Source organism: Heloderma suspectum, chromosome 9 (genome assembly GCF_057233095.1).
Source record: "Heloderma suspectum isolate Gila_16-S chromosome 9, 16-S_ref, whole genome shotgun sequence".
Lineage (NCBI taxonomy): Eukaryota > Metazoa > Chordata > Lepidosauria > Squamata > Helodermatidae > Heloderma > Heloderma suspectum.
The window spans coordinates 42,456,492-42,528,580 of NC_139466.1; the positions used below are offsets into that span (position 1 = coordinate 42,456,492).

General features: G+C 46.9%; 1 protein-coding gene across 1 annotated transcript; it reads left to right on the forward strand.

Moving 5' to 3' along the window:
- Window positions 1–40,599: 40,599 nt before the first annotated feature.
- Window positions 40,600–49,225, forward strand: LOC146338662 (G-protein coupled receptor 83-like). The gene is made up of 4 exons (XM_084813285.1): window positions 40,600–40,974; window positions 44,433–44,558; window positions 45,684–45,817; window positions 48,589–49,225. The coding sequence occupies exons 1-4, from the start codon at window positions 40,600–40,602 to the stop codon at window positions 49,223–49,225; spliced, it is 1,272 nt and encodes a 423-aa protein (XP_084669411.1).
- The last annotated feature ends 22,864 nt before the right edge of the window (window positions 49,226–72,089 follow it).

Here is a 72,089-nt window from a genome sequence, read left to right on the forward strand (position 1 = left end):
TGCAGACACCCATACTTTCTTTAGTCCTAACCTGACTTTATCTGAGTTTAATTTTATAAGTCTTTCTCTGCACCACTCCCAAAAAAGACTCAACTTTTTGTCATGATCTCACTTGTGGGGCAGGGCTAATGCCCATTGGTATTCGTAGCCAATGATATCTTCCCAAAGGATTTGCAAAAGTGGTCACTTAGCTTGAAGTTGACTCCATGTCCAGTTCTATGTGCCAGAATCCATTTTTTACATCAAACACTGAGAAAAACTTAGCTCAGGATAGGTCGCATACCACATCACTGACAGCTGGTAGTTGGTAGTGGATTAAGGCTGTGTTGCTGTGCTCTGTTCAGAGGTTTAGGATCAGTACAAATGTGCAACTTCCCTGAAGGTTTTTGCATGATAACCAGCTGCTGTTCCATTCTGTACTACTATCTACTGGGGCAATTATACCTTTGGCTTGTAGCCTAGCCAGTTCTTGCTTCAATAGTCCTGCCAATTCTATAGGAACCCTCCTTTTGAGCAGGGCTGGCCTTAGGGGTGGGTGAGCTGGATTGTTGTCTGGGGTGCTGAGCTGAGAGGGGAGCCAAGCTGAGCTCATTGGCTGTGTTTTTTCAGTGTACTGTCTGTAGTGAGCTAGGGTGGCGAAAATGGTGTCTGTAACCTTTCTTTCAAAGTTCTACAGGTTGTTTGGTACTATCTACAAAAATGGTCTTCCTTCAATTAGCTTTAAAGTACGTGTCATGCTCCTTTGTCCTCCCCGTTCGCAATCGACACACTCCGAGATACCAGGCTTCAGTCTCACTATTTTATTAGTTAATGACCAGATTCCTTACAGATGCAAATTCTAGGAGACTCTCAGGCTAGCAAGGAAATAGCTACTCCACGCAATTACGAATACCAATAGAGGAGCCAAATTGGAAGTTAGAGAAGTTGCCAGCAGTTTGAGCAAGAACTTCCCGGCCAGACTAGCTTAAGGGGGATGCCCCTCCCTTACAGTTGCTCCCTCCTACGTAGGCTGTCACGCATAGCCAACCTGGAGGAGAGTCTGAGCTCCAACTCTAGCTGTTCCCGCTTTGCTCTGCGACGGACCCTAGCATCCCTCAAGTCACGCCCCTCGCTCTCCTCCTCCCCCGAAACCTGGGTTCTCATGGAGGAGGAAAGGGTGGGCCCTTCAGGCTGAACCATCTGTGACTCAAGGTCTTGGGAAGAAGGCTTTGCCATGTCTGAGCTCACTAGGGAGGGAGCCTCCCCCTGTTCCGGCCGTTCCCATTCTGAATCTGAGCTGCTAGATATCTCCACACACTCGGATTCATTCCTGGCAGTATGTTTCTTTTTCAGTTTCCACTTGGATGCCATTTGCACTAGGTAAAAATCAGTGGAACATAGCTTTACTTTCTTTGAGGCAATGTTCTGAGCACTTAGCACTTCAAATACTGTAAACACTATAAGCACTATGTAATTAATAATAAAATAAAGTCATAAGCTGTAAGAGGTCAGTTGGATACCTTTTTTATTTATAACTTTCCTTTATTATTTTTGAAGGTAAAAATAATGGATATTCTAAAATACAGAATGCTTTCCAGAAGATAGGAACGGCTACAAAACAAAAAAAATGTAAGTGAAACCAGTGATAGTTTTGATATATTGCATAGTGCATTGACACTGCTCAGAATGTGGTTTTTCAAACTTCAGCTTGTGCAAACTAGCACAGTGGCTGAGAGATCACAGTTTTGAGCAATGTCATTCTTGACGGACATCACACCCGCACCAGCCCCCAGAAACCCTCTGGGTGGCCCTGCAAAACTGACTACTGGGGTGGGGGGACAAAACGCGCTCCTCACCCAGGCCGCTACTTACCGTAGGGCTGGCCCTGCTTTGGGGGATCCTCACTAGTTCTGTACTAGAGTCTATCTCAAGTTTCAGCTTCCCTGCCAGATTTCCTTTTCTGTGAAAAACATCTCCAAACACTTTTAGTATCATTTCCATCAGCCAGGCAGCAAGATGGCTCTGCTCCCTGGTCTGCACTGCACACAAGTTATTCTGATGTTGTCCCTGGACCAGTTGCATGGCTTGCACTCCTTTGCTCCCAGAAGATGTCTATGGTCCTCCTCAGTCACAATAACAAATTCTAAGTGATCAAGCTTATCGTTCTTTGGGTTGCAAATCTTAAGTCTGCACTTGCAACAGGTTTCAGGATACTCTTGTTATACATAGTAAGCACCTGGCCACATGGTTCAATGCCTCTCTTTTCCTTAACCAGTGTCACTGGAAGCACATTGCAGCTACCCCCACAATCCAGCTGAAAGGAAATTGTTCTTTTGTTCAACAGCATATAGGCAAACTGCATAGTAGGGTATGTGTTGTTCCCCCCAGTATGTCTCACTATGTGGACATCATGGCCTGGTGATCCCAAAGTCAGGCTTAGGACATCCTCTCAGAGTTCAGACTTATCACTGTCCTCTTCCCGCACTGCTCTTACTGTCAGTTTCTGAGGTTTCTTCATACTCCTGCATTGGCTTTGGAAGTGGTTTGATTTGCTGTATCATTTGCACTTCTGTCTGTAGGCTGGGTATTTTTCTTTCCTTTTTCACGTTGTTTCCTACAATATAGGCATCGTCGCCTGGGTGCCCCTTCACTGGACTGCATGTCCTGCCCATAGTGGCACCCTGACTGTCGGGCCCCTGCACCTCCGGTGGGCCTGCTAACATTCTGATTCTCTCTTTAGAAACTTCTGCTGCTCTGCCAGTTCCCAGGCACTGGTTCATTATTCTTGCAACAGTTGCTCATGGCGATGCTGATCCCTTGTCCCACATACAATTCTGTCTCTGATAAGAGAGTCTGTTACCAGCCCAAAATTGCAGGTTGCTGCTGAAGTCCGTAATACAGCAACATAAGCATCCAGCCCCTCTTCAGCACCCTGCTGCCTCATAAAAAACCAATAGTGTTCCACTGTTTCATTTTATTTGGGCATACAGTATTCATCTAGCTCCTTGAATAACTCCTCCAGGGTACAGCCAGCACCCTTGACAAGAGACTTGCATACTTCTCGCCCCCTTTCTCCTATAAGGTAGCATCACAGCTTAACTTTTCGCTTTTCTTCCTCCCCCTCCAAAAGAAGGTCTAGATACAGTTCAAATTCTTCTCTCCAGTTGTAAGACATTTAGAAGGCCTTGTAAGACACCTTGGGCATCTCTACACCAGCCTAAAATCCTGCATTTAAAACGGGGCTTTCTGCTTCCGTTTTAAATGCAGGATCACAATGACTCCCCTTTTCACCCGCTTCCTTTTCCCCTGTTACAAAAATTGTGTTCTTTTCCCTGGTAGACTTTCCAATTAGTTTACCAAGAATGAGAGGAGGCAGAGATCTGGTCTAACACGATTTTATTCTGCAGAATAAGGCAACCCTTGGGGCTAACGCTCCAACAAAGGTTACAATCAAGTGATGTGATTCAAAAGTTTATATAGGCAAGACCTTTGGGGCTGTCTTATGCTTGCGCTGTACTAATCTCTTTGTCTAGCTGAGAGGGAAACAGAAGACAGGCAGCACCTTTGACATATCTAGGCATGCGCAGAGAGGTAGCCTTGTACTCTAGTGAACACATTCTTGGTATTCCTGAGTCTCTGATAAGGCGCTGTGTCTTTGTTTAGCATGGCAGTCTCACACTGAGGTAAAACAGACATAGCCTAGCTTATACAATCATGGGATAACAGACATACTACAACTGAAATTTCTATAATACTCCCCCCTCAAAAGGCTTTTCTTAAATCTCATACCTCTCTTTGGTCCAGCAGTGGACTACACACTTAAAGGCACAAACCAGCATCAATAGTATCATAACAAACAAGACTGACTTGATTACAAGTTGTTTTAACCATGCAAAATCAGGGAGCCAGGAAGTCAACTATAACCAAGGATCACTTGCTCCTGAATAATTCTGTCCAATCATATCTTGTAGTTTGGCAATTTCATTTTCTATGGTTTTGTTTAAATTATGGAACTTTACTCTACACCCTTGCTTCACTAGGGTGCAGAAGCCACTTTGGCGTGCTAAGAGATAATCTAAAACAAACTGATACTGGGCCACTAGCTGGCTGAGATCTTCAATTTCAGATTGCATGGCCCTTACCATTATGGCTGTGGCACTGATGGTCTCTTCTAAACGGCAAGTGAGGCCTAGGATGCTTTTTCTGCAATAATTTCTGGGTATAAACCCAGGGTCAGCAATCCTGTAACTAGTTAACCCCCTACCTTGTTTGGTTCTGAATCTGACAGTTGTTTTCCAATTATTACAGTGTCATCACAGTTTTTACTCATTTGTTTTATAAGTTGCCCTATTTTTCTAGTGGTTTGCTACTTTAACGGTGGCCTTTAGGTGGGTCAGCTTCCGGTGTGACCCTCTCTGGTGCAGGTGATGCTTTTATGCGGGTGTGATGGATGCACTTCTTTCTTCTAGCAACTTTTATAGCCGTGTGAGTGGTGAGTAGAACCTGGAATGGACCCTTTCATTTCTCAGTAAGTGGTTCATCTTTCCAGGACTGGATCAGCACCTAATTACCAGGACTGAAATTATGCACTGGAGCATCTAAAGGCAAGGATTGGTATGGTGCTGCGAACCTGTGAAGACAAGACAAAACAGACTGCAAGGCAGTAACATATTCATGGATCTTTAAAGCCCTTACTTTAAAGTTTATATTTAAGCTATCAGCCATAGGTAACATCTGAGGTGGGCGCCCATATAACATTTTAAACGGTGTCAATTTAATACTTCCCCTGGGGGTGCACTGTATTCGAGTTAAGGAGATTGGCAAGGCCTGTGGCCATTTTAATTTAGGGGCTACACTGTGTCTCACGAGTAGATCTTCTATTGCAATTTTTCTTAGATGTGTAGCCTGGTGCAAGTCTCTCACTATAAAGCTCAGAAGAGGCCTGGATATGAACACTTTGCCTCTTGGGACTATCTACCATCCATCTTTAGTTTGCTTTGCCTTGTATTCAAGAGCTCTCTCATGCTAGGGGTGGACGAAAGTCACTTACCTTTCGTCGAAGCTTGTTCACGGTGGGGGGGAGGCGCTTCGCTGCTCCCCCCGCGAAGTTCAGGCCGGGGGGGAGGCTTCCTGCCTCGCCCCGGCCGAAATTCAGGCCGGGGGGGAGGCTTCCTGCCTCGCCCGGCCGAAATTCAGGCCGGGGAGGAGGCTTCCCGCCTCGCCCGGCCGCGAACTCTAAAGCTTAAAAAAAAAAAAAAAACGCCCCCGTGATAGGCTACGTGACGATTAACGTAGCCTATCACGGCTAGATCTGCAAAGTCAGCCGTGATAGGCTACGTTAATCGTCACGTAGCCTATCACGGGTGACTTAAAAAAAAAAAAAAAAGCGCGTACGCTAATGGCGGCCCCCATAGGGAGCTGCCATTCGCATTCCTTATTTGGTCGCTGTAGTCTACGTAAATCTTTACGTAGACTACAGCGACCAAATAAGGAATGCGAATGGCGGCTCCCTATGGGGGCCGCCATTATCCGTACGCGCTTTTTTTTTTTTTTAAGTCACCCGTGATAGGCTACGTGATGATTTACTTAACCTATCACAGCTGACTTTGCAAATCTAGCCGTGATAGGCTACGTTAATCGTCACGTAGCCTATCACGGGGGCGTTTTTGTTTTTTTTTCTTTTATTGGAATGGCGGCGGCGGCAGCCAGTCGAAAGACCGGCTGCCGCTCCCGTCCCGCACGAACACCCGCCAAACCGCCGGCCAGTCCCGCCGCCGGGAGGGACATTCGGCGAAGGTAAGTCCCGTCCCGGGGGGGGGTGCGGGGTGCAGGGGGGTGCGGAGGATTTCTCCCCGAAACTTGTTTGGGGGGCCGAACACGTTGGCACTCGGCCCCCCGAAGTTTCGGGGAGAAATTCTCCGCCATCCCTATCTCATGCTCAGCTGGAGAGTAGATTGGAACCAAATCTGTACTCAAATATGGGATTAGGGCTCTTTCATAATGCACCTCCTCACTTCTCATTTGTGCGGCTTCTTTTGCAGTCTTATCTGCCAAAGCATTGCCTCTTATTTTTTTCGGGATTGGCACTCTTTCCATGCGCTTTTTCGAGAGTAACTACTGCACATCTTGTGAATCTACAAACACCGTAAGGTTTGGCTTTGGTAACAAGGAATCAGTGAGGTCAGGCCTGATCAGAGTCACCTGACTCAAAATTTTTAAACAGTCATAACATTTGAGATCTGGCTTAGGGAGCAAGGTGGCAGGATGAGGCCTGGGCTTGAAAGCAGGGAAGATCTCATAGCGTGACTGGCGTGACGGATAAAAGCACAGTTGCTGCCACGGCCCTTAAGCAAGCAGGCCATCTCTTTGCGGTTGGATCCAGAGTCTTTTGAGTAGTATCCTACAGGTCTCCAGGAAGGACCTGTCCTTTGGGTCAAAACCCCTGATGTCACTCCTTTATTTTCATGTACATAGAGCCGGTACGGTTTGTCGGGATCTGGTAAGGCCAGAGCGGGTGGCGACACCAAGGCTTGCTTCAGCTTAAGAAAAGCCTTTTCAATTTTATTTGTCCATTTTCAGTGGATGATATTTTTTTTTGTCAAAGCTTCATACAGGGGCTTCGCTTTCCCTCCATAATCAGGTATCCACATTGTACAAAACCCGGTGAGCCCAAGGAAGGCTCGCAACTCTCGAGGGTCTTTAGGCCTCTGTGTCTTCTGTATGACGTCCAACCGAGCAGTGCTCAGGTCTCTGGTTCCCTTTCGAATCAGGTAGCCCAAGAAGGTGACATGGGTCTGGCAAATCTGAGCCTTTTCTCTTGACACTTTATAGCCTTTCAAGTTTAATTCTTGCAAGAGGGAGATAGTAGCTTTAGCACATGAGTCCTCTGTCTGGGTGGCCAGAAGAAGGTCATTTGAATATTGAAGCAAGGACACCCACGGCTGGTCCTCTTTCCCTTTTATGGCCACCATCGTCCCCCTCTTCTTCCCCTTTCGCTTTGGGCAGTCTTTTTGCCAATGTCCTTTCTCTTTTTTTTTTCCTGCCTTTTCTGCTTTACAGCATTGAAATCTAACAGCATGACTGAAAAACATTTTTTTCATTGCAGGGCATGGTGGAGCAGATCTGGCAATCATACTGTTCTTCTGGCTGCACAGCCAGGGCCCATTAAGATCAAGGGAAGGGCATTTTTATATATGCAAAAAGTTTTAAGCCACCATTTTTGCATTGGCAACTTCACACTTTATGAATTTTGACAGAGTGACAAGCTTGCCTCTGAGCATTTAGAGTGTCCAGACAGTTCAGATTTTGAGAAAGAGCTGGAACACGTGGGGCAGGAACTTTCTCAGGCTTTAGAAGCACAGCTGGGCTTAGAGATGCCACAGGAGAAGGGGAGGGGGAATTTTCCTCTCTCACTTTTTAATACAATTTATTGGCCCCCTTTTTTTCTAAACGGAAACTAACTTTCGTAGTTTCTCTTTGAACTTTTTGAAGGCTGTTTCCTTTGTAGTCTGTGAATCCCTCAAAGCCTTGGAAATACAGCTTTTTATCTGAGTGTTGAAGTTACAAATCAAACTGTGCACTGAGCTGATCACAAACAAACACACAATCTACAACAACCGGAGTTTATGGCTATGACAAGCCTCACAGTACTGTTCATGGCAAATCTCTAACAGTCTAAAGTTCTAATCCATGTGCAGAGTGCCTCTCAAAAATCCAAACAATAATGGATCCAAACAAAAAGCTTTGGGCAATAAAAATGGGATGTTAGCAAAGGCTGTCTGTCTTTTCCTTAGTTTAAGAGTGGAAGGTGTAACCTTACACCTCTTTTAGATTCTTCGACAGATAAGAGCAAGGTCTGCTCAGCTTTCTAGCTGTGATGCTTTAACTTGGGCAATTCTTTTGCAAATCTTACTGTTTCTATTAGGTCATTACAGACATCTTCTGGTGGGGCCGGGCAACCCCCCCTTAGCTCTGCTCTCAATAGACTGGCAGAGATAAGCTTACACAGACCCAGACATTGCTCTGTCTTTGTTCCTTTAATTTTGCCACAGTCTTTAAGACTTCAAACAAATCTCTTTCTTCAGAGTTTACAACTTTTTTGTTGTTGTTGTAGCTGTTCTTGCTTCCTCTAACAAACTTGAATACACTGGAAGATGTTTCAACTTAGAAGGAGCTAGACAGAGCGAGACTTGGGGATGTAACAGGTGGGTTCTCCGTGGGGGAGGGGTTTCTCTCCCTCCTCCCCCCAGAAACCTCTCCTCCCAACCTAACAGGCCGAATAGGGCAGGGGAAACCCAGGGAGCCTTGGGCAGGATCTCTTAATCTCCAAGCTCTTTCCGTGGGGCTTGAGTCAGGGAGAACAGGGGCTTTGGGCTTCATCTCGGAGCATACCATCATGACTTTACAATATTGACCTTTATGTTTTCTTATTCTGTCAGGATTTTTCAATATCCACATTTGCCAAGCATCAGTATAAGGCAGCTGATCCCCATGGTTATCAACAATCACTTTATTATATACCTTGGACCCAACATTTTTTTCAGCTTCCCCCAGTTGGCCAGCCAACACTAAATGTCACCCATTCCCCATTACAAAACTTTATGAGCTCATCTTTTGTCATTAAACAACTTAAAATTCTTAAGCATGCATCCCAGTGGGTCTTGGCTATTTTCTCCTACGAAAGTTTTGATCCTATCCTGTCGGCCAATTGTTTTTATTTTTTCTTTCCCAACTGCTGCTTAAGCAAGGCTCAGTTAGACAAGAATGGGAGATTTGCACTCCCCAGACGGCCCAGACAGTGCGATCCAACTTACCTCGTAGGTCAGCCTCCAAACGACCCCAGAGTCGGACAGCGTTTCGTCCTGTCCTCCAAAGACCGCCACTCGCCTCGTCTCTTCAGGAGTCCTTTGCTAGCTGGGTTGCCAGGCAACAGCTGCCTCAAACCTCACGGTGAACCAAACAAGGTCCAGGGCGCCCTCCGCTTGGGTTGATCCAGCGTTTGCCTAGCTCCCAGGTCACACAGGGCGTCCTGCCGTGGTCGCCAAATTTGTTACAAAAATTGTGTTCTTTTCCCTGGTAGACTTTCCAATTAGTTTACCAAGAATGAGAGGAGGCAGAGATCTGGTCCAACACGATTTTATTCTGCAGAATAAGGCAACCCTTGGGGCTAACGCTCCAACAAAGGTTACAATCAAGTGATGTGATTCAAAAGTTTATATAGGCAAGACCTTTGGGGCTGTCTTACGCTTGCGCTGTACTAATCTCTTTGTCTAGCTGAGAGGGAAACAGAAGACAGGCAGCACCTTTGACATATCTAGGCATGCGCAGAGTGGTAGCCTTGTACTCTAGTGAACACATTCTTGGCATTCCTGAGTCTCTGATAAGGCGCTGTGTCTTTGTTTAGCATGGCAGTCTCACACTGAGGTAAAACAGACATAGCCTAGCTTATACAATCATGGGATAACAGACATACTACAACTGAAATTTCTATAACACCCCCACCCCCTTCCCCCTCCTTCTCCCCATATCTGAGTCTTCCATTATCTTTCATTGACCTCGCTCCTCTTCTTGCTGCTTTAACTCTTTTCACAGAGGAAACTGCAGCGGTACACAACGGGGTAATTTGATAGCTCATTATCTGTGATCTATTTAAAAACAGAACAAAGGGCATTTAGTGCAGGAGGCGCCTGGGATGATCGCTGCGTCATGTAAGGGCCCGCAAACCTCCGAGAGAGAGCCATCTCCATCACAGGATGAAAGCTCCATGTGGAGAAGCCCTTGGTGTTGCTTGATCCTGCTAATTGCTTCAGTAGTGAGAGAATACTTGTGTAATTTTCTGCAAACACATGGATACTCCTGTATTTCTGAGTTCATCATGTTTCACATAGCATTGGTATGTTGGGTATTAGATGTCGTCTTTGGATGCTCTCACAGATATTTTTTATGATGGCTTGAATTGTGCCTGTTGTATTATGCGCATCACTTGCACTGTTCAGATCATTCACAGTGAGATTAAGTCTATGGGATGAGCAGTGGACAAAGGTTGCCTGAGGATAGATTGCCCTGATTTGGGCTTGAACCCCACCTGCTTTTCCTGCCATTTGAACAAGCATTGTATCCTTGTCTAACAAACATTGAGATCTAGTCCAAAACCAACAAGCAAATAAGAATGTGTTGCCTACTGCAGTTTGGTCTGAGATTGAAATGAACCCAAGGAGTTCCTCATGTACAGATGCATTCCCGTCACTTTCTTCCACAAATCTTACACCTAGAGGTAATTGTTCTATGCCAGAAATATCTGCTGTTTCATCTGCTAAACTGAGAATCTCATGTAAGTGTTAGCCTTCTCAGCAATATTTCCCCTCAAAATTTGGCCACACAACTTTATTAACTCATTCTGTGTACTTGCAGATGTGTACTTAGCATTGCCTGCCTCAATTTCCAAATGTTTTTTTAAGATTTCATCTCCTGCCTCAACACAAAACTGTAAAAGGTCTATCATGTTACCTGTGGTACTATTCGTACTATGAACAGCAAGGTCATGTGTCCCACAATACACAGCGATTGTTATAGAGTACAGCTTCTGCTTATCTTCCTCTATAGCTCTTGCATAGGACTTATTCAGTTGCTGTTCAATTAACAACTTTATCCTGTTCATGAGAGAAAGGAAGTTAGAAGCATCTTCATGTGAAATTGTGAACTGCTGTGCTATCTACATTTTGAGTGCTCTCTTGCAGTTTCATTGAGGTCTTTATATCTGTTACAAACTTTGGTAATGAATGTGCCCTGTACCCCTATCCCCAGAGCAATGGGAAAGCTGAATCAGCCATCACACCGGCTAGAAGAATTTTGACCAGAGCCAGGAAAGCCGGCACTGATCCATATCTAGCCACCCTGGACCACCGTAACACTTCCTCACAGGGTTTGGATGGGACTCCACACAGGGGCTGATGGGTCGAAGGACAAAGAGTTTGCTACCAATGCAGTGCAACTTGCTGCAGCCAGAGGGCCACAACAGACAAACTGAATTGATAGCAGAACAGAAATTAAGACAGGCTCATTACTAGAAGAAGTCCGCTAAGGACCTACTCAGCCAACATGCAGGTGAGCAAGTTTGGATACAGCCAACAGAGCAACAGAATAAGAAGTGCGGAATAGTGGAGGTCCAAAGGCAAGTGAACACACACTCACTTGAAGTGGTGACCCCAGAGGGCCAAGTCTTGAGAAGGAATCGAAGGCACTTTCGGAGCAGCCGCCGACCGGTAGCAGACTCAGAACCAGCAGATCAGGATGAAGAGAGGCAACTCCAGGAGGCAGAAGATGTCACTCCAGTATTTAGATCTCAGACTGGGGAGACCTCAGATCCTCCTGCCCCAGTGAATGAGAGACTGATCAGCTCACACTCACCTCAACCCCCTTTAGATGCCGCAGATACCAGATATCACCAGGAAAGAATGACTTCTGCTGTAGCAAAGCAGGTTAAGATTTGGGCAGGTCAACTGGTACAAACACCCTGACACACCCTAAAAACCTCAAGGGGGCATATGGGGTTTTTGAAACTGTAATGTTAGTTGTAAAAAAAGTTTCCTTTGTTAAAGTTATAAAAGGAAAGATATATGTGGAACTAGGTAGGAGAGTTGCAATAGCAGACAGGAAGAATAACTCAGTGACACAGAGGGAAGGCTTGAGGGAACAGCTATCAGGAAGTGACACAGCTTTAACAGTACAGAGACAGTGCAGGAGGGACACAGAGAGTGAGGAGTGAGAAGCATAACTGTAAATAAAGCAGTTTATTTTACATAACTCCTGCCTGATTCTTAAATGGTTGCAAACACGACTTGAAACACTCCCCACAGAACAACAGAAACTGAGGTTGGGGCAATTAAAAGGAGCTATTCAAGTTGCAAGTAATAGGGAAGCAGGAAGCAATAAAATACACTTGGAAAAAGTGTTTAATTTAAGGTCCCCCAAAAGCCTTAATAGTGCTTTGTCTGTCTATACTAGACAGGCACAGGTTGATGTTGCAATGGCATTATATTGCCAAAATATACCACAAATTGGGTCTGAAGACAGATGCAAGGACAAGACATTCTTACCATGGTGTTGTTTTCTGGGTGCTCCAGAAAAGGTGAGTGAACAAAGGGTCTCCCAAGTCTCACTCCAACACTCTAACCACTATACCATACTGGCACACTGGAAGAGAGCTGTGTTCTAGTGTTCTGCCTGCCAGTCAAGCAAGTGGTGGCAGTGGTGAGAAAGAGGCGGAGGAAGAGCCGCTGGTGACAGTGGTGACGAGAACGTGGACCCACTGAGGGGGGGGGGCAATGAGGATACCTTGCCCAAGGGCCCTCCGAAACTAGAACTGGCATTGCACAAGACTCCACGAAGTAGCATGGTTAATATGAAATTAGTCTAGAGAACTGATTGAACACAGGTTGATAGGTAACAACTGAGTAGTCAGGAAGATGGCATAGCTGGGAAGAGTGAGGATTTTGTTGTCACAGTGACAGGCAAGAAATACATCTAAGGCTTAGGCTGATAAACATGAATTCCTTGAAGACAGAAAGTCTGAGAGCTGCTGCACAAACACAAGTGCATCGATCAGTCTCCTCAGCAGGCAGTCTGTAGTTTGCATCTGAGCAAAACATCCTGAGATCAGTGGCTCTCGATATGGAAGCCAGCAGGTGCTGATGTTCAGAACAAGTCTAGCTGGTGGCCCAGCAGACCAGTTTTTGGACGGTAAGTTCCAGGTGATGTATAGTATAGTTGGGCTCCTTATCTCTAGATGCCTGGCCACTTGGCAGCACCACCAAGCCCCCTCGGTTCGTAAGCTGTGTGCGGTACCTTCCTCCAGCTTTACTTTCTTGGCAGCCTCTTTACTTTGTGCCAGCTGCTTCTCTGAGGTCTCTTGCTTCTCAAGAAGGAAGGAAGGGACTCAAGTGCACACACAGATTTGTCTACAAAAAAGAAAAGAAGGAACAAAACATTGAGAAAACGAATAGAGGCAAGTTCCTATTCTTTGCTCCCACTCAGGGTTACCTTTGTCAGGGTTCAGCCCAGGAATCGAAATATTTTCCCTCCACAAAACAAACAAATCCATTCCAGGTTTACTGTCTCCTTCCCAGCCATCTATCTCTCTTCCTACCACCACCCATTACAATGTAAGATACTGTTATTTTGAGGTTATTAGTTATGGCAAGGACACGAGTACTGCTTCTTCCAGAAAGCAGAGGGCAGAGGAGGCAATGCAGTTTTTCTTCCAAGGGAAAAGCTTCAGCAATTGTTGCCAAAGTTGGCAAATTTATCTCAAAGGCCTAAACAAGATGGGACACTAGAGCTCAACTCTCTCTCTCTCTCATTAGAAAGACAGTATGCTAATGTGAGTGTAGGAGGGAAAGGAAGGGAGAGGCTCTTTAACCTTCCTCCAGTCATTTTTCAGCGTAAGTCACCCTCCCCAAACTGCTTTTCTCCTCACAGTGGAGGAGAAGATGCAAGGAACCCATCTCTTGTCCCCCACGGTGGGAAAGCAGCTCTGAGAGATGCATTTTGAGTGGACAAAAAGCAAGAGGAGAAAGGGTTAAGCAGCCCCCCTCCCACCTGTCTTCTGCTCTCAAATGCCAAGGCTGCTTTTTAGTACAAACAAAACACAGGGAGGCAACAGTCAGGGAAAAGAGATGCCAAACCCAATGTCACATCTAGTTTGGTCCATACCAAAGCTATGATTAATTCCCTTGTGATGTTCCATTCGTGCATCTATTTATATCCGGTGGTTGTTGAGGCAACGTTCTAATGCATATCTGGTGGTTATTCAAGCATCCTTTTCATAAATACCTATGACAATCAGTGGAGAGTAGAACATAAAATCCAGGAACTGCCACTGAATCAAGGGTATGTTTCTAGAGAACCTGCACAAATGTTCCCGTTTTAGTTTAATGGAAGGATCACCCTGTGTTAGGGCTCAGCCAAATTTCTGTACGTTGTGCCAAATTTTGCATTGGTAATAAGGGAGGATCTTTCAGTGAACCGCTATTCAGAGTACACTATAATTAAAAGTTTTCCTCTTGTTTTCGACTTGAAAAGAGCTATACAAACGGAATGGTGGTCTATAATTGTCTGTAAACTCCCCCTCTCGCCCGCTACCACCCAGGGCACTCTGACTGCATCTGTTCCAGGTTTTCCCTGCCAACTGAGGAACGGTGGGTGATTCAAGTAGGGATACATGGATTTTGTTAAATCGGTTCTGTCTGTGTTTTGTGGATTGTCAGACATCTTTTGTTCCATCGTCCACTCGTTGATGGAATCCGATTATTTTTAACCAGAATTTCATTCTACTTAAACTAATGTTTGCTAGCCAAATGTGTATTCATTAATGCACGTTACTGCTAATGAATGTTCTCTTAGAGTACTTAAAAACCTCCTAGTAGCTTGATATGAGGCTTAAGCATGACATGGGCACCAACATTAGAGGCAAGATGAACTATTAAACAAATTAATTTTTAAAGGGATATTTTGTACATAAGGGAACACTAATATTTACTTTGGGGGTTTCAAAAGAATGTTTGCTGACACTTCTTAAAGACTTCTTAGGGACCTGTTGCTAATACAAGCCTCTTAGGGGGCAATCCAATGGAGACAGTCAGCAGCCTCTGAAGTATCCAGTTCAGGGTGGCCAGAGCACGGAGGCAATCCTCACCGCTGTGCTCCAGCCACCCTGTATTTTCGCTAGATAGGCAATTTTGCCTGTCTAGCTACGGCGCTTCCAAGCAGAAGGGAAGGCGGCTGGGGTGCACATAGGAAGCTGTGTAACACAGCTTCCCCGGTCTCCTCCCCCTTGCCCTTGGGAACAACCCCTTCACACCATTTCCTTGCTCCTTTTCCAAGCACGGAGACATAGCCGACATGGAACCATGCCAGCTATGAGAGGGAGGGGGCGGGGAGCACAGTTTCTGGGCTCCAAGGTCGGAGCCCTGGTTCTGACCTCGGATGCCAGAAACTGCACAATCCTATGTCCCCCCAGACACTGTCTAGGGGCGTAGGATTGCTCTCTCCATGTCTTCTTTTACCTCAGGCCAAGTTCCCTAAATCTCCACCCCAGCCAAACACCCTTACAACCAGGTGCAGTTTCAACACAGAGTCTTCCTCTGACGCCCAAGGTCCTCCTGTTGTGTTCCTGGCTGCTTGGGCAGTTTATCTGGGTTTTTACTGCCTGTGTGTATAACCTTCCTCTGGCAAGATCTTAGGGCAGCCTCTTGGCATATCACAGCCTCCTGCTCCCTCTTCCCGATCTTCACCAGCCACCCAGGGTTATTCCACAGAGAAAGAATAGTGCAATATCCAAAATCTATTCATTTTCTCTTCAGTTTTCTTTGAGGCTGCCTTTACATTACAGAAAAAACCCACAGTCCTCCCTTTGTGGAGCCTTTCTGCATTTACAGCAGGCGAACACATGATTGCGGAGAGGGGAAGCTTTTCATTTTCAAGGTTCCATAGAACTCAATGAAACAGTGCCATCTAGTGGCTGTTTTAATCACGCAACAGTCTGAGATTTTTTGACACCTCATTTTTTCAGGAACTTTTTAATGTGGAATAACCAGGCAATACCTCTGGATGTGCCTTGGAGGTTGACGACGTCATGAAAGGGACCCGCAAACTTCTGTGAGTGAGCAATCCCAATAGCTGGATAAAAGGTCCATGTGAAGAAGCCCCTAGTCCTTCTATCACACTACCCACCAACCAGCAGAACTTCTCCCTGATGCCCCACAGACAGACTCTACTAATCCCTAACGGTCCTCTCCTTAACTCTCATTTCCCATCCACTCTTTTCCACCTAGGTAGAATCCCCAGCCAATCAAAACTGAATTTATATGATCCAGGCCCCATCTAACCATATTAAAAGCAATCGTCTTTCTCTCCCCCTTCAGAACGCCACCAAGCAGCTACTACTCAAACAGGCCTTCAAGACAGGCCTGCCCAGATAGATTATCATCTCTCGGAGGCCGCACAGAGTATTGACAGAACAACAGCAGTTACACACATGACATTTCTTCACATTCTGCGGACAGTTTTATTTTTACTGTTGTTTGTTTTTACTTAGCGAAGCATTTGTTGATCTTATAGTTGCTTTTGTATTCTGGCAGCATTATTTGTATTTGTGATTTCATGGTGATCCGCTTTTTAGTTCTAGAAAGAAAAGCAGAATCCCACAGTTTAAAATAATATTAACATTGGTGCAGGGCTGGACCTTGGGGCCATAGTTTAAAATACACAACTGCACATGCTCAGGGTATTCTTATTTTTTAAATCGTGGTTGGCAAGCAGTTTTCTAACATATCAGATATGTAGAAACAATTTTAAAGCATTGAATGACAGTGGGAAGATGTAAGAAGCATGTTGTGTCATTCATGACTGAATAATACACATGGCCATCTAAAGGGGGTCCCCATAAGACCATTTAGTACAGAGTCTAAGATTACCCAGTTGCACCGCTGAATATAAAAAAAATAAAAGCATCCCACCATGTCAACACTGGATCTCCTGGCAATAAGTACAGTGCTGGCATGGGAAGAACTGCATTGTGGACTCTTCCCATGTGCTCTGGGGTTTCTGATGCTAACTTTTCAATGCTGGAAGGAGTCATGCAGCAATGGAGTCATGCAGCACCTCTTGACATGAGGTGACCAATACAGCCTCTGGGGCCCAATCTACACCAAGGCGTCTTCCGACGCTGATGCAGTTTAAAAACACATTTTCTTGATTTTTATTTTATTTTATTTATTTATTTATTTATTTATTTATATACCACCCAATAGCCGAAGCTCTCTGGGCGGTTCACAAAAATTAAAACCAAACACACAATAAAACAATGTAAAATATATAGAACATATATCTTGAATTTGCATCTACTCCTCCCGTGGTACACATAGCCAATTAATGCAGTATAGACTTGGTATAAATCTCACTTTTGTGAGGAAAATATATAATCTTAAACCTCATTAATTTGGCTATGTAGGTGGAGTCTTGGGTCATCAACAAGTTTCCTTCCTTCCTTTTTTAATTTTTTCCATCCATTAAGCTTTTGCGCAGATGCGATCCTGTGAAGGAGTGGAGGTGTGTGTTTTTTTAAAGTCATCCCAAAAGCAATGTGCTGACTTTCTCAGAAGCAAGCCTCATTGACGAGAATGTGATTTACTTCTGAGCAGACATGTGTATCGGCTGTTTTCAACTAGTTGTTCCTTGAGGCAAAGAAATAAAAAGGACAAAGAAGAGAATTGGGAAGGCTTGAAAAGACATTCCAAACCTTATTTTTTTCAAAGGCAGGTGAAGGGGAGAGGAGAAGCAGCATTTCATTCACTCTTTAATTTACTGGGCAGGGTGGAGAGAGAGAGAGAGAGAAGCCAGGTGAAATATGTGTGCGTTATTCACAGATTCACCCCTTCGCAGGTACGCATTAGCAAACACTATTAAACCCCCTCTGATCCTGGTCAGTGGAAGTGAAGCTGAAAGGAATGGGTTAATTTAAATCCAGGACTCATACAGATTGGGGGTAACACCATGTGTCGTGCCTGCATGTGAGGTGCAGTAGCACCACAGTAAATTCCACATGTAGATTGGTCCCAGGTCTAGAAATATACCCATATTTGCACCAGTTATTTGCTATGCAGGCAAAACTTCCCTTGCAAAAATTAAAATAAAGTAAATGGAAAGCTAACTTGGGTCTATTGAGCCTAAGAGAAATGCATAATGAAAGAAGCGGTTCGTCAAAATGAAGAATGTACCATGTGTACTTGTGTTTGGATGCTGAAGATCAAAATCTGTGGAACACGTGCTGTGGTGTTAAATAAGAGGCGGCAGGGGTGGGTGGGGGGTCTCTGCCAAATTGATTACCAGCTTTTGATCTCACTGAAGTGACTGGAATTACTGCAGATTAACACTGAGCAGAGATCCGAGGGCTGGATAGTATCAGCCAAAGTGTAAAGATTAGATACGGCAGAGCAGGCTGCTTTCTGCAACCTGACACACACACACACACACACACACACACTGGTGAACACCAGGAAATTGAATGTTAGTGATTGGTAGCCAATGTGGTAGAAAGTGGGACACGAGGCTGGGTGGTCAAGTGCCCTTGTTCAAATCCAGCCAGAGGCACTGAACTCACCAAGTAGCCTGGGTAAACCATATAAAAGGTTTTAAAATGAATTTTACATTCTCACTTTATTGATCTGTAAGCTGCTCAGGGAGCCCTTCCAGTTGAAGGGCAGAGTATAAATGCTTTGAATTAAATACATGAAACAAGAATGGTAAAACAGTTTATTTTTATAGTAAAGTGAGATCTAGGGGGTGTCTTCATGAGCGATTTACTCCGAGCTGGCTGTATTTGGAGGCCGTTAGGGATATTTGACGTTGCGGCCATCCAGCAGCACCCCGGAGCTTATCAGGTAAAAACTGGATTTCCTGAGACTGCTTAAAGTCCGATTCTTTTCCTTAAGTCAGGTTCTCCCCGGTATAGTTGCTGTGTGTCCCAACCCCCACATTGATCTCAGGTATGCTGGCCCTGCCCAGGGGTCTGCCTTTCACCGTGACCCTGGTCAAGGGGTGTTTCCTGTGTGTTTCCCGTCCCTGCACAAACCAATCAGTGTCTACTCAGAAGTAATTCCCATTGTGCTCAGTAAGGCTTGTTTCCTGAATGCCCACATCAGAATTTACAGAGATCCCTCTCAATTGAAATGGCACAGTTTAAAGCACAAATTCCCTAAGGCCTGTAAAGTGCTTTCCCCACAGCTGCAATTCTCTGTAGAAGAGAACTGTTTATTGCCGTTCAGAAGTAACTACTTCCACCTTCCATCAGTGGATCCTACGCAGGAACGGGTTAGAAAGGGGCCAGTTTCCCAATCCTTTGTTTCCTCTGTCTTTCCCAGCACAAGCATATGTGTGTCTACTCAGAAGTAACTCCCATTGTAGTCAGTGAAGCTTATCCCCGAAATGCACACTCCCAGATCCCCATGAATCGAAATAACACATTTAGGAGCCTTAATGTTGAAGCTTCGAAGCTTCGCTTGATTGCATCATTGGCTGATCAGGGCAGAAAGAACAATTGTGTTCTTTTAGTGATTGTTCTTTAAGGGGGGGAAGGGGAGGAGGAGATTGTTCCCAGCATCATCAGTTTCAGGGGAAGGAGCACACTGTGTTCTTTTAGTGATTGTTCTTTAATAGAGTAAATAATGCTGGGGGGAGGGGGGACAGAGCAAGACATAGAGAAGGGGAGTGATTTATGTAGTGACATAGGAGGAAACCTCCTAGGATTTTATCAAAGGTGAAAGGAGAGGAGAGCCCGGAAGGGGGGAGCCTCTGCCCATCAGATGATGTTAACTCCACTCCCACCCCCCACCCTATCCAGAAGTATGTTCTGTGAAGTGACTTTTACTGGTGGGATACACTCGCTCATGGAGCCCTGCGTGGAGCAAAGCTGGCTCCTTGAAGAATTTGGGTAAGCCACAAATTTGGCTTCTCCTTCCGTTGTCGTGGAGAAACCCCCCTAGCAGAGTGCAGTCCAAGCTGAGAGTCTGAATATCCCTAGTACAAATCTCCCTTGAACCACAAAGCCAAGGAAGTGCAACATGGTGCTAACAACAACCCTGGCCTACCTTGCAGGCTTGTTGTAATGACCACTGAGAGAGTGTTTTTTGAAGTGAACACTTCAGATGCCCAGAGATATAGCAGCAGTATCTATCTATCTATCTATCTATCTATCTATCTATCTATCTATCTATCTATCTATCGATCGCAGTATAGCAGCAATTATTAATATCTAATAGAATATTAATAATATTCATATGCCTGCCTTCATCCTGGGTGAGGGATCTTCACGACAACGGAATGAGATGTGCGTTGGAGTATTACCCAGATTTTCATGGAATCGGCTTTGGTCCGCCAGGGACACACGAAGAAAGAAAAGCTGAGTGTAGCGTACCTCTAAAATCCGGTTTTCAGGGGTCACACAGCACTTGAAAGGAGCATATTTCTGGGTGGGGTGGGGGAGAGTAGAACTGAATGTCATCAAACTGGCAGGGGCTGCTTCCCTTGCTGGAGAACATGGGTGGGAGGATGCTGTTGCACTCATGCCCTGCTTGTGGGTTCCTGGTCAACACTGTGAACAGAATGCTGTATTAGATGGACTAGATGGACCCTTGGTCTGATCCAGCATGGCTCTTCTTATGTTCTTATGTAATAATAATAATCCACACAATGATCTCATTGTGTATTTTGGAGAGATCTACCTTGACTTCCACTGAGGATTCAGAAAGGACTTGCAGTTCCTCCTTGATAGCTGGACAGTTCCTCCTTGATAGCCAGAGTGGCCTGACTGGAGGAGAGAGTGGCACTATTTAGCTCAGGGCAAGAGGAGGAACTACAGAGCCTTGTGGTGGCTTCAGGTTTCTCCAGTGACAATGAGTACACTGTCTTTTTATTATGGCCCGATTGAGCTTCTGTTGCTATAACAATGGGCCCAATGGGACAGGGATATCTCCACAATGGTGACCAAAGGCCATGGGCTTTCAGAATTCAGTCGGTTTGGAACCAAGCTCAGCTTTGCCTCCTGATGGTGTTCAGCAAACTGCACCTACGACTGACAAGATAAACAGTGCAAGGCATGCGCTTTTCACACTTGAATGTGCCCAAATTTGAGACATGACAGGTAACAAAGGAAGCCACTGTCTTAGGACCACTTTATATATTACTTGTTGTATTTATTGATTTGATTTGATTTGTACCCTCCCTTTCTACAAGAAAAATGGCACTCAAGGTGGCTTACAATCAGGAATAAAATTGATAAAAACAATAATAATACAAATACATTAAAACACAATTAAAAACACAACAATAACAGAGTAAAAATAGCTTTTACTTTTGGGAGGCATAGAAATAAATAAATAAATAAATACAGCAGCCAACCCAACACCAACAGACTCGCACACCAAAGGCCACCTTGAATAAAAAAAGTATTTGCTTGCTGGTGGAAGGACAGTAGAGAGGGAGTGAACTTAGCCTCCCTCCACAGGGGGCTGCACAGCCAGGGAGATGCCACCGAGAAGGCCCTCTTTTGCGTTGCCACCAACCACACCTCTGAAGTGGCAGTCTTGAAAGAAGGGTCTAGATCTTAGGACCTGGGCATATGGGAGAAGCCAGTGTTTAGCCTGGTCCCAAGCTGTATAGGGCTTTATAGGTCACTAGCTGAAGTACCTGGCATTGCCTGTATTAATTTAATTAGAACATCCAATTTACAGTGGATGTAACTCAGGCATCCACATAGCGAGGATGGGGTGAAGGTCATTCGAATGCTCCCTTTCTTCCTGGAATTGTGCATTAAATGGTGAGTTTAAATGGCTTCACTGGAGACAGAGATGGGTGTTGTTGTTGTTCAGTCATTCAGTCGTGTCCGACTCTTCGTGACCCCATGGACCATAGCACGCCAGGCCTTCCTGTCCTGCGCTCTCTCCCGGAGCGTGCTCAAGTCCATATTCATTTCATCGGTAATGCTATCTAGCCATCTCATCCTCTGCCGTCCCCTTCTCCTTTTGCCTTCAGTCTTTCCCAGCATCAGGGTCTTTTCCAGAGAGTTTTCCCTTCGCATTAGGTGGCCAAAATATTTGAGCTTCAGCTTCAGTATCTGTCCTTCCAATGAGCACTCAGGGTTGATTTCCTTTAGGATGGACTGATTTGACTTCCTTGCAGTCCAGGGGACTCGTAACAGTCTTCTCCAGCAAGAGATGGGTGTACAATATTAAAAAAAGGATTATAACTTGAAGTGAAAAAAGTTACCTGTGCATTGCATTTATATTACTTTCCAGCCAATTTCACTTTTACTAACTGCTATTAATTGTATAGTGCTTTTCTGTATAACCGGGCAATGCCGCATATTTAGTCTATTGTAATCAATTACATTTAACAGTCTATTCCCTTTTCGGGATCCCTACAAACAAATACAAAAATTAGAGAGCTTCTTTGTACACTGTGTTGGCTGTTCTTCCATTGGGTGCTAAAATAAACAAATTGTGAGGTGAACTTATACAGAAGCATGCAACATAAAACTGTCCATGAGAAAAGCACTGAGTCCACGAGTCCCAACCGGCAAATTTCAGTGACTGTCCCTGTGATTTGTTAGTAGTCATAGTAAAGCAGGGTTTAACTGGAAACTGTATTCGTTTGAAATCAAATGGATAATCTGAAGGAATTATCAGAATTCTAAGGAGAAATACAGTTTCATAGAATCATAGAATAGTAGGGTTGGAAGGGGCCTGTAAGTCCATCGGGTCCAACCCCCTACTCAGTGCAGGAATCCAAGTCAGAGCATCCTTGACAGATGGCTGTCCAGCCTCATCTTGAATGCCTTCAGTGTGAGAGAGCCCACCACGTCACTAGGGAATTGGTTCCATTATCATATTGCTCTAACAGTCAGGAAGTTTTTCCTGATGTTCAGCCGGACTCTGGCTTCCTGTAACTTGAGCCCATTATTCCATGTCCTGCGCTCTGGGATGCCCGGATGACTGAGAAGAGATCCTGGCCTTCCTCTCTGTGACAGCCTTTCAAGTACTTGAAGAGTAAGCTATCCTGCCCAATTTTGTGTCCTCTGCAAATTTGATCAGCATTCCCTGCACCTCCTCATCCAAGTCATTAATAAAAATGTTGAAGAGCACTGGGTCCAGGACTAAGCCCTGCAGTACCCTGCTCATTACTTCTCCCCTGTTGGAGAAGATCCCATTGATAAGCACTCTTTGAGTCCGATTCTGTAGCCAACTGTGGATCCACCTGGTAATTGTTTCATCTAGCCCACTTTGAGCTAGTTTGCTCATCAGGATATCACGGGGCACTTTGTCGAAAGCTTTGCTGAAGTCAAGGTATATTATGTCCACAGCATTCCCACGGTCCACAAGGGAGGTTACCTGATAATGAGATCAGATTTGTCTGGCAGGATTTGTTCTTGACAAATCCATGTTGGCTTCGAGTAATCACTGCATTGTTTTCAAGGTGCTTCCAGATGGATTGCTTTATCATCTGCTCCAGAATTTTCCCAGGGATTGATGTCAGACTGACTGGTCTGTAGTTCCCAGGGCAGGTTCCTCCTTTTTACCCTTTTTGAAGACAGGGACAACATTAGCCCTCTTCCAATCATCTGGCACTTCACCCATCCTCCATGATTTCTCAAAGAGACTAGACAGCGGTTCTGAGAGTTCTTCTGCCAGTTCCTTTATTACTCTAGGATGTAGTTCATCTGGCTCTGGAGATCTGAAGTCATTCAAAGTACTTAGGTGTTCCTTGACCATATGCCTATCAATCTCAAGCTGCAATCCTGCCCCTTCAGCCTGTACTTCACCTTTGCCAGGGGGGTCATAGACCCTCTTTTGGGAGAAGACTGAGCCAAAGTAGGAATTGAGCACTTCTGCTTTTCTTTGTCATCTGTTATCATTTTGCCATCCTTATTTAATAGCTGAACCACCATTTCTTTCCTCTTCCTTTTACTATGCACGTAGCTGAAGAAAGCCTTTTTGTTGTTTTTAGCATCCCTCGCTAAGCTCAGCTCGTTCTCAGCTTTAGCCTTCCTGACGCCATCCCTGCAATTCTGTGCTATCTGCTTGTACTCTTCCTTTGTAGCTTAGCCTCCCTTCCACTTCCTATATGTGTCCTTTTTTGTTTTGAGGTCATCTCTAAGCCTTTTGTGAAGCCACATTGGCTTCTTCTATTGTCTTCCGCCATCCAGTTAAAACATTGGCTTCAATCACGTGGGTTCTTTACCTGAAGGCGCGACCCATTGCATGATGCTGGGGGACTTAAATTGCACAAAAGCATTATCGGTATTCCCACCTTTAGATGTAATTTGTGTGGAGGCAACCTATGTGGATTCTGTGAGTTCAGGAACTCTACAGGTAGTGGACAGTTTCGTCCACATTCACTACCACATCTATAGAGTAATACATTCTTTTGTCAGTATTGATTTTGTCCAGGATGAGCTCATTAACCATTGCAGCCATATCATGTTCTGAAACTAAAATAGCTCTTTCACATAACCACGACATGGGTTTAGTTGCCAATTGCTTAATTCCAGGGTAAACATTGGACACTAACTCTTCAATGGAGTTAACTAAAATGCCCAAATTTTCAGTGATCATAGTTCTTCCCTCTGTTTCTATTAAATTCCCATTGCTGATCTGAAGTAGCAAATGAGCAGTCACCTGAATTAAAGTTGCCCCTTAGATGTACTCACATATTCATTGACAGATGCAGAACATTAATGGAAGAACATAAAACTGATGACTTAATACACGCATTTACTTCATCCACCTGAGTGTCTCTGGGAATCACAGGCAGTGTTTGTCGAAAATCTCCAGCTAGTACAATGGTCACACCACCCATAATGGCCTCATTCCCTCAAATGTATTTTAATGTGAGGTCAAGCACTTTGATGGATAGTTTGTTCACCATGGTACATTCGTCCCAAACTATCAATTCACACTTCTGCAAAAGCTTTGCCAGAGGGGTCTGTTTAGATATGTTGTGAATTGAAGTTATACTTACACTGATGTTGAGTGGTAATTTCAACATGGAGTGTGCGGTTTTCCCACCTTGCAACAACACAGCAGTGCATCCAACTGGGAGATACATAAGTACTTCTGAAGCACTGTGGCAGATATTAGCATTTCCCTTGCATGAGGAGGTTACACATCTATGTGTCCACTTGGACAATGGTCAGCGCATTTATTTCACTGTAGACAGTGCTCTTGAAAGACTGCAAGACCCTCCCAAAACAATGTTGACTGCATTCTTTCAACTTCGCTCTGGTGAAGATTTAGCTAAAACTTTGCTTTACAATGAAGTCCCTGCCTAATACACCTGGGACAGAAACATATTTTCCTGACAAAAACAGGGTAAATTAGTTGAAGATTATGTGGGTGTTCGAAAGGAGTGGTTGAGTGAATCAGAGGGGAGAGGGCAGGCTGCAGTGACGGCTGGCAGAAAATGAATCGACAGCCACAAAAGTCCCACGCCTGCCAGACTGCCAGTTGAAAGGACTGCCCAAACAAACCAAGGTGGGAACAAAGAGCGGGAAAAGAGAACAGCACCAAACATATCTCCCTGGCAGTAACCAACCCCACAACGCTGGAGTGGGGGGCATCTTGATCCCACCACCTCTGTGGGATCATCACACTCCTTGTTTTCATGTTAGTGTGATGTGAAGGCTTTTTTATTACATAGAACTGATTTTTTGGTTCCTTTTTCATACCTGAACAGTGGTGTTCCCCCCCCCCCCCCAATATTTGGGTCTTGGTTATTTTTCAAAAATGTCTGAAAAAACATGAAAAACAGGAATAGACGAATAATTGGTGCTAAATTATTTCTATCAAATGGTATGGAGGCAATGAGTGTCTGAAAGTTTCAGCTGGCTGCCATTTTGTTTTAAGATGGTGGATGCAATTTTGTATGGTTAAAATTTGTGCGCTGCAGTGCTGAATCATGATGCGAAGTTTGGTTGAAATTGATCAACTAGTACTGAAGCAGTAAATCTTTACAATTTTTGATTGCTTGCAATTTTGTTTCAAGGTGGTGGACAAAAATTTCACTATGCCTAAAACAATCCCAAATAGAGGTAGATCAAATCCTAAAAGTTTCATAACAGTTGGATGTACAGTTTTCGAGTCCATTGAGGGGCATACAGCCAAACTCTCTCTCTCTCTCTGTCTGTCTCTCTCTCTGTCTCTCTCTCTCTCTCTATATATATATATGATAGTAGAAGAAGAATAAGATAACCAGCACTTTGAATTCTGCCCTGAAACAGACCAGTAGCCAGTGAAGCTGCGGTAACAAGAGAATCATGGGCTCCCTGTAACCAGCCCAGGTCAACAGTCTGGCTGCAGCGTTCTGAGGACTGAGCTCCCTAGAGAGGTTCGCCTGGCACTTACGTTGTATTCCTTCTGGTGGCAGGTGAAGACCTTTTTATTTTCCCAGTATTTTAGCATTTTAGCTTCCTAGTCTTTTAGCTTTGGCGTTTTAAATCTGTATTTAGAATCTCTGCATTGCTGCTAGGTATTATTCTGGTTGTATTGTTATATTGTGGTTTTAATGCTTTTATATTTTATATTGTTTTATCCTGCACTTTGTGGTTTTAATGTTTGTGAACTGCCCAGAGAGCTTCAGCTATTGGGCGGTATAGAAATTAATTAAATAAATAAATTCTGGACCAGCTGAAGTTTCTGAACAGTTTTCAAAGGCAGCCCCACATAGAGCACATTACAGTAGCCCACATGGGATGTAACTAAGGCATATATGACTGTGGCCAGATCAGACATTTCTAGGAATTGGCACAGTTGATGCACTAGCCACAGCTATGCAAACACACTCCTGGCCATCGCCGAGACCTGGGCATCCAGGTTCAAGGCTGAGTCCAGAAGTACACCCAAACTGCAAGCCTGAGTCTTCAGGGGGAGTGAACCCCCAGCCAGCACAGGTTGAATCCCTATTCCTTGATCTGCTTTTGACTAACAAGGAGCATTTCTCTCTTGTCTGGATTAAGCTTCAAAATGTAGTAGGTGTATCCCTTAAATCCAACTTGGTGCCCTCCGGATGTGTTGGAGTACAACTCCCATAATCCCACCGCCAGCTATTTGCAAAGATGTATATCATCCAGGTACATTCATCCCACAGTTTTTATTTATTATGTACTTATTTTAAACATTTTTATATCGCTTACTCAGGAAAAAATCTCAAAGCACTTCACAAAATTAAGACATTAAAACCTTATCCAAAGATAAGAGAGAAATGCCAGAAATGACAAAACATATCAAAAGTATCTCAAAACACAGGTCTGCAGAATCAGTGCTCATGGCCAGAGAAAGCCTGCGCACAGAGGTGCATTTTTAATTACCGTCAGAAGCACACCGCTCTTGGTGCAGGGAAGGTGAGAGTTGCCCCTTTCAGTCAAAGAATCTGTCCTCAATTAACGTGAGGAAAGGAAGAGTGGGGCCAAGGGGAAAGATCCCACTCCACACCCCTCCCCAATGTGCTCATTGAACATTACTTTGTTGTCTGAAAAGGGCTAGTGGTGTCACCGTCCGCCCATCTACAAAAGCGCTGGGGACAGGCCTTGACCAACCTGTTTTGAGGCCTTTCCTCCCTTCTGGGAACCGTCCTTTCCAGATGCGGGAGGGTGGCAAGATCACTGCTAGCCTGGTGAAGTCAGTTGCCGGAGTGAAGCCAGATGAGGACAGTTAGACCCACAGAGTTCTGGAACCATAAATAACAGGCTCCATGGCAACATTTCCACATAGCCAAGAGCAGTAAGCCTGAGGGGTAGAACTGAAAAGAACTTGAGGACTGATGGAAGCAGGAAGTAGGAGGCTTCACAGTAACCGCAACCAGTTTTTGATGTCCAGTCTCCATAACCCTTTACTCAAGGGGAAAAAACTACTTTTGTGGGGGACAAAAAAGACTGTTCCATAATAAAAGTGGCGTTTTTTTCAAGTAACTGGACAGGGCTTTTTTTTAATTTGTTGTCCAAAATTGATCGATTGACTGATGGTACCATAGCAGCCTTTCCCAACCTGGTGCCCTGCAGATATGATGGATTGCAACTCCCATCATCCACAGCACGTAGGGCCAATGTCACTGTTGGGTAGAGATTATGGGAGTTAGTTTAAACATTCTTATACTGCTTACTTGGAAAATAAAATCTCAAAGTACTTCACAGAATTAAAACAGACATTAAAACAGTTCTGGAGGGCACCATCTTGGGGGAAGCTGACCTAAGTGGGGCATCTAGGATCTCTTGAAACACTCTAGAGCAGGAGATGGGCAAACTCTTAGGGCCCATGAGGCAATCTGAGAAACTGTCTTGGGCACCACCATAAAATGACTGTTGTGGGAGGTGTGACTGTCACAAAGAGCAAATAACCTGCCCAAATGACTGAGCACAAGGCAGAGATGGGGGCTGAGCCACCACACACTAAATAACTCCCTTGAACTTGAACCCACAGTTTTCAGCACCTTTTTCTTTCCTCCCTTCTTTTTCTTGGGGCTGGCCATGCTGCAGCAGTCTCCACCTGCCCACATGATGAGCTCGATCCTGTAGCCCAGAACTGGCCTCCATGGGAAAAGAAGATGGCAGCAGCTGGAGACCCTCACTTTGCTTAGACAAAGGTTGAATCATCCCTAGGGGATGAAGATGAATCCACCTAGAACAATTTTTGGTGTACACTTTGTTTAGAAGTATTTTTTTAACTGCTATAGAGAATAAACAGACAGCAAAAGGCTCCCAAACTACTGAACTATAGACAGGGAGCTCAAACAAAGAAAACACCATAACACAGGCTTATCTTGGAAGTTACTTTGTCTGTTGTCTTCTTCCAAAGTCCACCGATCAACTGCATTTTGTTGTTCACAGTATTTCTTCAGCTTTGCACGTACACTTTGGTTTTCCAAATTCGTTGGTCTTGATTAGGGATGTCAGAGAATTCCGCCATGGATCTCGGTGAGGCCGAATGCCAGTGCATTCGGCCCCCTGAACTCCGTGGCGGAACGGCCTGCCACCCCCCTGCCCCCCGCGGATCCCCCCCGGGACGAGACTTACCTGGGGCGGATGTTCCGGGTGGCGGCAGCTCTGGCGGTGGCTGTGGCAGTGGCGGCGGCAGCTGGACTTCCAACCGGCCGCCGCTGCCGCCATTTGCAGTCTTGTCGGGTTTTTTTGTTTATTTTTTACAAGGCATGATAGGCTACGTAAAGACTTATGTAGCCTATCATGGCTGGGTAAAAAAAAAAGCTGTGTATGCAAATGGCGGTGGCTATGGCCGCCGCCATTTGTGTTCCTTATTTTTGGCCATCTTAGTCTATGTAAATATTTATGTAGACTATGACGGCGAAAATAAAGGGGAACGCAAATAGTGTAGCAGGAGCTATTTGCGTCCCTTTTTGATTCGCCGTTTTAACCTACGTAGGCTAAAACAGCGAATCAGAAAGGGATGCAAATAGTGCCCGCTACGCTATTTGCGTTCCCCTTTATTTTCGCCGTCATAGTCTATGTAAATATTTACGTAGACTAAAACGGCCATTTGCGTACGCGATTTTGTGTGTGTTTTTTTACCCAGAGCCCTCCGCAGCCGGAAATACGGCTGCCTCCATTTGCATCCCTGCTAGCCAGTGGCTGGATGTCCGGCTGCTGGTGGAGCTGGCCGGTGGCTCTGCGGAATACCTGCGGAGGGGAGTGGGCCGGCCAGGATTCTGGGGGGAGGGACGGAGCGCCTCCCCCCCCAGCGGAACCCAGCGGAGCCAGGTAAGCGGGGTTTCATACACCCCTAGTCTTGATTACGAATTTCTCCTAGTAACTCCTTCATTCATACCTCAGGAACCCTGTCACCCAATAAAGGGGGCCATTCATGATTATATGCAGGGCTGGTCCTAGGATAAATAGCTCTCTGGGCAAGGAGTGCCTTTGATGCCCCCCACCTCGGTCAGCTTTATAGGGCCACTCAGAGGGTTTCTGGGGCCTGGTGCAGGGGTGTTGTTGGCTCTGCTGCTGTCCCCTACAAGGACCCATGCATATGTGTACAAAGCTGGGGCCACATGCGAGAAATACTGCATGCATAGACTACATCTGGGAATTCTCGCCTGCAGCTTCTCCATGCCCTGGAATCAAGCAGAATGAGAGATGTGCTTCATTTTCTCTTACAAGGAAGTAACAAAATAGTGATTGGGTTATGCTTCTCTTGACTTACCTGGGGAAACTGTTTCCCAAGCAGAACAAGGGTCACAAGTCCCAGTACAATGGGCTACGGAGTGCCCTTTACCGGAAATTATGAGTTCCTTCATTGACCAAGTGCAAACTGGCTTGCAGATGAAGGTCACTATTTTGTATATGACACCCAGGCATATAAGACGCTCCCTCCCGGGTGTTGGGGGACTTGTTACGTTGCATGGCGAGTCCCTGGCATGAGAATGGTTTCCGCCCTTCCAAAGTAAACGAGACCTTAGTGAAGCCTGCAAAACATGAGAAAATGTTACCAACCCTATGAGTAAGATGAATTTAGTTAGTAGCTCTGCTATGGAGACAATACCCTTTGTTATTGGAGAGGAATGTTGTGTGTTTGTGAACAGCTCCACAGAAGTGATAAATGCCCAAGACTGTGATGCCCTAGAGCATGCTGCAAAAGACAGGAGTTACCACACGTTCCCAGGGATTCTGGTCAAGCAGAAGAATGGTGTGGCTAGCTGACCAATTGGTTACCCAACTGGCTGAGCTGGCTCCTGCCTCTTCTAAAATGGATCCTGGTTGGGGTCCTGTTGTTGCTGCTCCTGTTTGTTTGGTTCCAGTTGTGTATGGCATGTATTTTGTGTTGTGTGAAAAGAACAAAGGGGGCAGAAAAACCCATTTCTGCAAAGGAGATGAAAATCATGATCATGAAAATCATGATCATGAGTCAGTTACAGACTGAAAAGAACAGAAAGATGAAATCCAAAAGCTAATGGAAATCCAGGTATGTGAGTCGGAGGAGTGGACTCAAACAGGGGAACTGTCATGGCTGAAATGGACATTTAGCTTTGGCAAAAGAGACTCCATTTTAAGTTAGTGGCCATAATAAGATTAGGGCAAGAATGCAAGGCAAGAATACTTATTGAAACGTTTTTGCTTGGAGAGAAGGTGATAGAAAACAGGAAGTAGTTTGTGGTTTTTTTGCAGTTTCTTATAGAGCTTGCGGTTAAGCTAGCATTTTCCTGGTATTTATCATAACCTTTTAACTTTACGTCTAAACTCTTAGAAAAAAGAGCAACACATAGATGCTTTCTATGAGAAACCACAGTGATGAATAGCAGATACAGGTGGGGGGAGCACGGAAGAATGTAGCTTAGCGTAAGTTGTTCACCACTGCCTATAGGGAGCTGGAAGTTCCACTCGGGGTCACTCAATTGTAGAGGATGTCAGTACTCCGTCTTGAATAAAGCTTTTGCGAGTGCAGGCCATGTCAGTGCAGTCCTTGGAAGTCCAGCTGAGCCGCTGCTGTGACAGTCTTTATTCTGAATTAAATTTACAGAGATCTTGGGAAGGCAGCTAGGGCTGCAGTCCTACGCACACTTACCTGGGAGAAAGCCCAATTGGCAATTGAACATAGTGGGACCGACATCTGAGTAAACATGCATAGGATTGTGTGATAAATCCTAAAAACTGTCACAAACCAGCCACCTGCCCTGCCCCATTAGTAAATAATGGTGGCAGTGCCCCCCGCCCCCCTGTTGCTGCCGTGACCAGTAGCAGCTGCAGCCCTGAACGGGTGGCCGGTGTTGCAGGAGACGAGGGAAGCGCCGGGCATGCAGGCACGGAGCAGGGACGGGAGAAGCCAAGAGCTGAGGCGGAGAAGGGGGCGAGAGGAGGCTGCAGAGCTCCCTCAGGCTCCCTCTCTTGCTGTCTCGCTCCTGTTGTCTGGCCAGCAGCCAAGAGGCAGCCGCCCGCACTCCCTCTGCTCCCTCCTCCTTCCCTAGCAGACCGCGACCCGGCTGGGGACTGCCTTCAAAAGAAGTGCCGGAGCGACGCCCCAGCGCGACCCGCCACCACTACACCGCTGGCCCAAACCTTGAAGCCTTTCCTTAGAGAGGAGTGTTTGCACCCCACTCTCTATCACCCCACTTTCTATCACCCCACTGTGACTGGAGACTGCTGGGCTAAACGTTCAGCCCTGTTGGCAGCTAGATGTCACTCGCCAAGGCTCAGTTCCCCCTCCCAACTCCTCCTCTCCCCCTCCCTAGTCTTAAGGAAATTGTTACATTTCCCGGGGCTTCAGAATCCTCCGAAGCTAGATGGGCCCAGGGTCTGACTCGGTATAAGGTAGGGATGTACGAAAGTCACTTACCTTTCCACGGATTATGTTGATGGTGGGGGGGAGGCGTTCCGTCCCTCCCCCCGGAATCCTCGACGGGGGGGAGGCGATCCGTTCCTCCCCCCTGGAATGCTCCACAGCCGGCTGTGCTCCACGGCAGCTCCGCGGAGCAGCTGGCCAGGCCCAGGCCAGAGCCGTCCGCAGCCAGATTTCCGGCCGCGGAGGGCTCTGGGTAAAAAACACACACAAAAAACCGCGTACGGAAATGACCGTCTTAGTCTACGTAAATATTTACATAGACTATGACGGCGAAAATAAAGGGGAATGCAAATAGCGTAGCGGGCACTATTTGTGTTCCTTTTTGATTCACCGTTTTAGCCTGCGTAAATATTTACGTAGGCTAAAACGGCTAATCAAAAAGGGATGCAAATAGCGCCTGCTACGCTATTTGCGTTCCCCTTTATTTTCGCCGTCATAGTCTACGTAAATATTTACGTAGACCAAGACGGCCAAAAATAAGGAACGCCATTTGCGTACGCAGTTTTTTTTTTACCCAGCCATGATAGGCTACGCAAGTGTTTACATAGCCTATCACGTCTTGTAAAACAAAAACAAAAACCCCTGACAAGACTGCAAATAGCGGCAGCGGCAGCCGGTCGGAAGACCAGCCGCTGCCGCCGCCGCCCAGAACATCCACCTCAGGTAAGTCTCATCCCGGGGGGGATCCACGGGGGGCGGGGGGGTGGCAGGCTGTTCCGCCATGGAGTTCGGCCTCACCGAGATCCGTGGCAGAATTCTCTGACATCCCTAGTATAAGGCAGCTTTCTACGTTCCTATGAACAGAAAGCCTGAATAAAAATAGGAGTTTTTGGTTTGTTTTTTAAGTGGAGGGGAGAGAAATACTGCTCATTTATAGAATTCTATGCACTCGGAAGCTCCATTATGTTTAATGAGGCTTACCCTCAGGAAAGTGTGCATAAGATTCCAGCACAAGCTACTTTTGCAGGGAGGCTTGCACCCTGATCTGCATGTTTACTCAGAAATAAGTCCCGAGTTGTGAGCATGGTACTGCAGGCTTAATACAGTGCCTACCCAATTCTGTCTAATGAATTGGCTACCCTTTCAGCTCAGTCCTATGCATGTTTTGTCATTTGTGTGTGTGTGTGTTTTTAATTTTGCATGAACTCTAGCTTCAGTGGTGAAGCATGTACATGCTCAGAGTTTCTCCATAAATGAGCCCTAGTTTTGAAAACAGACTCATTGGCTGAATCCTGGTGAAGTCTTGGCACAAATGAAGTTATGGGGAGGAAGGTTCAGTGAGAGCTTGTGCATAACAAGGAGGAGATAGAGGAGAGTTGCACAAAACAAGTCATCTGTTTTTATGAAGAGTTGCTGGAAGATGGTAGGATGAGGAGGGATGGTTGCATGGAAGGGAATAGAATTGGTAGGGGGAGAATGTAAGTGCTCGGTGGTGAAAGAAAAACTTTCTGCATATGCTCAGAGGCACTCTATATTTAAGAACATAAGAAGAGCTATGCTGCATCAGACCAAGGTCCGTCTAGTCCAGCATTCTGTTCACACACTGGCCAACCAGATGCCCATAGGAAAGCCACAAGCAGGACATGAGTGGAATAGCACCTTCCCACCCATGTTCCCCTGCTGCTAACATTGGTGAAATGTAAATAAATTCTACTAATTCTAAATTTGCATGCATGTATATCCTTCAGAAACTTTGCAGGTTTCTTGCCTGGGGACACTTCTAATGACCTATGCATTTTCATACAAATTTACCCAAAAAATATTGGCCGGGGGGTGTGTGTGAAGAGAAGGGAAAGCAAATCACTTCCTCCCCCAAACTGGAGAACTCCCCTTCCACATGAACTGCTGCACCTGTCCTGAAACTTTACTGGTTTCTTACTTAGGGACACCTCTAGGCTGTCTGTAATTTTCAGAACATTAGTCCAGAACGAACATAGGGAGATAAGTACGTTCTCTTTTGGAGACCTCAAAATGTCAAGGCTACCTTGGCACAAAAGCCCCTTGCAGCTATCATTCTGAAATTAGGCAGACATGATCTCCTCTGATGGGGCAATGAATCCTGAATTTTTTATCCAATTCTTCCAAAGAATAAAAATGTTATTGGCAATTCCCTTTCAAAGAAAATCAAAATATAAACTCTGCACCTATTTTTCTGACACTGGGCATCCCCTTCTAGGGGGCTACTATGCCTGAAATTATCATCCAGTTCTGATCAAGAGAAAAAAGTTACAATTTATTTTCTATTTTCCCATGGTAGTCAACAGGAAGCATAAGACTCATTTTTCCAAACCCTGACTCAGGTTTGGTGCTGAGCTGAAGTGGACCAACTCCAAATTGGCCTGAGCAGAAGCGGGATGTTTTCTAAAATGCTGAATCAGGGTCTCAGTTGAAGGGGGGGGGGGTCAGTGCACACTTCTTAAGTATGTATGTAATCTATACACACACATACACACACGTCACACCACGTGTACATGACACCCCCCCCACACACACACACACATATATTAGAGGTGTGCTTAGACTCGGATATTTTATATATGCACATGCAAATTTGTGTTCTGTGCCAGCCTGCCGGTGCACTGAGCTGACGACAGACAAAGACACGTGGTCCACAGCAAACGAGAGTTCAAAAGCCCCACAGCAATGTAAAGCTGAAAAGAAGAGAACATCATCCACCAGGAAGCAGGTAGTGCAGGGAAAACCGAGCTCAGCACGCCAAGCCACGAAGCAGCTCGTTTGCTTGCTGGAGGGAGCCGTTCGCATGTTTTACTGACTGCTGAAGTGCGCTAAGCAGCAAGAGGGCGCTGGGATACGTGCGCCTTCTTGTCAGCCACCCACAGTAGGGTGCCGACTGAGTGCTGGCTCGCCCTGACTGGAAGTGGCCCTCACATGCCGGGGGTCGCATGTCTGGCCTGGAAAAGTTTTAGAGATTAAGAAATATAGCTTTTCTCTGCATAGAAAAGAGCTGCTCTGCTCTCCGGCTGGAAACTCTGCTGTTTCTGAAGAGAAAATTCAAGAGCTGAATTATTATAAGGCTGAGTGCTGGAACTTCTAATGTGGTTCAAATTATTGGTTCAAAAATCATTAACTTTAGCCTGTGTTATTCAAATCACACTTCAAAAAGACACATAGTTCGCACCAAGGGAGAGTTCAAGTACATGAAAACCCTCACGGTACTGTAAAGTTGCACAGAGAAGGACGCACTCAACCAGGGGTTGTCTTCACTGCAACTGAAGTTAGAGCAGCCTGAATTCCTTTGCAACAGATGACGTCATCACCAATTCCAGCTGTCAACCAGCTGTGTCCCTCTTGAAAAGCTGCATTTTCCAAAACTCCTTTTACTCTGACTTTTTTTACTGAAAGTGTCCCCTGGGCGGTTTTACGACAGTGCTCCCCCCCCCCGGATTAAATCTTTGGCATGCCTCTGCGACCTGGCAGTGACGTGGTCAAGGGGGGTGGGATCCCCAGGAGCGTAGCAGCGACCCCTCACATTACTGCAGTAGAGGGGACACTCATTCACCTTGGGTAGCCTGCTTTTAATCTTTACCATATCCCCCCTTCTGTGCATGTTTACTCAGAAGGAAGAAATAAATCTCGCTCCCCATGCAGTGAAAGGGTTAAAGGCTAACCTTAGTAACTTGCCCTAAAGCGCTCTTTTGCTTCTCCAATGCTCTCTTAAATTGCGATTGGCTGTTGTGCTTCTTTGATGTGTAGTTTCTCTGATGTAAAGTCCCTTCTCCACTTTATTGCTTTATCGAGCTTCTCATTGTGAACAGGGAGAAGGAGAGAGGGTGGGGGTGGAAGCAATATCTCCACAGCACAGCGCTGGAATGGGGCAAAATTGGGGTGGGGCGAAGCTCTCAGGGGGAGCCTTCAGATGCTGCACTGGGCAACTGGGGATTTTGGCTTCTTCAGGGAAATCTGCACACATTGGGAAAATTAGTTGCTTTCCATTCATAATAATGTAGTAGCAGGGGGAAGCCTGGACAGGGGTGGGAAACAGGCCTCTCTCATGGGTTGAGTTGAGCAGCCCCTGCCAGTTTGATGACGTTCAGTTCTACTCCACCCACCCACCCCACCCAGAAGTATGTTCCTTTCAAGCACTGTATGACCCCTGAAAGCCGGATTGTAGAGGTACGCCTTATCTTGTTTTGTGTGTTCCTGACGGACCAAAGCCAATTCCATGAAAATTCAGGTAATACTCCAACACATTTCTCATTCTGTTGTCATGAGCCCACACCCCCAGAAGCAGATAGTGCAGCGAAAACCAACGATCCAAGCCCAGCATGCCAAACCATGAAGGAGCTCATTTGCATGTTGGATAGAGCCATTCATATGTTTTACTGTAACTGTTAAAAAAAGTTTAACAGGTTTTGGAGCAAGAGAGCCTGCCGCAGCATCAGATCGCATTGTTGTAACTTCAGATCAAATGCAGAAACTTGATATTTGTATTAATTCATGCACAGAGCGATCTTATACCCTCATTCCCAGGGTGAGAAGAAAGGGATCCTCAGTAGTTATACCCATGAATTTCCACTGTATGGGGGAAACACAGAAAGACCATGGTGGGCAATGCTGTGGGGGTGCCCTCTTAATTTAATCTTCCTGGGAGTCAGTGGGAGGGGCCAGGCCCCGTCCTGGCACATATTTCTGCCATGTTTATGAGCATGTTGGTGAAATGGGGTGGCTTAGGATTAAGCGTAGGTTTGCTCCTCCCCTGTGCCACCCACAATGCCACCCCATTTGGGGGGATCCTTGGGCAGAGCTTCCCCAGCAGAGCATTTCTGCAACACGTGGAGGCATTTGTACAAGTGTGTTTTCGGTAGAAGTGATGAATCTGCCCTTCCAGTGGTGTTGGCTTTTGGAGAGTTTAAGATTGTACCCTGAATTCACTAAATTTATTTATTTATTTATTTACAAGATTTGTATACCACTACACATCTAAACAGATTCCAGAGCAGTGAACAATACAAGATAGAAAGGATAAAGCACCATATTAACAGTTTTTAAGAACAGAATACCAGTAAAAACTATGGCTGGTCAATCGAGGAAGGTTTCTTGAAATCAAGATCTCTGGACCCCCAAGAGGATATCAGTATTAGCAAGAGATGGCAGGCAGGTGACAACACCCTCAGTGCAGCTTGACTAAATACCTGCATTTATGTTTTCTGTGGGTCCCAGGCAGTGATGTATGGGACCCACCTGAGAAATCCAGTTTGTCTTCTTTAAAAAACAGAAAAGAAAGAACCCTTGTTATTTCCCCCAAAGTAGGGCTGTGCATGGACCCCCGATCTGACTTGGAAGCTGCTTCAGAGCATCCGAGCTTCCGAGACGGGCCCCATTTGGCTCAGGCTGATTGCCCCCCACCCCCGACCCACGTCGGCCTACGAAGCTAAAGCGGGATTCGGACATCCGAATCCCACTTCGCCCCCCACACACACTGCCCAGCCCCCAGTTTCTTACCTGGGCCCTTGTTCCGTGGGGGGGGGGTGCTGCCAGGGGAGCCAACAGGCACGAGGGCAGGAGTAACCCTCCAACTGCGGTCTCTCCCTTCCTTGGAAGGAGGGGAGGGTGCCCGGTTGGAGGCCGACTCCTGCCAATGAGGGCGGGCTGTTGCCACTGCTACCACCAGCTCCTAGGCCCTCTGGATGTGCGCCAGCAGCCGTCTTGTTCTGGGGAATGGGGGGAGCCATTTCCACATGTTTTTGCACTGTGGCTGTGCCCGTGAGTGGCAGATCCATGATTTTTCTGGTTCAAGTCCGTGGAGGTGGATGTGCTCTGTGATGTGACAGCAGTTTGGGGGATTTGCTCTGCAAAAGTCATATGAAATCATGAGGATCCCTTTTTGATTTTATGGATCCTCGTTTTACTCAGTCCCCATAGCACGTGCTTTCTTCTCGGCTTCGTTCTGCCAAAGGAGAGTGGGAAGGGCTAAGGATTCCTCTGCCATGCCTGGCAGAGACTGGGGCACTTGCTCCCAGTGGCCAGGACTGGAGCGGAGAGAGAAATGCCATGGAGCTTCCCTCTCAGCTCCCATCCCATCCTGCTGCCGCTGCCACCATCATTGCACACAGTGGCAGCTCATCAGGGCAGCGGGAGGCTGCTCAATTATCAGACGACTCGCGCACCCCAATGGATCGTCTTGTGCCCCCCCTGGGGTGCATGCACCCCACTTTGGAGACCACTGCTCTAGCCAAATAACATTCAGACGGTCCTCTCCTCTCCAGAAACGCCACCTCTCTCGCAATGAGCAGATGGAGGCTGACTCACAGCAAAGCTCGCTCACTCCTCCTTCTCCTCCTCCTCTGCTCTTCTCCCCTTCCTCGTCTTCTGCCCCTCCTGGTGGCCGGATCTCTCTCAAATTGATACATTTGGCACCTCCATGTCCTCTCGCCTTCCCCCCTCCCTCCTCCTCCTCCTGCCCCTCCATGTGATCTTTCAGAAGTTGATACATTTGGAGACAGCCTGTCTAGGCTGCTCAGAAGGCATAACAAGAGCTCCGTATATACGAGGCAGATGAGGCGCTTTGTGGAGGAGCCGCTTCGCTTTGGGGCGCCTCTGTGCTGGTCTGATCTGCTTCGTATTGTGACGAGACACCTCCGAATCAGCCTGCTTCACTTTGTTTTTCGGGCTTTGTACCGAGGCAGTGCACAGCCCTATCCCAAAGCTCCTCAGATATTTCATCTCAGTAAGAAGCTCTAAATTCATCTAACAGTTTTGCTCTCAATGACATATGGGCAGTGTGTGTATATGTTTGCATGTGTGTGAGACAGAAAGAACTGACCACCAGCTATGGCTACCAGCCACTGACATGTAGCTCTAAGCTGCTGCTCACTACCTCATGCAGCCCTTGGGGGCAAAAAGGTTGCCCACCCCTGCTTTGGGAAAAATTGGATCATCATTCTACTAGAAGTGCTTATCATACATTTTGTCTGACCTGCCAGAAGTGGGACCTGTCAGCTGCCATCCATGGCCCAGTAATAACCTCAAGGAGGATTGACTACTAGAATGCCCTTTGCAGGGGGCTGTAACCCCCCAGGTGGCTGTTAGCTGCAGTGGGGGGAAAACACCAGTAAGTTTATGTATCTCTTCCCCTCCCGCTCTCTCTCACACACAACTAATAGATTGAGCAGGACTGAGATAGGGGAAATGGCATGAGGCAATGGGTTAATCCTCTCTCCTCCAGTGTTGTGGCCCCAATGCAGGCAGGATGCCCACCCTCAAAGGCTGCTTTCAAGAAAAACAAAGACATTGGGAGCTCTGATCGTGGATCTTTCTTCATCATCTTTAGTTTGGTCTTTGTTGTATATTGCCTTGGGCACTTCTACATGGAGCAGCAGTCCTAAATGGCTAAGGACGCAATCCTGTGCACATTTAGACAGAAAAGAGTCCTACAATTCCCAGCATTCGCCAGCCAGCTATGCTGGCTGGTGAATGCTGGGAGTTGTAGGACTCTTTTGTGTCTAAACATGCACAGGATTGTGCCCTGTCACTAAAATAGTTGTCTTTTGGCTTGGGGTTGAAGCTGAAGCCAGTTGCTTTGGGGATGTTTACCACTTTAAAAAGCTGAACGTAAGCTATGTGTCTACTCTGGTGCAACTGAACTTACTTGTTGGTCTTGAGCAAACTCCACATCTGCTCTCAAGCTGAGTTCCCCATCCCTAAGGTGGAATAGCAGAAATCTCCCTGTGTTTTTGCCAGGAGAAACACCGCGTGGAGAGCAAGACATTTACCAAGTGAAAAACGTGTCGTGATGTGAGTGATCGGTAGGGACGTTAAGTCATTTCGGCCTTTCCCTTCCCGGGTCAAGGTCTCTCTCCAGCTATCTGCCAATGTCCCCAGCCAGGGGGTTTCTCCCCCTCCAGCTCCCGTTTCTGTTCCTCCACCTTATTCAAGCTGGTTCCCTACCGCAGGAGGCGCAGAGACAGCCAAGAAAACCGGAGGCAGCAGATTCCCGAGGCGTAAACCTGCATGTGTGGGGATGTGGGAAGGCTCAGAAGAAGGAGGGGTAGCTACTGAAAGGGAGTCATCCATCACATGGATAGATGTGCAGCAGGAACAAACACTTCTGGAGCTGGTTGCGCCCGCCTCATGTCCGTGTTCTCTCTCTCCCTCTCTTCTCCTGAGGCTATAAGAGGCACTGGAAAGAAGTAGCCAGACATCCTCTATCAGTCCCCTGAACAGGCTCCTGGCATAGCACTCGGCAGGGCAGGCTGTAGATGAAATGCAGAGCCGCGTATTCTTCAGGGCTGTTTTGCCTCCAGCAGGGTGATGGGAGGGGAGCACCATGGACAGTGCCGGCAGCGTTAATCCTTCCCTTCTGAGCAGTTTTTTCGCTTAATGCCTTGCGTGTTCAGGGCAACCAACCAGCCAGGAGGAACTGAAGTGGGATTTCTATTTAGAGAAGAGGATCGTGTGTTTCGAAGAACTCTGTGGGGAAGGGAACGAAGCAGGCAAAAGCGGCGGAGCAGCGCAGACGGCGAGGCAGGTGGGGCTACCTGGGAACTTTTGGCTAGAAGAACAGTCGTGTCTCAGGCTTCCCTGGAAAAAGCCCAGGAGCCCTCAAGCGACGGCACAGACAGGACATGCGCTGAAAGGACATTCGCTGTCATTCGGGGGAGAAGATTGCAGAAGGAGAATTGCTCCGGGTTCCCTTGCTCCAACAAGGGGGAAAAGTGCGCTTTCCACTTTCCAGGTGCACGTTTGCCGCCCGCTGAGATTCCATGCAGCCATGAGCAGGCACCCGTGGCTGCCTTCCCAATACATCTCCAAGCCCTTCTACCGGGCCGTGGGACCCAATGGCACCTACGCCTTGCCTGGCCTCTATGCCTTCCACAACTGGTCCTCCTTCTTCCACGAGGATTTGGATGTGGACAACATGGGCGATTTTGGCACTCGCTACGAAGGGGAGTCCCAGAGCCGGACAGTGAAAGCACTGCTCATTGTGGCGTACTCGGTCATCATCTGCATCTCCCTCTTTGGGAACATGCTGGTGTGCCACGTGGTCGTCAAGAACAAGAGGATGCACTCGGCCACCAGCCTCTTCATTGTCAACCTGGCCGTGGCTGATATCATGATAACTATCCTGAACACTCCGTTCACACTGGTAAGCAATTAGGGAAGTCATTCCCATAATTAATTCCTTAAATATGAAACTAGCTCTCATTGCACGCTCTTCCAAAGCATTGTAAGACCTACCTTTGTGGGCTGGTATTTGGGGCTCAGGGTTAAGCTGAGAGAGAGTATGGGGAAATGTCCATGGGTCTGTAATCTTTCTTTCTTTCTTTCTTTCTTTCTTTCTTTCTTTCTTTCATCTAATAAAAATAAATTAGCCACAGCTGAGTCACCAGGATGTAAAGCTTGAACCAAGGTACACCAGCTCCCAAACCTGTTTGGTATGCCAGGGCTCAGCCCTAGAACAGGAGAAGCAATAAGACTGAGGCAAGAGTTTCTTTGACAATATGCAAAGTCCCTTCCCTCCTGTTATAGAATCATAGAATAGTAGGGTTGCAAGGGTCCCACAAGACCATCGAGTCCAACCCCCTGCTCAATGCAGGAATCCAAGTCAGAGCATCCCCGACAGATGGCTGTCCAGCCTCATCTTGAATACCTCCAGTGTGGGAGAGCCCACCGCCAGCCCCTCCCCAGGTAATTGGTTCCATTGTCATATTGCTCTAACAGTCAGGAAGTTTTCCTGAACTGAATAGTGAATTTCCATGCCAGTACCAAAAAGCTCCACCAAACATGACACATCTAAGTCCAAAGCAATGTTATCTGTCTGTCTGTCTGTCCGTCCATCCATCCATCCATCCATCCATCTATCTATTATCCAATTTATATCCCAAATTTCTATACAGCCAAGGTGTCTAACACCACAAATAAATACATCAAAGAGTCTTGTGGAATCTTGTTGTTGTCGTTCAGTCGTTCAGTCGTGTCCGACTCTTCGTGACCCCATGGACCATAGCACGCCAGGCCTTCCTGTCCTGCGCTCTCTCCCGGAGTGTGCTCAAGTCCATATTCATTGCATCAGTGATGCTATCTAGCCATCTCATCCTCTGCCGTCCCCTTCTCCTTTTGCCTTCAGTCTTTCCCAGTATCAGGGTCTTTTCCAGAGAGTTTTCTCTTCGCATTAGGTGGCCAAAATATTTGAGCTTCAGCTTCAGTATCTGTCCTTCCAATAATTTTATTATGGCATAAGCTTTCATGGACTAGAGCATGCTTCACTGGAAAGCTTATGCTAGAATAAATTTGTTTGTCTTTAAGGTGCTGCAAGACTTTTTGTTGATTCTGCTGAAGCAGACTAACATGGCTACCCCTATGGGGAAAAAAAAATACATATATGTACCCTAATAGTCAGAAGTCCATTGTGGTTGAGGTTCACTAAAGCCTTGCCTGAAAGCCATGCCCCGGTTCCTTAGGCTAGAGAGGAAGTGGCTGTGGTTGCCCAGCTATGAGGGGAAGGCATCCCTCATGCGCTCAGAGCCCATCCTGTCCTTTATGACAACTTCAGTTGTTTGTGAACTGAGCTCCAGCAGGCTCCAGGGACTTGGCTCATGTTAAGCTCTGAGTCCAGCTCTCATTTTCTCGTTCTGTGTTCAGATTATTGGTACATTCTGGATTTTTACCTACTATTGGATCTTAACTGGACCCCTTAACTTGATCACAGTTTTGGTCTTCTCAGAAACTGAATCATATCCCATTGCTAGTATGTGGTGACATTTTATACCTCTCTAGTTGGAGAGGGAGATGTATAGTCATGGCCTCTAACTGGAAAAAAAAGTGCTTTCAAGGAACGGGGGGGGGGATATATTTTGAAATAAATATTTCCAAAATTTCGAGGTTTGTACCTGACACAAGCCAGATCTACCATCAGCTCCTTCAATGTGCATCTAGTACTTGCTCTTAAATGTTGGAGGAAAAGAGGCTCTACACCAGCCTTCCCCAGCCTGGTGCCCTGCAGATGTTTTGGATGATAACTTCCACCATCTCCAGCCAGCATGGCCATTAGATACATCTGGAAGGAACCAGGTTGGAGAAGACTCAGCACCATACACTTTGTGGCATGTCCCCTCTAACTGGTCCTCAGAAGATGCTTATTTTATAAACCTTATGTAGAACATTTCTGAGTACAAAATGTTCTCTTTCAGTTTGGGGGAGTGGGGGAGAGAGAGAGAGAGGCTCAAAGTTACCCATAGGTGAGTGGGATTTGATCCCAGGTCTCCCAAACCCCAGTCCAACACTGTAACCAACACCACTCACATTGGTTCTCTGTATAAGCATTTATATAGTCCTGCAGAGCAGGGGTCCACAACCTATTGCGCATGAGCCGCTCGCGCCCCCAGGCCTTAACTTTGGTCCCTGTGGGTGTCCTGACCCCCTGCCACCAATGATAAATTCTTCCATGCCAAAATCTCTGGGCCTGGGGGCTACACACACACACACACACACATCCCAGCAGTCCTGATATAGATCACTCATTCCTTGCTGTTAGCAGCAACTGAGCCATCTCTATAAGATTGTTGGGGGAGGGAGTGGAGACGAGCCTCTTGATTTACACTGTTCCGACATAAAACCCTCCACTGTCAGCTGTTTACCACTCCGCATTCTGGTAAAGTTGTTTCCTAGAATGTTAAGGATCACAACAGGGTTCCCATGGAGAGATGCTTACTGTCAGCCTAAGAGGCCCAGCTGTGTGGGGAGACAGCTGCTGGGACAATTTTTATTTTTTTAATTTTTTTTTATTTATTAAATTTATTAATCGCCCATCTGGCTGGTCACCCAGCGATGTACAACAATAAAAACAGTTCAAAACAATAAAATTCAACATTAAAAACATCACATTTCTAAAATTACCCTAACCCACCCCAAATGCCTGCCTGAATAACCGTTTTCAGTGTGTGGCAGAAGCTCATTAAAGAGGGGGCATGGCGGAGTTCCCTAGGGAGGGAGTTCCAGAGAGTGGGGGCCACCACAGAGAAGGCCCTCTCCCTCGTCCTCACCAGCCTAGCTGTCCTGGCTGATGGTACGGAGAGAAGGCCAAATGTATTTCATGACAAAATCATGAAATAGTAATGCAGAATGTCCTTTGATGCATTTGATCATGGAATCTCCTCGGGCACAATCCTATGCACGTTTAGATGTGGCTGGGGAATGCTGCGAGTTGTAGGACTTTTCTCTATCTAAACATGCATAGGATTGCGCCCCTAACTGCTTCGCTAGGGCAAGTTGAGCAATATGGAACGCAATATTTCCCACAGGATTGATGAACGTTTTCTGCCATGCTGTATACAACCGTTCAATGGGTCCGGTGTGCATTTGCACACCCTGAGAGGTAAGTTAACATTTACACCTGAACCATGCAAGCTCATTGGGCGAAGCTGGACCAGTCACCATCTCCCAGCCTACTTTACAAAGTTGCTGTAAGGGTAAAATGGAGGAGAACCATGTAACTCCCTTGATCTTCTTGGAGGAAAAGCGGGATAGAGATGCAATAAATACCTAGGAGCGTGGCTTTAATTCTCATTTGGCATGATGTTATGCACTGTCTGATATCCCTTCTAGGTGCGGTTTGTCAGTAGTACCTGGATTTTTGGAAAGCTGATGTGCCACATAAGTCGGTTTGTCCAGTATTGTTCTGTCCACGTGTCTGTGTTGACCCTTGCTGCCATTGCTCTGGACCGCCATCAGGTAAGGACATACTCCGTAGGGCTGTGCACCGCTTCAACCTGAAGCCCGACTTCTGAGCCGGAGCAGGCTGCTTTGGGCTACTCCCGAGGTGAGGTGGAGGGGGCGCAAAGTGGCACGAAGCAGGTCGGGTCGCTCCAAAGCACTCTGGCAGCGCTTTGGAGCAATCCGGAAACCTAGCCGCGCTGCTGCTGCCGCCCAGCCCCCAGCTCCTTACTTGGGTCCTTGGGATGCCTGCCAACGGCCCTCTTCCTGTTCCAGGGAGACGCCATTTTAAAAATGACGACTCCCTGAAACAGTAAGAGGGCTGCCAGCGCACGTCCTGAGGGCCCAGGTAAGGAGTTGGGGGCTCACGTGGCAGGGGTGGCTGAAGCAGGATTCAACCATCCGAATCCCACTTTGGCTCCAGAGGCCGAAGCGCCGCCCCCCCCCCCCCCAGCAGCCTGAAGTGAAACAGGCAGGCCTGCCTCGGAAGCCCTAAAGCAGCTTCTGAGGTGGATCGGAGGATCCCTGCACAACCCTAATATTCAGGCTTGTGCTCTGTGGCAACAGTGTAAAAATCCTAGGAGAACACAAATTATGCACCAGGCAAATGCAAATTCTGCAATTGGAATTATTTATGCCAGTTAAAAGCACAGTGAATCAGGAAGGCCTGTAATGTCAGGTGTGGGTGAACACTGAACATTAGTGGCAAGGCGGTGGGGAGAGGCTGTTCTTCAGGACTGGAGTGGCAGCTGGAAAGGACGTGTCCTGACATTCTGAGATAAAAGTACAGGGGGCGTTTTTGCCTATCACCATCCAATCAGTATTTGCATTTCCCATATCTGTAATTCGAAGGCTGCATTGGCCAGAATGGGCATTTAGTTTTAACATGACCCTCAGATTTGGCCATGAGATATTATACAAAGCCAATTCAAAGTGAGGGCAAGGAAGCATGGCCCACATTCTGAATGGCAAGCACTTCTGCCCTGCTTGCAGTGCCCCTCCTCATCTTGGTTTCAGGTCAACCCTACTTATTACATGTGAGTGAGTCCCACTGATCTGAACACAACATCATTTCAGGTATGTGTTTGTGGATCAGGATCTGTAGGAGGATGCAAAGTCCTCTTAATTCTGTGACTTCTTTAGGTTATCATGCACCCTCTGAAGCCCCGAATGTCCATTGTGAAAGGAGGAATTTGCATCATTGTCATATGGGTGATGGCAAGCTGCTTCTCTCTGCCCCACGCGATCTATCAGAAGCTTATATGGTTTCCCTATGGGTAAGTGGAATAAAGAACCACTTTATTAAAAAGGACACCCTTTGTACTATTTCTTGCTGTGTGCATTTTAGGGCTTCATCACATGGAGCTTTTTTCCTGCGATTGAGATGGCTCCTTGATGGAAGTTTGCAGTCTCTTTACATGATTCAGTGATCATCCCAGGCATCTCCTGCACTACATGCCCTTTGTTCCGTTATTAAATAGATCACAGATAATGAGCGATCAAATTACCCCGTTGTGTTCCGCTTCAGTTCCCTCCGTGAAAAGAGTTAAAGCGGCAAGAAGAGGAGCGAGATCAGTGAAAGATACTGGAAGACTCAGATACGAGGAGAAGTGGGGGGAAAGGAAGCATGTGTAAAGGGAGTCAGTGGTGATCCTGCATTTAAAACGGAAACAGAAAGCCTAGTTTTAAATGCAGGATTTTAGGCTGGTGTAGAAATGCCCATGAACAATGCAGCAGGAGATGGGCGTGTGCCACAAAGGCTTTCTATGCAATGTTTGGTGTTCCTCAGAATTGCTTCCCTCTATGCAACCGCTCCTGGAACACCTTGGTTCCCACTATCAGAGTAATTACATATAAAGAAGTATGTGTGTGCGTTGCACATGCAAATGCTCTATGCAGAAAGGGAGAGAAATAAAGAGGCAAACACCAGCACTGGAATTAAAATCGAACCGAACTTTATGAAATAAATCTCGCATGTCAACCAACAGGCTTAAAGCTAAGACCAGTGTGGAAGGGAGGTTCGGAAAACTGCACGAGGGGATTGTCCAAGTTAGCTAGCTGCACTGCCCCCTGGCACCACAGGCTTAAGCCTGAGCCACCTAATGAGTTGGTAGCATCGTTTCTCAAGAGTGGAAGGCAAGTGAGGAGCCGGCTGGGTGACACCTGCCCTGACTGTTTCAGGCAGCAACCCAGCCTTGTGAGCGTTTGTCTTCTGGGCACCTCCCATGTTCCCGATTCTAGGCATCTTCCCCACTTTGGAGGGGCCGATGCCACATCCACCCCCGCCCACCTGTCCAAAGACAGACATTAAAATGTAACCCACAGGTGGGCTTGTTAGATATTTTTTTTACAAGTACCCCAACACTCACCAATGGAAGCCAGGCGGATGGCTGGCTGGGGGATGCTGGGACTTGTAGTCCAATGCATCTGGAGGGCACCAGGCTGGGCGAGGCTGTGTTAGGGCATATCTGCGCTGTAGAGACATACTGGGTGGAGACTTGATTCCTTTGACACAGGGATGAGTTCTCACTTGAAAAGAATTTGGGCATAACATTCCCAAACAAATTCTCCAAACTGAAACTGACGTGTAAGATACTGCATTTATTTTCAGCTAATTGACTTTAAAAAAAAAACAGTCCTGGTTATGGGGTGCTATAAGGGTTTTAGACAGACAAGACAGAAAAAGATTAACTTTGGTTAAGTTGATAGAGAACATTATAGTCTAAAGAGTCAAGATTTTTAAGGATTTCCCTTAAAGCTGAAAAGTAAAAGTTGCAAATATTTGAAACATTCAAACATTTAGATTTGGATCCTGAAATGTTGCCAAATTTCAAATGTGTGCAGACATTAATTTCAATTCTGGACTGAATTATCTTCATGAGAGAGTTCACACAGCAATACCCCAAAGCAAAGTAAATAGTATTTAGCATTTATATAGTGCTTTCAAATGGTTAAAGTGCTTCACATCCATTATCATGTTGTCATCCTACAACAACCTCATAAGCTTTCTAGTGTTATGTCCATAGCACAGATCAAAGGCTGTGAGACGCTGGCTTCCCTAAGGCCACCTGATAAACTCATGGCACAGATGAGATTCCAACTAAGAACTTCCTGATCTGTAGCTCCGTCTCCTAGCTGCCATGATGCTACATCACTTTTCTGTATCCCAGAGTAATTCAGTACACAATGTATTGCTTTTGGCCTTTGCAGCTCCAAGGAATAAACGGTATATTCCAGGGATACAGACCCCCAGAAGTTCAATTTCAGAATTAAACGTCTGAAGATTAAAACTTAGAAACAATGGACAGCATAATAATCAAATATATCAATATGTTTGTCAGATTAAAACATCATTGCAACAATTAACTGCAAATCTGAAAGAGCTTTTGCACAGACTATTGAGGCTGCCAGAGGGCAAAGGGGAATCCTACAGTCCAAGGCAATTGTGTTTGGTTGTGTTTGAAGTAAACATATTCTGAGTCTTGAAGGTCTTCAACTGGTAGGCTGCATCTTGGTCGAAGGCGAGCTTGAGCTGCAGTGTCACCAGTGTTTCTTTTTGAAAGAAAAAGACAGAGACCAGAAACAAAGGAGAACTGGCCTTCTTCACTTTTATATAGAAAAAGGAATTTCAGCAGGTACATTTTTTCACAGTACTGCAGGACAAGCTGCCTTGACTAAACGTCGTCAGCTGTGCAGCTATTAATACTCCAGGAGCCCTTTCATCCTCCCTTATATCTGGTTACCCTAGGGACAAAAGCAGGAAGATGATCAAAGAAGGTTAAAAAACATTAAGGGTGCAATCCTATGCATGTTTAGACAGAAAAAGTCCTACAACTCCCAGCATTCCCCAGCATGGCTGGCTGGGGAATGCTGGGAGCCGTAGGACTTTTTCGGTCTAAGCATGCCTAGGATTGCAACCTAAAAGTAGGTCCCATGTCACAGATTATAGTTAAAGGAGGATCTGAGACCTGACCATTTTTAAGATGAACGGCCAATTCTCTTTATCCTGATACATCAGTCTATGGGAATAACTCTTTTTATGTTTCAGAAACAGGGCAAATCGAATGGTGTGTCTCCCCAGCTTCCCCCCTCCGACTGATCTTTTTTGGAAGTACCTGGATCTGACTACCTTTGTCCTTCTGTATGTTCTGCCTTTGTTGGTGATCTCTGTCACATACACAATGGTGGCCAAGAAGCTCTGGATGAGGAACGCGATTGGTGATGTGACCATGGAGCAGTACTATGCCCATCAACGGAAGAAGAAGACGACCCTCAAGATGCTGATGGTGGTGGTGGTGGTCTTTGCCGTCTGCTGGTTCCCGTTAAATTGCTACTTGGTTCTCCTGTCCAGCAAGGCCATCCACAGCAACAATGCCCTTTACTTTGCTTGCCATTGGTTTGCCATGAGCAGCACCTGCTACAACCCCTTCATCTACTGCTGGCTGAATGAGAGCTTCCGCTCAGAGCTCAAGTCCCTGCTGGGTGTGTGCTGGAGGAAGGATGCCTCCAGGAGCCATGCCCTGCAGTCCATATCAGCCCCTTTCAGGCATGCCTGGGAGGAGAATTTCCCCTGCAAGCAAGACATCGCCTCTCAGCAAGCGAGAGACACACCCCACCGGAACTCTGCACGGACAGACATCTCCATTGTTCAGCCAGTCATAATGGGCAGCTCAGTCTCTGGATGAACATGCAGAGTGAGTGAGCCTGGCTTTGGGACAGCTGCAGGCGCATGCACGATCCAGACATTTGAGAAATGCGGCCAGGGTGATGCCTTTCAGGCAAATACATCCACTGCAGTCTTGCGCAAGTCATTCATGACTTTAGGTTTCTGCTTTTCCCAGGAATTATGCAGTGACTTGAATGGATGGGATCATGGCCCAAAGTGCAGCTCTGGCTCCTCCAGTGGGACTCTTACCTTCATTGCCAGTCTCAGGCGGAACCTAGCAGGAAGATCTGGCTCAGCAGTTCTACCCCCACAAAGTGCCCAGCCTGCCACTTGTCAGGGCACATGTTTGCAAGGGTTTCCTTTGCACACGGGATTGTATGCACATGAAAGGCAGCCCAGGGAGATACTGGGACAAAGAGAGATTGCTTCACATGCACCCCCTTTGCCCTCCACTGGTTTGGACGCAGCCTACCACTAGAAATCAGGAGGGGGAGACAAGGAGACACAAAGCACACAGAAATGTCCTCCCCTCCCAAACAGTGGAAATTTGTGCAGACGGCGGACGCTACCTACTCATTTTCAAAAGAATCAAAATTTTAGGGCTAGAAACGTGCTCTTTCTACAAAGAGGTTCCCTCCTCCCCCTTTGGACAATTCAGTTATGCATTGTAAAACTTTGGCCTGTGTTTAAATGGTGAACAGGCAGAAATTATGGGAACATTTCTATAGATCAGAATACACCTAGGTCCTGAATGAGCCATGTGCATGTTCAGGAGCCTAAACGTTGCATGGATCCATCTTCACAAAGCTATTGCAGAGATCAGCTGTGGAAGGGGGAGGGGTGGGGGCTAAATGTACCAGCAGCTTCTTTCCCATTAACAACTGATGAGCACAATTAGTGATTCTGGAAGAGACCTCTATATCTTGGTAGCTAAATGCATCGGGGAGGGGAGTGAGAAATCATGCACCCCACCCCTATCACACATGGTTCTTTATCCAGCTAGAGATTCATGCATATGAGCATCCTTCTGCACATGCATGTGCATGCATAGGGTCCCTTCCTGAATCAGAACACAAGTTTATAGATAAATGCAGGGCTTTCCATTCATCCTTGCTGAAAGCTGGGCACTTTTCTCACATGACAAAATTCATCTGGAGAACTTGCTTTGTGATGCAGTCGTAACTTTTGCTAACTGACATTCTTTCCTAAATAAGATTATTTCCTACATAAGATTAAAGTAATTTCAGATTAAGAAATACTATTTTTTTAATTTCATCAGTCCAGTTTGCAGGAGATGAAAGGGCTGTTGCTTGATGTTCAACATCGTTTTCTATCATTCAGTATGGGAAACTCAACAGTGCTAGCTCTTATTTATTTTATTTATTACATTTATATCCTGCCTTTTTTCCTCTTTGAGGAACCCAAGGTGGCATACATAATCCTCCTCTCCATTTTAGCCTCACAACAACAACCCTGTGAGGTAGGTTGGGCTGAGAGTCTGTGACTGGCCCAAAGTCACCCCGTGAGCTTCCATGGCCAAGTGGGGACTAGAACCCGGATCTCCTGGCTCCCAGTCCAGCACTCTCACCACTATACAGCTTCTGTGAGCTAAAGGATTTGCAGCAAAAATCTTTAAAACTTAAATTAGGATCTGAAAAAAATTGAATTCACTATGACTCTTAAAATGTGATAACCGACTTAAAAATATATAGTGTTCTTTATATGAATACATTTTCAAATATACTAAAGTGAATAAAAGTGTTCGATCAAAACATGATTCATTCACAATAATGAAGCAGAAATGGACAGCTGGGAGATTAGGACATCTGTCGGTACTTTTGGTTATACTTCCTGCTCCAATAGAACACAAAAATTATTCCAATGTAATGCAAAATAATGTAATTTGATGAGTTCCTCTCTCCATTCTCTAAATCTCACCATATGCCCAATGTTAATCATATTGACTGTATTCATTCTCAGACATCTGTTGATATGGTCAGTAAAATGTGAACGAATCCAGACAACATATTCAAAAAGATGTATCTATTTACCTAAGCAGGAGATTTTCTTTGACTAACAAAAAGTGGTGGTAAAATAAACCTCCATCCTTCTCGCTCTTCTCTGAGCACCTCTACACCAGCCTAAAATCCTGCATTAGGATCACCATGGACTCCCTTGACATGCACTTCCTTCCACCCCTCCTTTCCCCCCTTATCTGAGTCTTCGACACCTGTCATTATACAGCCACTAGATGGCACTGTGGCCTTGGTCTTCTTATTGTGGCTTTGCCTTTTTCATGAGAGAACTCAAGTGAAACTCAAGCACTGTAATTTGATAGCTCATTATCTCCTATCTTTTAAAAAATGGAATAAAGGTCATTTAGTGCAGGAGACGCCTGGAGGTTGATGATGTCACCTAAAGGACCCGCAAACTTCTGTGAGGAACCGATCTTAATAGCAGGATAAAAGCTCTGTGTGAAGAAGCCCTCTGAGAGCTCAATTCTGAAAAGGACATCAGAGACATACCAATTTATCTTACTATTTATACCTTGCTACACTTTGCGTCTCCATGCCCCAAGCGCTAGAAAACCAATTTTCTTATCAGGAGGCATCTATGTCTTACCACCAGTTGTCTTCTGTCAGGGTTAGCATTCCTTCCCAGAGTGTATAGCTTTTCTCACATCTTATTCTAACAGAACAGGGATGGGCAGCTTCTGTTGCTCTGAGCCACTCTGTGGGGATGCTGGGATGGAAGTCTATTTTAGTCTAGATTGCTTTGAAAATCTATCGCATTCGCAAATGCCTTTTGGGAATGACATTCTGGGATGATGTAGCCTCAGTTCCATGAGCATGTCTCTCTTTCTCTCTCATACACACATACCTGCATGCTGAAGTACTTCCATGCACAGATTTTATGCCTAGTGCCAGAACAACCTCGGCAGCCTCCCACTAAAATCTTGTGAATGGATGGAACCAGGAACGCTCTTTCCCATCTCCTGCGTGTTCCTCTGTATCGCTCACTAGTTAAGACTCTCTCTGGGTCAAACTGTGTACATATGACTTCTGCTTTTTCCTGATCCTTTCTACAGTCAATAGATCTGGCATATATAACCAGTCCACACATTACATTTGTCCCATAGTGTTGCCAACTGTTCAACAAGCCACTGTACCTGTTTCTTTAGCAGTGGTTTGATCTGCAGAAGTCAACAGATGGGGTTCTTTCTATCCCTGTCATGAAAAGCTTCACCTGTTGATTTCCACAGATTATGCTGCTGCTCAAGGCAGAAGAGCAGGCCTGGCTATTTTGTCTGAGTCAGGGGGAACTGGTGTGGCCACCGAGCTGAGCCACCAGCTGAGCACTGAACTGCGGCCCTTCTGCATGCAAAGCCGGTGCCCTCTCGCAGAGCCATGGGCCTTCCCGCCTTCCCGGCCGGGCCAGCTGGCCTGCAGGCTTGCTCCTGTTGCTGCAGGAAAGCTTCAGCCCTCTCATGTTCTAGTACAGCCTTCCAGCAAGGCCACGTGTGCGCCAGAAATGGCAGCATCGCTTCAACTGAATATCTGGCGAAGTCTGAATACATCTGATAATGAGAATGGTAATGACTGCCAACTTTTCAACTGGCCATTGTAGCTGTGCCTTTAATAACAGCATCACGTGCAGACTTTGGTAGGTGATATAAATTATCTCCATGTTGCAAAAAGCTTCACCTGCTGACTTCTCCCTATTAAGCTTCTGTTAAAGACCCACAAGTAGGCCAGGCTGTGTTGTTACCACCCCCGGCAGCTAAGCTTGAGCCACCATCCTCATCCATTTCTAAAGATCCCATGACCTCTGCAAGTGCTCACTGCTATTTGAACAAACCAGACCTCTAGCCCTCTCCAGAGACAGTCACCCCATTGCACAGTTAGAATTGTGTGAGGGGGAGAGTGCCCCAGCCCCCCTGTTGTGCTCTCATCACTCATCCCCACAGCCTTCCGTGCACTGGGGATAGGGAAGGGGGGGCATTTTTCCCATTCATCTAGGCTCCTTGCAAGATTTAGAACTGTGATTTTTCCAGGGCTTTAGATCGTGTGCAAAGCCTACACAGTGGCTCTCCACTGCACATTTATTTATTTATTTACTTCCTTCCTTCCTTCCTTACTTACTTATTTACAGCATTTCATCCCGCTCTTCAGCCAAAAAAGACCCCCAGAGATTAATAATATGACAGCCGCTGCCCTCAGGCTTCCAATCTGAAAGACACGACACAAAAGGAAAAGGAATTGGGAGGGAGGAGGAAGAAAGAAAAACGCAGGCACCAGTTCTTTGTTTCAAAGGCCTTATAGGTGTTCCTTCTGGCAGGGGAAGGCGAAGCAAGTTCCCCGACGGTGCTCCTTCTCTGGCTGATGGATGGGGCTAGGATGGTTTCCCCCTTGTTGAGATGGTTTTCATGGGGGGCAGGGGGTGCACCCTCCTTGGAGCAATTGGTTCTCTGGCTGATGGAGGAGGCTGGAGCCTGCAGTCCCAGGGACCTGGCTGTCGGTTGGAGCGGTGCGTTCCTTCTGGCGGGATGTGTGTGGGGGGAATGTTTTTGCATGCCAGAAGTAGGCACAGCATGGGTACACAGCCTTGCTCATCCCTGATGAGTGGAGAGTTGCAGAGATGGCAATGAGGACGCGATGGGGGGGGAGTAGCCGGTGGGCTTGCCCCCCACCCCCTCATGCATTCCTAGTTGTTGCGGGGCATGGACTTCTGAACAGGGCTTCGCCTTGCAGTGTGTCAGTTAACTTGGCTGTTAGACATGGTCTGTTTTGTGGAGCAGGAAAACCCATCTCCCTCCCCCGCATCTCCTCCCCAGCACGCCTTCTGCTATTGCAGCAGAAGAACTCCGTTTCGATATCTGCTCCCCTGTAATAACAAGATCTGCTCCCCTGTAACAACAAGAACTACGAGTGAACTCAGTGACGCAGGAAGAGGCCACATTCCAAGGAAGAACAGCTTCCCGGAGCTGTGTGCGAGGGGCGCATTCGCTGCCCGTCCGTGCCCAGTGGCGTGCTGGCGGAACGTGACAGAGCGAGCCAGCGCGTTCCAAGCCGGTCCATGTCCCGGGGACGCTCCTTGCCGATGAAGAGGAGCAGAGCTGGTTTCAGAGGAGCAGAGCTGGAGGGCACTTCGGGGTGCTACACTAGGCAAAAAGGGCCACAGGAGCCCGACCGGGCACGCTTCTCTTGACCGTCGCTCTCTGCCTACCAAGGAACCTGTGTGTTTCGGTAAGGTTGGTGTCAACTCCAAGTAACAACCGGATCTTATATTTTCAAAAATGGGGGAAATCAGCCATTGGGTGTTCATCTGTCTCAAAAGCCCTAGGTGTAACCAGAAGCCTGCACAACACTAGCAGATCCTAATCCCTTCTGGCTCTATGATCCTACAATCCATCTAACCCTCAGGCTTTCTTGACACAGAGCTTTTATCCTGCGATTGAGATCAAGTTTGCAGGCTCTTTACATGATGCCGTGATCATTCAAGGTGTCGCCTGCGCTAAATGCCCTTCATTCTGTTTCTAAATAGATTGCAGATAATGAGCTGATAAATTACCAGTTTGTGTTCTGCTGCAGTTCCCTCCGTGAAAAGAGGAAAAGTGGCAAGAAGAGGAGAGAGGTCAATGAAAGATAATGGATGACTCAGATACGGGGAGAAGGAGGGGGAAGGGGGTGGGGGAAAAGGAAGCTGGTGAAAAAGGGAGTCGTCGTGATCCTGCATATAAAACGGAAGCAGAAAGCCCTGTTTTAAATGCAGGATTTTAGGCTGGTGTAGAGATGTCCTATGACTCTTCCTCCATTCCATCTTCTGATCATGCAGATTTCATGACTCCAACACCAAGTCAGCTTTATTGTCCCCTTACCCTACCCCACTGGGCACTTTTTGTAATAACATGCCTGATGAAGAGATCTGGAGATCTCAAACCCTTGCCCACAATTTTGTGAAGTTTTGGTTGGTCCTAATAAAGGTATTGCCTGGCCGTGGATTCTGAAATGTTTTGAAATGAGTGACGTGCAGGGTGTCTGAGTCAGCTGTGTGGGAACTGGCGGAGCCAGGAGCCCCCTTGCGACCACCATATCACTTGCCCGGTTAAGGGTGAGCCTGCCCCAGGCCAGAGGGGAAAGCGCTGTGCAACCCTTCCCCCTTATCTGGCCACCTGTGCAGGTGTTAATGGAAGCCCTCCCTAATCACTATGTCCCATCTCTGGCCCCAAGCTCTGGTAGCATGATCCAGGCAAGCCTCAAAGGTGGTGGAGGCTGGTGGCTCAAATGTCAATGGGGCAGTGAATCCGCTCCACGTTTCAGTCAGAACTCCGTGCCCTGGAGAGCTCCTTTAGAGTTCTGACTGGTTCTGACTGAAACCCAGCGCAGATTCACCACCCTGCTGACATCGGAGCCCCCAGCCTCCACTGGCCAAAGGGGTTCCTTTCCCCGCCATGGGTCCCAACGTGTTGCGCCTTGGGAATTCTCTTTCGCCATAGTCATGCCTCAAAGCACTCAGCGGTGACCCTGTTTCTAATCCACACTCCTGCACGGCCCCTGCTGTTGTGACCAACATCACCGATTAATTGGCTCCACCCTTGTGCCAGTTGCCAAATCCAGTCAGAAGTTAAGTAAACAGGGAAAACCCCACACGTTCCCCTTGAGCCAATGGGGTCCGTAGGCAAAACATTCCCATTCAGCCCCAAAGCAAGCCGTAGTACCTGCGCTGCATCATCACTGGCTGGAGGGGTGGATCCTGGGAAAAGTCCAAGATGGCCAGAGCTCTGAAGCCCAGAATATAACTCTGCCCCTCAGGCCAGCATGTGGGCAAACCTGCGCGTGCCCATGCTTCTTTTGTGTCCTCCCTAACACATCACCAGTAAAGAGGAAACGCATCACCGACAGAGAAGGCAAAAAGAGGATGCACAATATTTGCATATGCAAATTTATAGGTATAGATGTAAATTTAGAAAGAATAACTGTAGCTAAATAGAATTTCAATGGATCTGTAAATTGTAAATTACAAATTGCAATGTAATTTGCATTTTCCTCACCATAGTGGAGAAAACTAACTAGGAAACCTGGGTCATTGCTCCAGCACTAGCTGTTCAAGGCCCCAGCTCTCCTTTCTTCTGGTTGTTTGTTTTTTTACTTTAAAACAGTCTTGGACTGGACACCTTTTCAAAGTAGAGGACTGTCCTCTATAAAGTAGGACACCTGGCTACCTTAGCACTCCCCATCCAATGCACTACTTAAGAATGGAGGGCAAGGAATGCATTAACATTAGGGATGGCGGAGAATTTCTCCCCGAAACTTCGGGGGGCCGAGCGCCAACGTGTTCGGCCCCCCGAACAAGTTTCGGGGAGAAATTCTCCGCACCCCACCGCCCCCCGCACCCCCCCCCGGGACGGGACTTACCTTTGCCGAATGTCCCTCCCGGCGGCGGGTCCGGCCGGTGGTTTGGTGGGTGTTCGTGCGGGGCGGGAGCGGCAGCCGGTCTTTTGACCGGCTGCCGCCGCCGCCATTCCAATAAAAGAAAAAAAAAAAAACACCCCCGTGATAGGCTACGTGACGTAGCCTATCACGGCTAGATTTGCAAAGTCAGCCGTGATAGGCTACGTAAATCGTCACGTAGCCTATCACGGGTGACTTTAAAAAAAAAAAGCGCATACGGATAATGGCGGCCCCCATAGGGAGCCGCCATTCCCGTTCCTTATTTGGTCGCTGTAGTCTACGTAAAGATTTACGTAGACTACAGCGACCAAATAAGGAACGCGAATGGCGGCTCCCTATGGGGGCCGCCATTAGCGTACGCGCTTTTGTTTTTTTTAAAGTCACCCGTGATAGGCTATGTGACGATTAACGTAGCCTATCACGGCTGACTTTGCAGATCTAGCCGTGATAGGCTACGTTAATCGTCACGTAGCCTATCACGGGGGCGTTTTTTTTTTTAAACTTTGGAGTTCGCGGCCGGGCGACGCGGGAAGCCTCCCCCCCGGCCTGAACTTCGCGGGGGGAGCAGCGAAGCGCCTCCCCCCCACCGCGAACAAGCTTCGACGACAGGTAAGTGACTTTCGTCCACCCCTAATTAACATACATATGAATGCAGTTACTTGTTATTCTGAGTGGTACATACGTTCTGTTTCCTTGAGCCTTTCTACAAGAGGCTTTTATTGTGCACTCATGATTGCTCACTCCTGGTAGTTTGCAGTTCCTTTACATGAGTCATCGTCCTCCAGGACCTCTCCCATGTTTTGGCCATTTTTTTTAGATTGAGGAAAGTGCAGTATTTTCCTGATAGGCATTATATTTATTTTTGACTGTAATTGCACAGTTGTGCTCTACCACAGCACCTTCTAGCGCTTGTAAAATGAAACCTATAGGAAAGCAGAGAAAGATATCACCCCCACCGGGGAAAAAAGCACATGCAAAGGAGCCAATCTTAATCCTGCAAAGACTCCTGAAGCCCTGGTAAAGGTCCGGGATAAAAGCCACAAATCGAAATGCCCCTTGTCAGGCTTTGGGAAATCCCAGGGCCACACGAGGCCTTGCTGCAGGTAGGGATGGTGCGAGCGTCCAGTTGGGGCTCAGGGCCCAGAGAGAAATTGCCTGCTTAGCCCTCTGGCTGCCAGTCCGCAGCCCCCAGCACTTGCCTGACTCAGCGCATGCTGAGTCGGGCGAGTATGTGGGCAGGTGCCTGCTCCCTCAGCGAGCCACTCTAGCAGGGATGAGAGGGGCAGAAGGAAGCTCCTCTCATCTCCTCCTCCCCGCCGCCTCCCACTACGGCAGCAGCAGCAGCAGCAGGGACAGGCCAGTCATTTCACATAAGCATAAGAGACTTCCGTAAAACAGCCAGCCTGTCACTGCCACTGCCACTGCTGCAGGGATGAGAGAAGCATCTCCTCCACCCTCCCCTGTTACAGTTACAGCAGGAACAGCAGGGACAGGGCGGTTATTTTGATAAGTCTCTTACACTTACACTGCAGGGCTCTCCTGGACTGCTTGCCGAGCCCTCCAGGGCTCGTGCAGCCCGGCTCGCAGGGGTGGGCGGCAGCATCGACTTGTTGAGCGTCCCTGTGAGCTGGGCGCAAGCAAGTCCATCCGTCCCTGCTGTGGGTGTGCAGAGGCTTCTGCGGAAGCACGCTGGTCGATGATGTCAGCGGCCAGGTCACCACGAGGCACGTCGGAGGCCGATGGCCATTCCAGACAACAACAGACCCTGAATCTGAGGATCTGGAACTTGAAATGAATTCTGTGTGTGCAGCTCAGAAATGCCCCGAGTGGAACACAGCAGCTTTAACCCATCTCCAGGGATAACTGCCTGCAAGGCGAGGTGCTTCTTTGCAGGTAATGAAAATGGATAGTCTCTCTCTAACTTGCTCCTAGCTGGGCGGTTTCTTCCCATGTGGAATAGCCCGCTGAGACTCATGGGATCAAGCCACCCTCCTCCTCTTGCCAAAAAGACCCAGGCAGGGAGGTTGCAGGCAGTTGGGTCTGAGTGCGACGTCAACCCAGAGCCTATGTTAAGGGATCAAGCTGATAAGGGGAATGCACGCCAGCTGTGAGAGAAAACGGCTGTTATACGGCCCTGGGAAGGAGTGGGCAGGGAGGGACAGGGAGAGCAAAGGATGGGAAGGCCGGCTGCTAAAAGCTGCTGCCAAGAGGGAAGGTAGACACCACTGCCCAGGGAGACACCGGAGCCGTGCCTCGCCTGCAAGCACTGCCCAGGCCTTCCTTTGCTGCAAGACCTGGAAATCCCCAGTTGGCAGCCACAGGAAGACGTATCAGATCCTGGGCTCCGCTTCTCCCTCCGAGGCAGCCAAAGAGTCCCACCCGCTCCTTGCTGTGGAGGGTGGCTTCCCTACACAGACGGCATCCAGTGAAGGAGGACCGTGAAGTGTTGCCATCAGGAGGCCAGCAGTAGAACATCTAAAGGGGGAAGATGCCCCTGCCATGGCTTATAGAATCATAGATAATAGAATCATAGAATAGTAGGGCTGGAAGGGGCCTACAAGGCCATCGAGTCCAACCCCCTGCTCAATGCAGGAATCCAAGTCACAGCATCCCTGCCAGGTGGCTGTCCAGCCTCGTCTTGAATGCCTCCAGTGTGGGAGAGCCCGCCACCTCCCTAGGTCATGGGTTCCACTGTCGTCTTGCTCTAACAGTCAGGAAGTTTCTCCTGATGTTCAGCCGATGTTCATCAATTGAACAATTGAACAATCAATTGAAATCAGCCAATTTTCTGATGTTCAGCCTAGCTTAAAGCTAGGGAGGAAGGGGAAATTCCTTACCCTGAGTTGCCAGTCTGTACAGTTACTCCTCTTCCTCAGTGCTGTGACTAGAGGAAAAGGCTCACAAGAAAGAGCTGGCTGCCCTTAGTCGTGGGCTGAATCGACACATAGCAGGTATACCGGTATTGTAACTATTGGTGCCCACTGGTGTCGAGTGTACCAATAGTTATGATGACGGTGTGATAGCAGTATAACTGCTATGTGTAGATTCAGCTGTGGACTCCTGTAATTATGGGAGCTGTGGAAGAGGGTGGGTTTAATGGGCACACTGTGTTTTGAAGCCCTGCTAGCTGGTCTGTGCTAGCCAACTTGAGAGGCTTCCCAGACCTTCAAAAGTTGCTAAGAGCCTCGCTGAGAGGACAAAGTCGTTCAGTCTGCCTCCAGGCAGAGGAGAAATGCACCATTAAGGGCGTCCTATCAATCAGACGGCAGACTAGTTAAGGGAATCACGTTATTCCATGTGTTTCTTTTCTCGCTCTATCCCTCCCCCACAATTGATCAGGCGCATTCTACCATGTTCCCTTTTGTGTTATCTCTAGGCACTCTAAACGATCACTTGAAAGGAAGTCATCTGGAAAGTTCCTTTTTGAGAGGCTGTCTAAAAGCTCTTGACAATATTGTCATTTCAGTCCTGGAAAAAAATACACGGATTTCTTTCTTTTCACTGTTTCCATCAGTCTGCCCTGCCCTGCTCCACAATATTCCATTCCACTGGTTTTCTCTAGTTCTCTCCCTCTCTGCCTTGTCCCTCGACAACAGTTGGTTAGCATTCCATGCCATTGAGTATGCTCAGTCCTCGGTGGGTTGTTAAGTTTTTTTCTGAAGAAAAATGTTTCCCCAAGCCTGCCGATAGCTCCCTTTGGTGCCTGGGTGGTGCCGTTTTGGCTGCATAAACACCAGCACTCTCGCCTGAACACTGGAAACAGAGAGAACAGTGTCATCGAGCTGCGATGCTTATTGTTGCCTCTTGTTGCCTCTGCTACACTATTTCTTCTTGGCTGGTTTTTTTAAGGACACAATCTTATGCATGTTTAGACTGGAAAAAGTGCAGCCATTTGGGGAATGCTGGGAGTTGCAGGACCCTTGTCTGTCTAAACATGCATAGGATTGCGCCCCAAATGTGTCAGATTTCTACAGTAAGAACAGTGTTGGCATGTCCTCCAGCTCTTCCATACCTTGGTGCTTCTGCTGCTTTGTTTCACTCACCACTTTTCATTTAATACACTGAGTTTCATGTTCATAAGTTCAGTGTTCCCCAAATCTTTGTTACCTGGGCATTGATTAAATTCTTAACACTGAAAAAGTCCCAATAGACAACATCAATCTTGCCTGCAACTGTGTGGCAGATCTGCTAATATTGCTTCCCAACCCTCCTCTTTTTCCAGACAGTCTGTGAACATGCTTGCAACCCCTCCATTTTCCCACCAAGGATTGCTTCACCCCTTCCATCGCTTTCACCTCCTCCTTACAGGAGGTGCTCCACTGCTTTCTGTATGCTGTGTCTGTTTTCTCTGTGATTGTCTGATCTATGTGTTCCGGTAGTAGAGAATATGCTGCAACCCCACCCCCCGATTTAGAACCTTTCTACACAAGGCATTTATTGTGTGCTCATGATTCCTCTCGATAGTTTTCTGGTCCTTTACACAACATTGTCATCCTGTAGAGCCCCTACTGTGCTTTGCAACCATTATAGCATTGTTGTTTTTTTCTAACGAGTAAAGTCTGGCATTTCTGTGAATGGCAGCAGGAAGCCCTCGTGTATTTGTGCAATTCTGCTATACCACAGCGCCACCTAGTGGTTGTTTAATGGAACATATACAAAGGCAGAGAAAGAAAGCCATCGGACAAAAACATGTGTAAAGGAGCTGATATTAATCCCACAAAGAATCTGGAAGCAAAAACCTTGGTAAAGTGGCAGGTTAAAAGCCTCATGTAGGAAAGCCCTTAACTTCTGACTATCCTGAGGAGGGAGCTGAACTCCAAAGAAGGACAACACTAGGGACCAAACACAAACCAAAATGTAACAAGGCTTCTACAAAGGGGCAAAAATGGGGACAAAATGGAGAGCATGACTTACCAGGGCCTGAGACCCTAGTGAGAGGGGCAGCTGGAGCGTATGAGGGCTGCAGGTTTCCCAGGCAATAATGATGCTTTTTGGATTCCCCTCCCTCCACCCATCAGTCATATTGCAGGCTCATCAGAGAATCTGAATGATGGGCCATGTGGCTGCATTTACCTTTTAAAAAAATCATGACGGATCCAGTCCTGGATCTCATCTAGGTTGAAATCCTAAGCTTGGAAGCTCTAGCTCAGGGGTGGGGAACCTGAGGCTCATGAGCCAAGTCCAACCCTCCTGCGTTCCCCAGAAGGCCACACACCCCCTTTCCTGGCCACTCCCCTTTCCCCTGACTGCTGATCATTTGGTGGTTTCCTAGCTGTTGCATGGTTTTTTTCCCCATTCTAAAAGGTTGAAATGCCTCTCCTAAGACTTAATCACAGTAAGAGTGTGATAAACTATTGAAAATAATGCCTAAGAACGTAGGGAGAGCCGTGCTGGATCAGACCAAGGTCCATCTAGTCCAGCATTCTGTTCACACAGTGGCCAACCAGCCACCCACGGGAAACCCACAAGCAGGATGTGAGTGCAACAGCACCCTCCTGCCCATGTTCCCCAGCAACTGGTGTACATAGGACTACAGCCTCTGGTACGGGAGGCAACATAGAGCCACCAGGACTGGTAGCCTCTCAGAGTTAGTTTAGCGTCTCTCCACTCTTTGAGAAAGCTCAATATTTTCCCAGCTTGGCCATAGACAAGAGGAGGCTGCATGACTTCACGCACAGGACCCCTTGTCTTCTCCACCTTCCCTCATCCCCTTCCTTCTGTCCCAGGCCAGTGTTATGTTTCCCCCTTTGCAACCTGGGCTCCTTGGCTGCCTGGGGCAGCCAGCTCCCACCTCCTTGGGGAAGGCTGCACTCCCTTCTCAGGCTGGCCAGACCCCGCCCAGGCCAGCCGCTCACAAAGGACGTTACATGGGGGCCTTTGGGGTATTCTGGCCCCGCCCCCTTGCCTTTGGCCCACCCACCCACCATTGGGACATGGATCCCAGAACTCTCTCAATGCTGAATCTGGCCCTCCAGCTGAACAAGGTCCCCCAGCCCTGCTCCAGCTTCTCCTCAAACAACGCTCTCATGCAGAAGATGCTGTTTTGAACCACAGCTTCCAGAATCCCTGACCATTGGCCATGCTGGCTCTGTGAACAGCAACCCCATGCTGTTCTTGCAATTGCTCTATTGTTCTACCCACCATGGTGGGTTTTTAAAGAGAGTGCATCAGACCGTAGGATTGCTTCTGCATTTTAATTTCCCTCAGAAGAAAACTGTTCATGTTGGAAATGTTTCGGAAATTGGCTTGGCAATAAAATACCCCGTGCATCTTTTGATGTCTTCTGTCCTCGCATCCTTCTGCTCTGCGATATGTTCCCCCCTCCTGTTGCAAATCAACTGTCGATTTGATTGTTACAGCTGATGAATTTTTAAAGAACCTTTGCAAGTGAACATTTTACCAGTGGTCTACTTGCAAAACTGCTGAGCAATTAGACCCACATTGATAGTCGCCAAGAGCCAATTGAATGGCTCATATCATCTCAATGAATAATTCAACCATCTCTTACTATAGCAGGATAAACTAAGTCATGTCTAAACTAAAATGCATTTCCATTTCCCATCAGGACTCAGCATGTTTCTGAGGAATCCATCATAGCACCTCCATTAGCTGTTGTTAAAATTAGACCAATCTCCAGATTTGCAAAAAGTCTTCCCAGATAAATGGAGATGCTATGCAACTGGGAACTGAGCAAGACAGAAATGGCAGGAGAGAAAAGGGCAACAAGGGAGAACAGACACTGCAGACTTTCTGACTGCACCTTCAGATTCTCACCATATTTAGGTGCATTCCAGCAAAGAGATGAGGGAAATTCAGACAAGCCCTCTCAAGTATTAAATGCATGCATGCAGGGGAGGGGGGGAGTTGTGGGCCGACATGGGCTAGCATTGTCCCCTTCCACCAACTTGCCCACTGACCACCCATTCGACCTCCACACATCCACCTTATGGCCACAGAGCTCCTATGTGGAAGGGGAGCAAACAGCATCCTCTCTCACATGGAGAAGCTCCATCTGCGTATTCTGCTTTTGTGCCTCCTTGAAAGAAAGAAATGTATGATATTTATTAGATTTGTATACTGCTCAACCGGTGAATGCCCTCAGGATGGTTTACAATCATAAAACCAACAAAATAACAACAAAAATACAACAACATTAATACAACAATAAAAGTATCAAAACAATACAATCTTAAACATTAAAAACATTTTTAAAGTATGAAAACATTGAGGAATCAGCAGAAAAATTAATCAAGCAACAGATCAAAGATTAAATGCCTGCTTGAAGAAGAAAGTCCTAACCTGATCTTATATGCTTGGCTCATGTATATTTTACTTTGTTTATATGTATGCAGGGGGTATAATCATAGAATCATTGAATCATAGAATAGTAGGGTTGGAGAGGGCCTACAAGACCAACCCCCTGCTGAATGCAGGAATCTAAGTCAAAGCATCCCTGACAGATGGCTGCCCAGCTCCATCTTGAATGCCTCCAGTGTGGGAAAGCTAGGGATGTCGGAGAATTCCACCACGGACTCCAGTGAGGCTGGATTCAAATGAATCCGGCCTCCGGAGTCAGTGGCGGAAAGGATCCCTTACCTCCTCCTCCCCACGGAATCCTCCCTGGCTGGATCCTCCTGGCCGGTGGCTCCAGAGCACTAGCGATAAGGCCGCCATTGCCATGCTGTATCACTAGCTGAGGCTGACTCCGGACGCAAATGGCATCCACTATGCCATTTGCGGCCATAACACTCTTAGAGTAAGCTAAATGCAGCCGTAAATGGCTGCATTTAGCTTAAACTAAGAGCTTTCCGGCCGCAAATGGCAACTGCTACGCCATTTGTGTCTGTCGTTTTTCATGTGATAGGCCAGCCACGGAGCGGGAAAAACCACAGATGCAAATGGTGTAGCCGACACCATTTGTGGCCGTAAAGCCCTTAGTTTAAGCTAAATGCAGCCATTTATGGCTGCATTTAGCTTAATATAAGAGCTTCATGGCTGCAAATGGCATAGTGGACGCCATTTGCGCCCAGAGTCAAGCCGATACGGCATGGCAATGGCAGCCGCCCATATCGCTGGGCAGCCCAAAGAGGATTCCAGGGGGAGGGAGGGATTGTCTCCCCCCCTGCGGAACCCCCCCTGCGGAACCCCCCCCTCTGGAACAAAAGGTAGGGGTTCCGCCCATCCCTAGGGAAAGCCCACTACCTCCCTAGGTCATTGGTTCCATTGTCATATTGCTCTAACAGTCAGGAAGTTTTTCCTGATGTTCAGCTGGAATCCGGCTTTCTGTCACTTGAGCCCATGATTCCGTGTCCTGCACTCTGGGATGATCAAGAAGGGATCCAGGCCTTCCTCTCTGTGACAACCTTTCAAGTACTTGAAGAGCGCTATCCTATCTCCCCTCAGTCTTCTCTTCTCCAGGCTAAACATGCCCAGTTCTTTCAGTCTCTCTCATAGGGCTTTGTTTCCAGTCCCCCGATCATCTTTGTTGCCCTCCTCTGAACCCTCTCCAGCTTGTCTGCATCCTTCTTAAAATGTGGTGCCCAGAACTGGACACGGTACTCCACATGAGGCCTAACCAGTGCTGAGTAGAGGGGAACTAGGACTTCCCAGGATTTGGAAGCTATGCTTCTATTAATGCCGCCCAAAACAGCATTGGCCTTTTTTGCAGCCACATCTCATTGTTGGCTCATATTCAACTTGTGATCTACAAACATTCCATGATCCTTCTCGCTTGTAGTATTGTTGAGCCAAGCATTATATTTTATGTTTGCATATCTATCTATCTATCTATCTATCTATCTATCTATCTATCTATCTATCATCGATCTATCTATCTATCTATCTATCTATCTTCTATCATCTATCTATCATCGATCTATCTATCTATCTATCTATCTATCTATCTATCTATCTATCTATCCATCTATCATCTATCTATCATCGATCTATCTATCTATCTATCTATCTATCTATCATCGATCTATCTATCTATCTATCTATCTATCTATCTATCTATCATCTATCATCTATCTATCATCGATCTATCTATCTATCTATCTATCTATCTATCTATCATCGATCTATCTATCTATCTATCTATCTATCTATCTATCATCGATCTATCTATCTATCTATCTATCTATCATCTATCATCTATCTATCATCGATCTATCTATCTATCTATCTATCTATCTATCTATCTATCTATCCATCTATCATCTATCATCTATCTATCATCTATCTATATTGTATTTTAGAAGAAATGTTTAGGTGGCATTCCTCTGCACCAGGACTGGAAAACCTCTGGCCCCAGCTCCCCCCGCCTCACTTATTTCAAAACAAGCCCCAGGCATTTCCAGAGAGCTCCCTCACCCCCAGCCAGGGACAACTGGAAGGGGTGCCCCTCCCAGCAGCAGTGGCCAACCCCAGTCTTTCCTGAAGGAGGGGCCGGCAAGGGGAGGGGCCAGTTGAAGCCACTGCTGGAAGGTGCTCTGAACATATCCCAGCAGCGGTATCCAACCCTCCGTGTCCTCCTCTCCTGCTCCAGCAGACATTTTCCCTGCTACAAGGCGCAGAGCGCATCTTCTCGCCCCGCCCCCCGGGGGGAAGCTGTCGTGCTGCTCCTCTTGGTCAGGGGGGATCCCAACCTGAGCAGGCAGAGCTCGAAGAGGTGGCAACACGCAGCACTGCCTTCCTAGCCATTATACATTTGTTTTGCTTATTTACAGAATTTATAATGCAATTAATAAATGATTAATTAATTATATTATAAATTACAATATATTTTTTATTTGCGTCAGTGGCCCTTGATAGCCCCCCCCCATTCACACTTACCTGGGAGTAAGCCCCATTGCACCGTGGGCTCCGCATTCCCTACCCTGCGCCCACACGAGAAGCTGCAGCCCAAGAACTGACTGCTTAGTTCAAATCAAGTATTCAGCCTCCCTCCACCCGCTGCCTCTGGGGTCTCTCATTGCTCCCCTTAGGGTGGCCTGGTCACAATCCTGCTGTGACACTTTTCATTCATTTACGTAGCACAGGAATGTAGGACGCTGCCATATACTGGGTCAGACCCTTGCTCCATTTTGTCAGTTATCGTTGACACCGAGTGGCAGCCGCGACTCTCCAGAGTTCAGGCAGGACTCTTCCCCAGCCCTGCCTGGAGAGGCTGGGAACTGAACCCGAGGCCTTCTGTGTTGAGGCTCCGCCATGGAGCTACAGCCCAATAGTTGCTTGCTTGCTTGCTGACATACATTCTGTACACTCAATAATCCAAAGTTGTCTGGGTGATTTACAAAACTGAGGTTAAAAACGATAAAATATAAGAATAAAACATATTCCTGATTTAAAACAGCCATGGAATGAAAACCAGAGTAAAGCCAACGACAGACGCTAACAATGGTGCTCAGGCCTACAATGTTCTTACACATGTGAAGGCAAAAAAGAGTACAATGCCCAGGCAAATCCGGCCAGCACTCGGTGCAGATATGCCCTTTTCCCCTGGGCGTTGCGCTCTCCCCTTCGGCCTTCGCGCGTGTCACGGGAGGGCCCTGCTGGCTGGGGTGACAAGTGCTGCAGGCCCACACATCTCCTGTAGAACAAGCATCCACCAGCTTTAGTGCCTTTCTCCCTGGACCAACGTTCCCAGCTCTCCTCTCCTGCCCCAGTAACATCCTGTCCAGGCCAGACGCTACTCAGGTTTTTTCAGCACTCCCTTCTGACCAGCCGCTTCTGTCCCCCTGTCTGGTCTTCCCTGACTTTTCCTCCGGCCTTGGTGGCCCCCTGCCCTTCCTCCAGGTTCCGCCTTGCCTTGTGAGGAGGAGGCGCTGGAGACCCCTTCCGCTGGGCCATGCACGGCATCCCAGGGGCTGGGAGCAGGAGGAGCTTTGCTGAGGTTGTGCAGCCAGGGGTGCAACGCTGGGGAACGTGCCCGATGCTGAACAAGATGCAGGCTGCAAGCCACCCCTTGGGAGCTTGACTGGGCTGTGGCTCCCGGCCGCGGCCCAAGCACGGCGCCGCAAAAGCCGGGCCTATTGCTAGCTCCCTACAATATATGTATCACACTGGTATCACGCCCTCCCGAAAGAGCTCAGTGTGGCACCTGTGAAGGAGAAGCCCTGCTTTGGTCACCTTCTGCAACCATTCTTTGCTATCTGTACACTTCAGACGGCCCAGTGGTTTTCATAAGAGCCGATGAGTCACCTTCCAGGAAACAGCACAGTTACTGTTGCCCGTTCAGTCGCAGTTCACTGCCTTCTGGATGGATATGTGCCCAGCCAAATGGCTATTTTAAGGAATATCTCTGCTCTGATAGCTACTGAATTGTTTCCTGCCCCATAATTATGCCCCATCATAATTAACCATAGCGTAGCAGGAACAGCCAGCTTTGAAATGAATTTCCCCACTGGCTGTGACACTAAGCCTCAGCCCGTCAGTCCTCAGTGGCTAAAGGGACAAGAATACCTTGAAGATGCTAGAGGACCAGAACTCGCTGGCTTCAGGTGGAGCTGAGAGGTGGAAGTGGGCTCCACAGTTCCATTCTGCTGTACTCCATACTTCTGCAGAAACCCTCAGTCACACTGGGGAAGCTGAACAAGGAGGAGAAAAGTGAGGAGGATCCCACTTAAAAGGCCGGCAAGCAGCAGCTCCTCGTTCCTGACCCAGGGCATCGCATGACACGCTCCTTGTCCTCACGGAACAGCCCTTTGCCCCTGTGAGAAAGTTTAGGCAGGCAGATGCGGGGAAGGGGGAGCCAACCATGCTCACGCTCCCATGGCTCCAAACAAGGAAAGAAAGACCCTAGGCACCAGGGGAGGCTTGTGGCTCCAATTTCGGTGGGGCAGAGATTCCATTCTGGGTTTTACTTACAACCAGCCAGAAGTCTAAAGGAGCTCTCCAAGGTGCTGGACCCTGACCCCAAAATGGGTCCAGCACCTTGGATAGCTCCTTTAGACTTCTGGCTGGTTATAACTAAAACCCAGAATGGAATCTCCGCCCCACCAAAACTGGAGCCACCAGCCTCCCCTGCTAGACACCCATCCTGGCTGTTTCATTGCAAACGTTCATTGAAAAGTCACCAACAGGACAGCACCACACATTTCTGAGGCATAGGATCCATATCCTATTCCAACTGTTCAGACGGGAACTGGTTGGCACAGGGAACAGAAAGAACGGTAGCAGCGTTGTGGCTCAATCATTCCTTCTGTGACCATATTTCACCCCCAAGATATATTTGACAATGTAGGAGCTGACTTGTAAGCCTCCCTCTGAGTCATGCAGATATCCTCTATTTTTGCTTCTTAAAGGGAAAACTGGTAGAAACTGCCTCACGGTGCAATTGACAGCTTGCCCCTGTGTATTAAACGTAGCTAGACAAGAGGATGGGAAAAGGGTATTTTGGAAGCTAGTGGTAATTTTGACATATCGCGTGGGCAGCAATTTTGCCCTCTCTTTTCCAAAACATCCTCCTAATACACGAGGTACACATAAGAGCTTATTTCCTACAAGGACAAATTCTGGAGAGGATGATGTTTGAAGTAATTCACTATTTCACACCAAGAGACTTGGTGTTCTAATCCTAGCTTTGCACTTTCCCTAGTATTGTGTCCTGAGGAAGATGGTAATATGAGTTCTAGGCATGAGCATCCCAGGGTGAAGGTGGTGTGCAAAATAGCTGTATTGATTGCTTGGGCCTCCTGCTGACTGATAATGGTTGATTCCTTGGGTCTGTGCATATAATGAGCTTAAACAGCGACAGCAACATGTTCTACAGTTTCTTATGTAGAAGATGCTACATAAGAGCATACAAAGAGGGGAAGCTTCACAGTTGGTTGTTCAGTTTGCCATGGGGATTGATAGACTTGGAGCTGATGAAAGATGCTTTGAAGCCACTCATATGAGCTGTCCTCCTCAACAGCAAAAAAAAAAAGACATGGTGTGATGGCGAAGAGTGCAAAGGCGGAAGCTCAAATCTCACCTCTGCCGTGAACGTGCTAGGTAGCCAGTCTGGGGGCAATAATAACAGCCTCCCTTACACGGTTGTTGTAAGGATTCATAGGATGATCCTGACAGTGGGACTTTGAACATCCAGAAGGTTATAGAAATACTGAGAATCATATATACTAATAGAAAGCTAAATTATCTTAGCGCCAGTCCTTATGTCAACAAAATGGCACCATCCACACACAAGAGAGAGGTATCAGCAGCTGGGGTTGAGTTAGTGCAAAATAAAGTGGAACTATTATTCTGGCAACTCAGAAACGATAGTTCTATTAGTGCAGCCTAAAATGGCATTAGCCACTTTTACAGCCTCATCACACTGCTGACTCATGTTCAGCTTGCGCTTGAAAGCAATCCTGAGATTCTTTTCACATGTACTTCTACCAAGCCAGGTATTTCCCATCGTATACCTGCGCTTGCTTGCTTGCTTGCTTGCTTGCTTTATTTATTTCTGCCTAAATGCAGAATTTTGCATTTGTCTCTGCTGAATTTCATAATTTGAATTTTGGCCCAGTTTTCCATTCTGCTGAGATCATTTTGAACTGTATTCCTAGGGAAACTATCCCAGCTTTGTGTCATCCACCAATTCCCCCCACCCATACATCGAAGTTATTGACAGAACTGTTGGAGCATACTGTGCATTGCACAATACAATACAACACGTGTGTTGAAAAAATTATCTTTTGGCCCATTCGTGTAGGTGGCAAGAAGCTCAAGCTCAAATCAGCTCATGGCAAACTCCATCAGAGGCTGTGACACAGCACGATTTTATTTTTCTTACTTTTCATGTTATGTTCCATATATTTCCTTCTATCCACATATATTTCCCTTAAATAGTTAAGTTTATATGTTGAAATGTAACAAATGTGGTGAGAAACTAAAAGGATGTATGCAAAGCTTGACCCTGAAAGTATCCTGAATTGTAAATATTCTGAGCGTATCCTTTTAGCCAAAGTCAACTGGAAACATTCTAGCCCAGATCAGGAAAGTGGGGAGGGAGAGTGTGAATGGAGAGTGGATGGTTTTGTTGCAGGAAGGCCTAATGGGGGTGCTTTGGTAAGTGCTGAAGATTGCCAAAGTATCAGTTATGAAAGGTAGAGATGGGCTAAGACTTTACAACCTTGAGAGGTGTTGCGAATCAGAAGGACGTGTCAGACTCTCAGTAAACTACCATCAGTCTTGGAATTTGGGATCAACAAAGGACACATCGAACCCCTCTGATGCCATAGGCCCCAATGAAGGAAAAAGAGGATAAAACCCCTGAGCTTGCCAGTGTTCAGGAGGGGCGTGGCTGCATCTGGATCATGCTATGTGCACATACCAACAGTGCCCTCGATCCACAGGACACGTATTAAGTGCTCTGGCCAAGTACTCGATAGCGTGTGGTGAGTATGTGTTGGATACAATTCAGGGAATAGGATTTTACCGTCCAGGGCACAGATACGGCGCAGTCATCTTTGCACTGTCGTGCTCACTGTTTTGAGGATTTACACAGTCATCAGGCTCCGGCGTGAGCTTGGCTGCAAGGAAGCTGTGTAACAAACAGGGACTAACTGTATATTTAGTCATCTGAGGCACCATGTTTGGGTAACTAAGTTGTGACCAAGGAGTGTAGAGTTCCTTGAGGTACTTGCTAGGTTGTGACTGAGAAGCATGTAGTTCCTTGAGGTATTTGTAACAAAGTTTGTAACTAAGAGGTGAGCTGCATCTTAAGTCTCAGATAGTTTGCAACTCTTTGAGGAGGCTCAGCTGTTGTTTGTTTCTTTATTGTCAATAAATCTCTTTTTTCTTGGAGATTGGTTGTGAGTGTCCTATCTCCACATCAAAAGATCCCAAACTCCTCAGCCTGATCAACAGAGGGGTCCTGGATATAAATTAAAATTCAAACTTCACATCTCCTGGGAGGTTATGCAGATGCACTGCTACTCAGCCCTTTGAAAGCATTACTCCTTCCAGAATCTACGGTGCCCATCATTGCTTTCTCTGGGCCAATGGATGAAGGGGAGGGAGAGAGAAGGCACCAGTGAAATCCCCCCCTTTCTTATGCCCCCACGCATGAGGGGTGGGGGAATTTAAAGGGAAGAAGTGGCTGGGTGGGAAGGTTTAACCCCCCATACCTGCGCACAGTGGTCTTAATCAGAGCCCCACACACTTACACAAAAGCAAAAGTTGTGATCACCCATAGAAAGGTCATGGCAAACCATGTTGTTTATCCCTGAGTATACAAAAGATGCATTTGCAATACAAAAATTCCGCCTGCTAACAGCAGAAGTGCCTGATGGCTTAAAAGGAAATTGCCTTGGCAGTATTACGCAATTTTCAAATTCCTAATGCTCAGTACAGGAGAATTACTGTGAACATTTTGCCCTCCACACAAGGTGTAATTAACAAGCAAATAGCTGCATTGATTCAAATACTTTTTGTTATCTACCA

Coding starts and splice junctions, on each gene's coding strand:
- LOC146338662 (XM_084813285.1), top strand. CDS start 40,600: ATGAGCAGGCACCCGTGGCTGCCTTCCCAATACATCTCCAAGCCCTTC. Junction 44,559..45,683: donor TTGCTCTGGACCGCCATCAG/GTAAGGACATAC, acceptor TGACTTCTTTAG/GTTATCATGCACCCTCTGAA. Junction 45,818..48,588: donor CTTATATGGTTTCCCTATGG/GTAAGTGGAATA, acceptor TTTATGTTTCAG/AAACAGGGCAAATCGAATGG.